The following is a 72089-nucleotide window of genomic DNA, read 5'->3' as shown; positions in this document are numbered from 1 at the left end:
AGTCATACTATCTCATCCTCAGAGGAAGGCAAAGCTAAACCTTCTCTGAACAAATATTGCCAAGCAAACTCCATGATAGGTTGGCCTTCAGATCACTGTAAGATGGAAATGACTTGAAGGCGCACAATAACAATTAGGTCCTTTAAGGAGAATCATCTGTACCATCTCTGGTACAGAATTCTGCAGGTAATGTTGAAACATGTTGTTTTACTTTGGGAGGCTTGGCTCTGGTTTCTCACAAAATGAACATGTGTAACCTGACTACAACCATTTCTAGTCCTCTAAGGCAGGCCACATAACAGTATCTTATACAGATCTGATTGAAATCATATCTTGACAGAAGAATAGTACTGACTTCTTTTGTGGGTTTTATCATGATTTTTAAATATAGAAATGTCCAGCACATCAATATATATTATATATCTGTAATTTAATGAACTAAACCATCAAGGTAGTCTTCTGTTTTTTATTAAATCAGCAGCCTGTTTTACGAACAAAAGTCCCACATCTCAAATTATGTGTACAAAGTCTTATTGCAGACTGCTATTCTAGCCTATGGTGCCTTCAGATTACTACAGATAGTTAACAATTTGTACATACTGTAAATACTGCCAGAAGATCACTAAGGCCAAATATTTTCTCTATTCACTTTTTAATGCATTTGCTTTCTATTGCTCTTCAAGCTCTTTTATTCGGCTTTGTAACCGTTATAATGTTGTAGCCAATGCAAATGTTTACTTTCAATAAATCCTGAATTTGTTTCAACATGTGCTGTGTATCTGAATGCCTTTTCTTACCCAGGCTTGGCTTACTGCCTGGACGAGGCATTTTTGTGCCCAAGGTAGATAATTTCCTTGCAGAGTACAAGAAGTGCTGTTACCTTGGCAGAAAATACTGCATTTTTGCAAAAGAAAATGTTCAAGGTTTCCCAATGGTCAAGAGACACATCATTTTTCTAAGGCCCCTTCCACACAGCTATATAAAGTCCCACATTATCTGCTTTTAACTGGGTTATATGGAAGGGTGGACTCAAATGATCCAGTTCAAAACAGATATTGTGGGATTTTCTGTCTTGTTTATATGGCTATGTAGAACAGCCCTATATAATGTCATTTTTCCCCAACACATTCTGCCATATTGTAACTCTTCCATTACATTGTCCTGCGAGAGTAACCCATTTGCACCCTAATGTTTACAGCAAAGAGAAAAGGTGAAACTTCCTATAGTCTGTTACAATGCAACCAACTTTTTATTTTAAAAGATACAAAATGAATGGTAATTTGTTGAGATGGAGAGGAAGTCAATCAGAATTCCAAAGTGACTCTTAGAATACCCTCTGCTTTATATCAACACAAATATGTAGTTTCTCACTACACTTTTATAAAAATCACTGGAGGTTTCCCTATTGTTCTCCAAAGTGTGATTTCTCCAAAGGCAGTGGTGAATTTTTACTGGCTATTTGGAATGCAATGTTTTGTGTTATTTTTTTCAATTTGTAAGAGAAATACCGGTAAGCATGTCTTAGATGTGGGATCAATGGAAATAGGACTTCCAGCAGAGTCAGAAGCAGAAGCCGCTTGAGACTCAAGGGATTACATCTGGAAAAATCTACTAACTCTTGACTTAAGCCCTCTTCTAATAAAAGTCAAGAGCTATCATCGGCAAAACATGTGCAATATCCACCAGAATACTTTCCCCCCAGATTTCTGAGACTCGATTTTCCCCTTTTTAATTAAAATTAGAGGCAGAACATGTTTCTTCCTATCATCATGGATTAATTCTGGACAGCATCAGCAATTTTAGGTTAAGGGGGCATGTTGCTAGGTACCATCTCTACACTGACAATATAATGCAGTTTCAAACTTCATTATATGTCAATTTAGATGGGCCCTCAGGACACCTAGAACCAGGGCCAAATTGTCTGAGTGTGCATCTACACTGTAGAATGAATGTCATCGTTTTACTGTTTTATTGGTTTGCTTAATGTTTATTATTTGCTTATGAGTTTTAGTTTATTTTTATGAGTTTTATTGTGTATTGTATGCTGTTGTTGTCGGCGGCCTTGGCCTTTGTAAGACGTATCGAGTCCTTCGGGAGATTTTGCGGGGTATAAATAAAGATAATAATAATAATAATAATAATAATAATAATAATAATAATAATAATGCAGTTTGACACGATGGCTCAATGCTATAGAATATTGCAATTTGTAGTTTGGTCAGGAAGTGTCATTCTGGCAGCAAAGGCTAAAGAGATTTTAAATCTGCAACTCCTATGTTTCTATAACAATAAGCCATGGCTATTAAAGTGGAATCCAACTGCATAAATGCTATAGTGTGTCACTAAACAAGTGTGACATGGATTTACACCAGAAAAGGTATTTTTAGGGTCCATCTACACTGCCATATAATGCTGTTCGAAACTGACCTTATATTGTCAATGTAGAGTCTTATAATATAGTTTAACTACATTGAAATGCATTATATGCTCCTACACTGACTGTATTAGGTCAGTTTCAAATTGCAACATATGGCAGTGTAGAAAATACATTGCCTAAAATACATTGCGTAAAGAGGTGCCTAGTAGTTCCTTAAACCATGCTATTTCCTCCAGTTGCTGAATGACAGCTGGGGGGCACCTACATCACTAGTCACTGGTTGATCTTGAATGCACACGGCTCCTCAACTTTGTAACTGGCTTACATATGGAACCAGGGAAAGAACCAGCTTTGGTCTTTCTGAGGTCAAGATCTTATTAAAATTCTGTTGGAAGGTAGGATTCCACAGAGATATCTGCTTGAAGTTCAGAGAGGCAAATACTCCTTTCCCTAGCTTGCAGTGCAAATCATAGAAGCTTAGAATTGAAAGAGGCTAAAATGGCCATGTAATCCAACCCCTGCCATGCAGGTATCCACGATTAAAAGATGGTTTCTCTTATCTGAAATGCTTGGGATCAGAAGAGTTTCAGATTTTGGATTTTTTAATACCAATTCTTCTGGCAGGCCTACAGAATTATTGTTATATTATTGAAAGATGTTCAGTGTGTACAGGTTGAGTATCCCTGATACAAAATGCTTGGGACCAGAAACATTTGGGATTTTTCAGATTTTGGAATAGTTTAATTCCATATAGGTACATAATGAGATGGAGCCCCAGGTGGCGCAGTGGGTTAAAGCATTGAGCTGCTGAGCTTGTTGATCGAAAGGTCGCAGGTTCGATTCCGTGGAGCGGCATGAGCTTCCGCTGTCAGCCCTAGCTTCTGCCAACCTAGCAGTTCGAAAACATGCAAATGTGAGTAGATCAATAGGTACCACTCCGGCGGGAAGGTAACAGTGCTCCATGCAGTCATGCCAGCCACATGACCTTGGAGGTGTCTACGGACAACGCTGGCTCTTCGGCTTAGAAATGGAGATGAGCACCATACCCCAGAGTCAGACATGACTGGACTTAATGTCCTTTACCTTTACTTTACATAATGAGATATCTAGAAATGGGACCCAAGTCTAAATGCGCAATTCATTTCTGTTTCATATAAATCTTATCCACGTACCCTGGGGGTGATTGTATACAATATGTTATAGATATATCTCCATGAAATCCCCTTCAAAATAACATTTATGAACATCAGAAAGCAAATGTGGACAATTTTGGAGTTCAGAACTCTGAATAAGAGATTCTCAACCTGTGTCACGGTCTTGAAAGATACCTGCTTTCCAAACACCTCCAACGAAGCATCCACCATTTTCTGAGGTTGTTCATTCCACAACCAAATAGTTTTTAAAGTTAGTAATGGGCAATGCTATTTCTTACTATCTGGAAGCACATCGACACTGCAGACTAAAAGAAATCACAATACAGTCCCATCAGATGGCATTTGCCCTCTCTTTCTGAAGCATTACTATAAAACTCACCTCCACACATGCTCCATTTCTGCAATTAACTGTAGAAACCATCTTGTTTAAGTGACTTTCAGTAGATGTAGGGTCCAGGGTATATCCAACCCATAGAACAATAAATAAATGGAAGTAAAGAAATTCCTAAATACCCTTTCTCTGATGTTAGGGGAGTGCAACATTTATAACAACTACATGTCCTTGTCACAGTCTTACTTGGAAAAACTTTGACAGGAAAAGAAACACAGAGATGCAATTTATAGGGAAAGAGGCCATTGTAATACCTATTGGTATTCCAATGATGTTTAAGAGAGTGTTAGGCTTTTGTTCCCCCAAGGAATTTAAAGCTTAGAATAAAATAGGACTGGTTTCCACATCGAAGGACCTGCATTAAGCTCACAATGATGTGCACACAAGGGACATATTCAGACAAATCCTCCTTGTCACCATGTGCTCTGGACTCCCAAGGTAGTCCCAAAATTGTTATACATGAACCAGCTGCATATAAAGCCACCTTGTGTGTAACAAGTTTGCTTGTTTCTCTTCACATCTGCATGACCTCTAATTTCATTTCTGAGTTTTATTTAAAGAGGGGAAAGTTAGGAGGGGGGGAGTAATAGCATGCTAATAAAAGTGCCCATTAATCTTTCTGAATGTGTAACCAGGAAAATAAAGGATAGGATTGGTTCACCACACAAGCTACACAGTCTCAGGAAAAGAGATCATGGTCTCTGCTCCAGCCTAAAAAGTACATACCCATCCTCCAGGCTGGCCAAGTCGTCATCATCATCATGATCACCTTCCACCATTCCCTGTACAGAACATGCAATGTCAGTTAAAAGATCACATAAACCAGTACAGGCTGAGCATTCCTTATCTGAAATTCTTTCATCCAGAATCCCCAAAATCCAAAATAGTCCATCTGCATGGTTGAGATAGTTTGCTTTTTTTGTCGTGTCAGGAGCGACTTGAGAAACTGCAAGTGCTTCTGGTGTGAGAGAATTGGCCGTCTGCAAGGACGTTGCCCAGGGGACGCCCAGATGAATTGATGTTTTTATCATCCTTGTGGGAGGCTTCTCTCATGTCTCCGCATGAGGAGCTGGAGCTGATAGAGGGAGCTCATCCGCCTCTCCCCGGATTCGAACCTGCGACCTGTCAGTCTTCAGTCCTGCCGGCACAGGGGTTTAACCCACTGCGCCACGGGGGCTCCTGGTTGAGATAATGACACCTTTGCTTTCTGATGTCTCATACAAATTTTGTTTCATGCACAACATTATTAAAATATTGTGTGTTAAAATTATCTTCAAGCTAGGTGTATAGGAAACATAAATGCATTTCATATTTTCTTATTATGTACATATATTCAAATACAGGTATTCCAAAATCTGAAAAGAATCCAAAATCCTTCTGGACTCAAGCATTTTACATAAAGGATACTCAGCCTGAACATGTAACAACCTATTAATACTACTTTTAAAAATATAACAATAATCTGGGTAGGTCTTCCAGAAAAGACAAGTCTTTACAACTGATTTTAAATATAGACCATATCTAGAGCTCACATATTTCTTCTGGTAGGTCATTCCACAGTCTGTGGGTGGCCCAAATAAAAGTCTTTTGGGCAATGATCAGATGAACAAAAACCAGTTCCAAACTTATCCACATGGCCATAGAATCTATCAGATACACTAAATCTTCTCTGTAAAACATATAAAATGTTGTTACAAAATGTATGGTCTAATGGGAACATGAAAGAGAAAAGTAAATGGTTGCAGATTATAGAGGCGTAGGTGGAGAGAGGGTGTGGAAAAGCAAACAAACATGAAGTCGCTGTGCAACATATAGGCATGCAAAGGCCAAAGAAAAATATCACCATTGTTAAGATTATTTTCATTTGGTTGGTTTGCTGTTGGTTTCTTATGCACAGGTAAGTTCACTACAGAAGCAACAGAAAAATGTTTACCCAATGTAGAGTGGCCATATTCAGCTCAAAGTTGCAAAAGGGTAGTGGTGCATGTTGGGTCATTGTTCATGGCTGCATACTGTACTACATGTGCATAACATATTGATGCTCAAGAATGGATATTACTATATGTGCCTTTGGTTGTAGAGCAACATAATTAACTAACAAGGCAGCATTGCACAATTACTATGTAATTTCTTGAATGTAAAACAAAGTCCCAAGTCCTCAATGTAGGGATCTGACCTGTCTCAGTACAGCTAGATAGCATTTCCATTTTCCACATATATAACCTAGTACTAATTTTGCCTCTGGCACAAGAACAAAGTGCCACCCCCCCCCCTTTTATACTGTTGTCATGCTTGTGACATGGGCCAGCATAACTTTGTATGTCATTTTGCTGGAGGGTTACTGAGAAGAAGCAAGTCAGTATCTCCCCTATACAATGATCTCCACACAGAACTCCTCATCCTCTTTAGTACCCTCTTCCCCCAAAAGGGCCATGTAGTGTCCTGAAGAGAACATGGACATTGATGAAGGAACATCTATGGGCACATTTGTTTATTTAATTCGAGCATTTATATCCCGTCGTTCTCACCCCCGAAGAGGAACTCAGGGTGGCTTACAGCAGGCAACAATTAGATGCCAAACAATACATTAAAATACACTGTTACAATTAAAACAGCAATTAAAAACAATTATAAACATTCAATTTAAAACAGTGGCACATCTACACTGGTCCATTATCTTGAAGGCTGCATGACACATGGAGCTGATTTGGATTAATGTTGTCCACAGCTCTTAATACAACCTTGAATGACATTAACAAAAGTCACAAGTGGGAGGAGAGTGGGAGGGAGAAATATTGATAGACACAGGTGAGAGATAAATGCAGAATTGGCAATATTAAGAAAATTAAGAGAATAACATTCTATTTGTATTACAAATTTGACTTGTGTTTACAATAAAAAAAATTAAGTCACAGCTTTCTCCGAATTCTCCTCAAGAATCCAGAGCACACTATATAAGCAGTTGGGTCAGTTCTGAGATGGAATCTGCCACAGCTGTTTACAGCGAGATCCCGTATTCTCCAGACCTGGATGGCCCAAAGATACAGGATGACAATCACCATCATCCTCCTGTTCTTGTCATAGTATTGGCCACCAGGCTACAGTTTGTCACTCATCACCTGATGTTGACCAGGATGCCATGGACCATTGGAGAAAGGAGAGGAGCACTCCAGGTGAAGAGTGATATACTAGCCATCTCATTCCCACTGGCTGCTGTTCTGATGAGAACAGGAGGGGGGTGGTACAGGTGGCTGTCTAGTAGCACCAAGTTGAATTCAGCGTTGCTGAATGGTCAGGGCTCCTTCCCACATTCTCAGTGGCTGGGGAAGAGGAGCAGTGATGATCAAAGTCATCTTAGGGCCAATTCAGAATTATACACTTGGAACTGGTCTCGGAATAAATCAGTGGTTCCAATTTTTTTTTTTACCAGGGACTGCTTTGACCAGGACCACTCTCCAAAATTAGTACCAAAAGGGTTCCAAATCAGGCTTTGGTCAACTTTAGATTCTGTTTGGTTATTTGGGATGCTGAATCAGAAAATTGCATTGGATAGACCACATCAGCTCTAGTTTCTGGTACAGAACATGTGCCATCCGGTAGCTGCCATGTGTTCACCCACAGAAAACCATATTTAATAATCTAGAGCTGATGTGGTCCATAAAATGCAGTTTTCTGAATCTAGGTGCCACATGGAACAACTATGCTCAGGGGGAGGGAGGAGGATGAGAAGCAGCAATCAGGAGGCTTGTTGTCACACCTTTTGTGGGTAGTCAACCTCTCCCCTCCTGACAGCCCCATTACCTCAGCACTATAAGAGAGTTTCATGAGACCAGTCACTCTCGTTACAATGGTGTAGTGAGGCCGTGGACCATATTTTAGTTCTTGGGGACCACTAGTGGTCCACGAACCACAGATTGGAACCACTGGGATAAAGGGTCAGGGTAGATGTGTTCTATATCTGTATAGCTGAATACAGAACAAAAATGTTATTATCCGACACTCTTTTGAAACATGGGAATGTATGCTGTGGAAATGTGAGCAGCCTATGGCCTTGTCCAAGCCTGTCTTCTAGCTTGCATGTGAACTTTATTTATCACAAATGAAGTATGAGAACTGTATGAGCTTTTTGGGGCCTCAGTTTAAATTGCACCACCCATACGCTTACTCCATGCTGTATTTATCTCATATCCAACATGTGAAAAGTTCTTAGTGCCTTATGTTGGTTTTCCCTTTTTAATCCACTTCAACCTAACATTTCAGATGAAAACAAAAGATAGTCATACTGTCAGAGACTTATAGATTTGTAAGAGACGTCAAGAGCTATCTAGTCTAAATCTCTGCTCAACGTGGGATCTCTAGCTAAAGCATTCTCAACAGGTACCTGTCTAGCCTCTTTTTGAGGATACCCAGAGAGGGAGACTCTACCACATATTTAAGCAACCGATTCCATTGCTCAGTTACTGTTCTCCTTGTTAATTCTCCTTGTTTACTCACCATTAAGTTCCATGGACTTCACTTTTAGGTAAGCGCATAGAGGGGTGCATTCCAAAAGGGTCATATGTTAAGAACCAGCTGAAGTTGGGTTCCTGAATTCACTGTGAATATCAAAATCCATGGATCCTCAAGTCATAATGTATTCAATGGTATAATAAAATAGCATCCCTTATATAAAATGGCAAAGTCAAGGTTTGGGGGACTTCATTTTTTTTTAGTCAACTCATGGATGGTTGAGTTTGTGGATGTAAAATCTGTGGAAATTGAAGGCTGGCTTTAATAAGAAAATATTTGGCAGATACAATTTGGAGGTCTCACTTTTGTGTATTTCATTATTTATAGATTTGATTAAAATTGAGGTTTTTAAGGCTGGGGGGGGGGGGGCTTAGAAATTCCTGGAGAGATATGGTCTCAGGTAAAAAGAATGGTAATTTTTTAAATTCATAAATGCCAGAAAATGTGGATGGCTGACAATACTGCATTTCAAATATAGCATGAGGCTGTTCATGTAAAATCCCATGCAAGGAAAGATGCCTTTTATTTGATGTTCATCTTGTATGTTTCTCTTCTGCTTTATAGAAATTATTTCCCTTGGGAATCAATGTGCTGCCTTACTACATCTACTTTTTCATACGCAAAGACACCATAAGCTCTTATACTGAAATAACCCAGTCTGGCTTAAGCCACATGAGACACAAACTGTTTTTATACACTTTGGATTTTTTTATTGAGTTGTTCATTTTTCCAGTTGGTGCACTTGACTTTTTGCCTTCTGAGAACCTTGTTTATTACTTAATTTATTTGCCTCTTGCTTTTTTACAAAAGAAACTTCAGCTGTTTGCTTATATAAATGAATTTCCAAAGACTCGGAAATGAGTCACCGTTGCTGCGAGGCCTCTTACAATAGTTTCTAGCAGTCTCCAGTGACTCCTAGGCTTTCTGATTTAGTTTTTTCTTTGACTCTGCAATTTCAACATTTCCTGGAGATGTGGGATAATGATAAATAAACTAAAACAGCAATAATGGAGGAGGAGAATCATCACCTTCCAATGTAATATTATTTCCAATACCAGTCTTCCTGTACTCGTTGCTTCTCTAGCATGGTGGCTGGGGGAAAGGAAAGTTGTAGTTTGCCTCCATTAGCTGGGGTTGAAAAGACTTGCAGTCCAATATATCTGGAAAGTTGTGTATTTGAGAAAAACAGTCCAAAGACTGACCTCTTCAGCAAAGCCTGTGGATTAATCTCTTTATGCCTATCTTCATCCATTTTCCCAATGGCCCAATGGATGACATAGTTGGAAATGCAAGGAATCCTCCATAGAGAAAATAAACTGTCTGGTTTTCAAATGGCCCACATCCCTTTTACAAAATGATCTTTTGTGGTATTCAACGAGTAACCCACCACAAGATAATAGTTCATAGTTAGCCTTCCTCTCAGGATAAGGCCAAAGACAAAACAGAGGGGATTAAATCATAGCAGGCAAGACTGTATGTACACTATCTCAAGTCACAGAGATTTCATAGGGATTTTTAGGCAAGGAAAATGCAGGGGCAGTTTGTTGTTGATGTCTCTGATGACTAAAAATGTGTAAGCTCCAATGCAATAGTTCTCAGGCCTGTAAAGCCCAGCTCAGATGTATGTAGAGTGTTTGGAATTTAAATGATTTAAAATGCCCTCTTATATTTGATCACAGACCAGAAATATGAGCCACAGAAGTAGTCTGGGAGTGGTTCTCCCTTCCTGCCTTCAAAAATACCCTTGTCTTGATTTGATCCTTGCATAATAATTTTCTGTATGTTGTTTTTGTAAAGAGTGCCATTCCATCAATATGTATTCCTTGTTTTATAATTATATTAAGTCAGTTATAGCTGACTGTCATGATAAGATTCCTGCACCTTATCATCCTTGTGGTTCTTCTGTAGTCAGCATTTACCAAACATTCGACAGACTGGGATGTCCTTCAGTTGCTGGGAAAGAAAGTGTTGACGTTTCTCTGCATTAAATGGAGATCCATGGTGTGTGCGTGTGTGTGTAAGTGTTATTAAGCTGGGCTAATGCCAGCAACTTTTGATCTTGAGTAGGGAGTCACAAGAGCACAGTTCAATTTTTTATAAGGCATAATGCTGCCTGATGTTCTCAGAAATGTAGAGAAGATTTTGGAGACTTTGTTTCAAGTCTCTCTCTCAGCTTGTCCTCAGTTTCAGGATCTCTAATCACATCCAATATAATATTTCCAAGAGGGTTGTCAAGGGGCATGGATAACATTTTTCAAAGATCTCCTTTCTTTTCTTGCAGTGCTATAAATAGTCTTTCAAAAGCTGGACTAAGAGTTGCCAGTGACCTTCAATGATGGATGAGATGAGCAATTTTCAGAAGGGAAAAGAAAAAGAGAGGAAGTAGATGAGATGGAGAAATGCACAAAATGAACAAAGGATCACACTAAAAAGAACAGCAACCAAAGGTCGAAAATATTGGGGAGGATGAAATCTTAAAACATAGCTCACTGGGAATTGCATAGTGTACTGAGAAGGAATGGCTCTCGTACATCTCTCAAAAAAGCAAAAAATGATAGCTTTGAGGTATAATCCCCAAAGTGATGATATAGTGATAAATTTTGCAACACAAAGGTGGTATGAAGAATGCTTTTACTGAGGGAGGGCCATTGCATTTCCTCACAAAAGGCACAGGATTGGTGAGATGAACAAAGGAGCAAATAGACCCCATGTTATGAGTGGTTTACAGTGGTTAACCTCCAACATTTCACAGATGAAAAACTGAGACATGTCTGGCCAGGCAACATCAGAACATGGTCAAAATGGCCAAATTATTGTTGAGAAAGAATGAAAAGGTTAGGAAAGGCTGCAGCACTTTGCTTTTGCCAGAACCTACTGGGAACCGTACCTTGGGAAGTCAGAGTTGGCCATGGTGGTCCATGGTCTTGTTACATCCCGAATAGATTACTGCAATGCACTCTACATGGGGTTGCCTTTGAAGACTGTTTAGAAGCTGCAAATGGTTCAACAGGCAGGAGCCAGATTGCTCATTGGAGCGGCATACAGGGAACACACAACCCACCTGACTGCCAGTCTGCTGCCAAGCAGCATTCAAAGTGCTGGCTTTAGCTTATAAAGCTCTAAACGGTTCCAGTCCAGCTTACCTGTCTGAACGTATCTCCCTCTATAATCCACCTCAGAAGTTAAGATCATCTGGGGAGGCCCTGCTCTTGATCCCATCATCTTCACAAGTGTGATTGGTGGGGATGAGAGACAGTGCCTTCTCAGTGATGGCTCCTCATCTATGAAATTCCCTCTCCAATGAAATCGGGTCAGCTCTCTCCCTACTGTCTTTCAGGAAGAAACTTCCAGGCTGTGGCTGTGGGACCAAGCATTCAACCATAAAGATAATGGACTAATGGAATTGACAATTGGACAAACCTTGGACTATGATCTGGATTATGTAATTATTTAATTGTATTTGTTTATTTTTATATTTATATGTATTGGCATCAAATCGCTGCCTGCTGTAAGGCCTCCGTGAGTCCCCTTTTAGGGTGAGAAGGGCGGGATATAAATATGTGAAATAAATAAATTAATACTGGGAAGGGTAAGATTCTTCTTCTTCCTGGCTTCTTCCCATCTGCTGAGTTAAATGAATGCAAAACTGCAATTTGAACTCATTTTTAGTGGCTGAAGTAAGGTGAGGTCAAAGAAAAAAAGGGGGGGTTAGAAACTGCTGAAAATGTCAGATGATAGAGGATTAATTGAGAGTCATATAGGGACAATTGAAGGGTATTTGGTGGTGCAGGGCTACACTTTGAAGTGCAAACTTTCATCAGGACAGTCTCCATAATAAAAACCCACAGTCCAAAAATTCAGGCAGCTTTGTTGATCTAAAACAAGTTCTAGCAGTTTTCATTTCTGTTAGAAGCAGTTTTTTTGCAAAGCTAATACATATCACAGCAAATTGTAGTTACGAGTGAAATGAATGACTTCTGCAAGAAGTTATCATCAACCGGGAGGTTCCTGGACAATCTGTATTATTTTTAATGTGTTATAAGCCTCTTTGAGTCTCATTATTTAGGAAAAGACGGGGTATAAATGATAACAACAACAACAACAACAACAACATGAAAAAAAAGAGACTTGACCTAGCAGCTGCTACAAAGAAGAAAATGTATGATGCAAACCACATTGAAGCTCTAGGAATTATTGTTCAAGCTAAGTATGAACTGGGGGCAGCTGACCTATATATCACACAAAGCTAAAAACATTTTGATATATGAATAGATTTGTTGCGACAAGGTTGTTTTTTCTAGGATGATATCTTTCTGAAGCTGAGCCAGTTGTGCAACAAGATACATCACACATTCATATTTTGTTTATGAAGTGCCAAATCCCATTAAAAGGTGCTTGAATTTTTCATGTTGGTCATTGCCACAACTGCACATTCCCTTGTCAGTGTGGCATGAATGGGAGTTTCATTAAAAACAGTGCCAATGACAGAAGGTGACATTAGTGTCAATCTTTACTTGCTTTCGGTGGAGAAAAACTGGAAAATTTACCTGCAAGATTCTATTTGATAATCTCTGATGAGGTTGGCTGAATTGAAATATTTATCAGAAGAGGTTCTGGAAGCCAAATGCGGCAGAAAGGTCCCCTCCCTTAATTAAGGACTATAGTTGCATACCACTTTGACTAGCCTGACTCTATATTAAAGAACCCTGGGATCTGTAGTTTGTTGAGATCTTTTCTAATAGAGTGGGTTTCCATGACCAAGAATGGAATCAAACCTTAGTCTCCAAAGCCATAGTCCAGTGTTCAAACAAATACATCACATTGAAAAAAGACTTCTGCTCAGTATTTTACCCAGAAGTATTTGTGAAGTGCTCTGAAATGATTCCATTCAAAAAATGTGAGGAGAGGTAGTGGTGCATATGTCTTTGTGTGTATGTATGTATATATGTGTGTATGTGTATGCATGAGTGCAACCGGGATTGTGGCGCAGCTGGCTGAGTGTCGGCTGCATTAAGATCACTCTGACCAAAAGGTCATGAGTTCGAAGCCAGCCCGGGCTGGAGTGGGTGTCCAGCCATTGTGTAGCCCGTTGTCGACCTTTGCAACCCGAAAGACAGTTGCATCTGTCAAGTAGGAAAATAAGGTACCACCTTGTGTGGGAGGCTAAATTTAACTAATTTATGAGGCCATAAAGAAAAAAGACTCCGGGGAATGTGGAATGCGGAAGAACTTCATTGGTGTCGTTGATGGACGATGGAAAGCAGCAGCTCCCCAGAAAAAAGTTAAATAGCCTTGGTGCATTTGTGTGTTAAACGTGGTTTGTCAAACTGGCATTGAATGTTTGCCATATATGTGTTGACTGTAATCCGCCCTGAGTCCCCTGCGGGGTGAGAAGGGCGGAATATAAGAACTGTAAATAAATAAATAAATAAATAAATAAATAAATAAATAAGAGGCCCCTATATTTTTGCATAGGAAATTGTATTTTACACAGAAAACAAGCAAACAAAAGACAACCCATATGCATTTTAGCATGCAACATTTCAAAAGGTGCAAATGCTGAAGTTTGCCCCACAAGTACTTACAATTCTCTTCTATCCAGTTCTGTCCTCCAAAGAAAGTGAACATCCATTGTTTCTACTATCCCACAGACCTCCTGCCATGTGTCACCTGAGGCTGTAAATAGGCCTGCTTCATCATCATTGGCAATCTCTCATGGCCAAGTATGATTACCTTCCAAGTGTAGGGTCTTGATGTTGGGTTTGTAGGTGACTTTAGAGACCTATTCTTGATCTGCATGTTCTTTTGCAGTGAGGACATCGGTTTCTTGGTGGAAGGTGGTCCTGGTCAGGTTTGGCTTGATACACCTTCCTATGGACATGTTTCTCCCTTGCGCCCACCATTTGTGTCTCTCTTCGAATTCCACAGCACTGTTGGTAACAGCTGACCTTCAGTTAGAATGTTCGAGGCCAGGACTTCCCAGTTCTCAGTGTCTATGCCACAGTTTTTAAGGTTGGCTTTAAGTCCATCTTTAAATCTTTTGAGGACATCATCCAGGAATTGATCAAAGAATCTCAGAATCATGGTGTTAGGTGGTATCCTAGGGTTATCTAGTCCAACCTTCTGCCAGTACTAAAACATTCTGGACAGGTTATCATCTAACATCTGTTTAAAACTCTCCTTCCAGTGAAGGAGAGTCTCCCACATTCTGAGGTCGTCTATTCTAGTTCTTCTCAAGCTACCTAATGTGGAAAATGAACCACCCTCAATATTCCAGGTACTAGTACCATATTTGCATCAATTGTCTACAACTTTCATGGAAAATTGGTTTATGGGCCATCGCTTGTCCACTTTGTGTAGCAGTGGTCTATTCCACTGTTGAACAGTTGTTATTATCAGGAAGTTCTTCCTAATGTTTGGTTGAAATCTCTTTTCTTATAAATCAAATTTGAATCGGAATTCTTGTAATTTCTGATTCAAATGTGTTGGTTTGGGTCCTATGTTGTGGAACATTAGAAACAAGCAGAAAAGATCTGTCCTACTGTCCTTGTCTATCTAGAATAGATACACTGAAGTAAAGGAAACATAGTTGGACAGTCAACATATATGTAAATAGGTACTGTCTAGTAAAGACTAAGGATTGGATGAAGGCACCTATATATTCAACCCATTTCCCCTGTGCCAGAAGTTGTTTTCAGAATATCCTCACTCTCTCTTCTTAAATTGCTCCTCAAAACACATCCTAATGTTTTCACTTGCTAGTCTTCCTGTTTTTATTGGCAGTGAATGGATGCTTGTGTAATTGTATATATGTATTCATAACATTTACCTCTCTGGTTTACCTTCATGCACCTTCTGGGCAGTTTACCGGAATAGTAATAAACAAATAAATGAGGAAAACACACAATATATATAATCCTAAGCAACACTAAAACTCCTATAATAAGAGCAGCTAATGTAAACTCATTTCTGAAATCCATGAAAATCCTAATGCCATTAAAAAGTGTAAAAAAAATAACACAAAAGTAGCAGGCAAACCTGTCTAGGGAGACAGTTCCGTCATTTGAGTGCCATCACAGAAACGACGCAATGAGTGGACATCCCTGATTAAGAACTACAATGAGCAAATAGACTCATATGGGAAAACATCTGTAAATAAATACCCATCATCACGGGGTTCTTCCTATATGGTATTCTGGCTTTTTACAACTTAGAGAGCAATGGCACAACTGCATATGTGAATCAGGTATGAGTTATCTGCCAAAGATGCCATCCCTCATTCTCATTTTAGAATCTCACAGAACCCTAAATTAGAGCCACCAAAAGGAATCCTGTCCTCACTGTTATTTAAGAATCTCTGATGGGCAAATCCACAACCTACAGTTAACTTGCATTCAACTAACTGTCCACAAGAGGTCAGTGCAGTCCACACTATATCGGTTTTTCTGCTCTAAAAGAAACTGCTCTGCCAGCAACATCAGAAGTGGCTTTACAAACAAGAAAGAAAGCACCTTATCTGAAGGAACTTAAGTCTGTGTCAAGGAATAACCCACAGCACACTTGAGCAAAGGAGACTACTGCTGCCCACCCAAATCAGGGACTATTTTCTAATTCTTCTGGACCAAGTGAATCCATGGGGCAACATGAACAGGTAGCGCTTTCTTCTTTCCAGGGAGAAGAAACTGGACAATTAAGAAAAATGAATATAATAACAGACTGAAGTGGTAGAATGGTCATTGGATAGTATCTTAATATCCATATGCTCAGCTAATTGGGAAAAACGGCCGTGGAGGGGATTCTGAGGTTAGCCTTCATGCATCAGGTGGAGAAGCTCATGAACTGCATTAGAAGTTCATCCCTTTTACTAAAAACCTATAGCTGTACCTTAATTTAGATTATGTTTTAGGTGATGTCCTATCTCTGTGCTTGATTGGTAAGAGCTTGTTTTGCACGTTCTGATTGTAGACTAATCTTTGAATGACCTCAGATTTAAGACCCAAGACAATAACAATGGAAATGTCTAAGGGTAATAAAATTAAAATATACTGCCAACATGGATTACTCACATCATGCCTTGCTATGTGTGAAATCTATTAGATGGCAGCCAAGGAGTTAAAGCACTTTAAGACGTTTTGTCACTGGCCTTTTAGTCCAATTGATCAATAACAAATCAATCAATGTGCACTTTACCAACACCTCGATACAGTGGCAATTTGAAGATAGCAAAGGAAACACCATATTGATTTGTATAGTTTTACATTTCTGCCATATGGCTATGAAAGTCCTTAAAATGACTCTGGCAGCATGGTAACCAATAAAACATCAATATTAACGTCAAATATAAAATGTACATTAGCATGAAGACTTGCAATTGAACATAATTTTAGTTTCAGTTATACTGGATTGTCAAAGGCTTTCATGGCCGGAATCACTGGGTTGCTGTGTGTTTTCCAGGCTGTATGGCCATGTTCTAGAAGCATTCTCTCCTGATGTCTCCTGATGCCTGGAAAACACACAACAACCCAGTTGTAGCAGAGTTCAACATTCCGTCTGGATGCATATAAAATTAAGGAATAGCAAGACAAAGCAAACAACTGAGGAACTCATGCTCAGCCCAAGAGTCAATACTAACGTAGGTGGCAGCCCTTTTCATATATAAGTTTGTTTCTTATTTTCTCTCACCACTTCATTTTAGCAATCACATTTGTACTGTTCAACCAATTTATTTAGAGAAAAATCCTATTTTATACTATGAACTCACTGAGGGTCTCAAAGAGGCTTACAAAATACTCTTCAAAACAAACATCCAACTCACAAAAAACTTAGTATAGGAATATAATACATATGTATTGTCCATATGGCTGATTGGAAAACTCATGGTGGCTCTGCTTTCCTTCTCTCACTCCTCTTAGGGCCCTTCCAGACAGGCCCTATATCCCAGGATCTTATCCCAGGTTTTTTGTTTATCCTTGATTATCTGGCAGTATGGACTTATATAATCCAGTTTAAAGCAGAAAACTTGGGATCAGATCCTAGGATATAGGGCCTGTCTGGAAGGGCCCTTGGGCTTCATGGGGAAAGGTTGCTGAATCAACTACTGCAAATTGACCCAGATTTCTACATATAAATTCACAATTGGCTTACTCCATTTAATACAGACAATGGTGTCAAACTGGAAGAGGCCTTCATAAATAAATTTCACAAAATACTGAGCTGTCAACAAAATCCATAATAATTTATTGCCTCAGAATAAAAATCTGCTGAAGACAAACTTTTCTTGTTAAGCCCAATGTTGGGACAATCTCAGAGATAAAACATTTTGAGTTTTTTTAAAATCTATAAGACTGAATCCTGTCAATAAAATACACCCATCCAATCAACTGGGTTTTTTTTAAAGTGTGAGCGCATCATTCAGTAATCAATTCAATAAATCAACTCTAGTTGGGACTTACCAGGATCCAAAACTTAAAGCTTTTTTCCTACTATTTTTTCATTTTCCAATTCATTTTAGTTCCCCAGATTTGAAATAATCTGAAAATGTTCAACATATCTATAAAAATGTCCTTGCTGATTGAATTGCCCCTCCTGATTAGTCACCAAAAGGTTGAGTTGATTTACCTGACAAAAGTTAAAAGTCATAAATGTATATCAATTCATTTTGACTCACATATGAATAGGTGAGTTTCGATTCCCTATTTTTCTCTGAGTTATGAGTTTCAATTGTTTTGTCCTCCTCCCATCCCCCTTCCCTTTTTATTTGTCTAGGTGTCCAAGGTGAAGGGGGGGGGGAATACTTGACAAGAATAGGTTGGTGATGAAGTTGAATAGGACTGCTTGTGCTTAGTGATTGACCATAGCAGTGGTCAAAATTCAGAGTGCCAAATCAGCTAACTGTGGCGAGGATTAGCACCCTGCAAAATCCTTGATTGATGAGCACCCTCCTATTCTTCAGATCCATACAACATGACACTTTCTTCCACTGGCAAATTTGAGATGGGAGATCGTTGAATGATCTCAACTTGAAGGGGAAGGTGCTCTTTGGAGCAAAGGGGGAAATTGGAAACAAAAAGGCTTGATGATAAGCACTGTGATTAGAGGGGGTCATGAGAATGATAGCACCCAATGAAAGGTTAGTCTTTAGCCTCCTTTTCTATACAGCCATCACAGGCCATCAGTACAACGTCACCCTGTGACTTTTGAGTCTTTCCCCCTTTCTGTTCTTCCTTTACTTTGTTATCGCCTCCCCCATCTCTCTCCCTCCTCTTTTTCTCTCTTTCTCCCTCCCTCCTTCCCCTCCCTTGACTTCCTCCTTTCTGTCTCTTTCTCTCCCTCCTTCTCTCTCCTTCCTTTCTAGACTAAATCTACAGTGTTCACAATCCCTCCCTATTCTACAATGCAGCCCTACACATGCCTACCTGATTAAAGCCTCTTTAAAAAAAGAACTTGCTCCAAGCTACATGTATATATGATTGGAACACCCCAATCCTTGAATTTTGCTGAAAAGGCTTCTAGATACAAGAGGATAAAGTGGGTGATGTGGGAGCATCTCGATTCCGAATAGATATGTATTGTTGAAAATAGCAGCCTTCCAAGCCTCCACTAACTGTTTGTAAATGTGTATAATTGTTAACCTGTATTGTATGTACACTTTGGCTTGCCAGTTTGACTGTATCTCTTTGGTGTGGGAGGGCCTTTTGACACAGGACTCCATTTTTGTTATATGGTATGCGCTTGGACCTCAATGGAGGTGGATTGCAGTTTGTCTCTCTTCAGACTTCAGTGAGTACAGTTACACAGTTTGGACTCTATCTATATGCTTAAAGACATTGAACTATGGACTAGTATGCTGAATATATACAAGAAGTTGGTTAGTAAACCTGAGATGTTGTTTTTAAAGAAGATTACTTTGTTTTTGTCTCTTGAGTGCATATTTTAACTAAGAGGTTTTTAAGGGAGAATAGATGGGCAACTTCAACTTAAAAGAAACAACCATCCTCTGCTAACCAAATAATTTTTTGAAGTGGCATATCTTTATCCTTGGCAGTTTAAAGACATGGTTCTTCAGTTTAACAGCTGAGTTACCTGTGTGCCATTACAGTCTCTGTGGATGTGACACAAGCACCTGCTTGCCCTATTTTGATGGATTCTTTTCAGTTTGTGAAACCCGAGGATGTGGACAAGATACTTGGAGGAATGAGGCCTACCACGTCCATCCTAGACCCCTGCCCATCCTGGCTTCTGAAAGAGGCCAGAGGGGGATTGGCTGAGTGGGTAACGGTGGTGGTTAATGCCTCCCTCCGGGAAGGCACGATTCCAGCGAGCCTAAAACAGGCTATTATAAAGCCGCTGTTGAAGAAACCATCACTGGACCCCACTAAATTTGACAACTTTCGGCCTGTTTCCAATCTTCCCTTCTTGGGCAAAGTCATGGAAAGCGTGGTGGCCTCACAACTCCAGGTATTCTTGAGAGACACGGATTATCTGGACCCGTCACAGTCTGGCTTCAGACCGGGACATGGTACCGAGACGGTCTTGGTCGCCTTAGTGGATGATCTCCGCCGGGAGCTAGACAGGGGGAGTGTGTCCCTGTTGGTGCTTCTGGACCTCTCAGCGGCCTTCGATACCGTCGACCACGGTATTCTTCTGGGACGCCTTGCAGAGATGGGTCTTGGGGGCACCGCTTTGCGGTGGCTCCAGTCATTTCTGGAGGGTCGTACCCAGAAGGTGTTATTGGGGGACTCCTGTTCAACACCACAGCTTTTGACCTGTGGTGTTCCTCAGGGCTCCATACTGTCCCCCATGCTGTTTAACATCTACATGAAGCCGCTGGGTGAGATCATCCGGAGTTTCGGGGTGCGGTGTCACCTGTACGCAGATGACGTCCAACTCTGTCACTCCTTCCCACCTGCTACTAAGGAGGCTGTCGAAGTCCTGAACCGGTGCCTGGCCGCTGTGACGGTCTGGATGAGGGCGAACAAACTGAAATTAAATCCAGACAAGACAGAGGTACTCCTGGTCAGTCGCAAGGCCGAACAGGGTATAGGGTTACAGCCTGTGCTGGACGGGGTCGCACTCCCCTTGAAGGCGCAGGTTCGCAGCTTGGGTGTGACCCTGGACTCATCGCTGAGCCTGGATCCCCAGGTTTCAGCGGTGACCAGGGGAGCATTTGCACAGCTTCGGCTCGTGCGCCAGCTGCGCCCGTATCTTGGGAAGTCTGACTTGGCCACGGTGGTACACGCTTTGGTCACATCCCGCCTCGACTACTGCAACGCTCTCTACGTGGGGCTGCCCTTGAAGACGGCCCGGAAGCTCCAGCTAGTCCAGCGTGCGGCAGCCATGTTGTTAACCGGAGCGGGACGCAGGGAGCACACAACGCCCTTGCTGTCCCAGCTCCACTGGCTGCCGATTAGCTTCCGGGCCCAATTCAAGGTGCTGGTGCTAACCTACAAAGCCCTAAACGGTTCCGGCCCAAAATACCTTGAGTACCGCATCTCGGCCTACGAGCCCACGAGGACCTTGAGATCTTCCGGGGAGGCCCTTCTCTCGGTCCCGCCTGCCTCACGGGCACGCTTGGCGGGGACTAGAGAGCGGGCCTTCTCGGTGGTGGCCCCCCGGCTATGGAACTCCCTCCCTGCTGAAATTAGACAGGCGCCCTCCCTCTTGGCCTTCCGCAAGGGCCTGAAAACCTGGCTCTTCGAAAAGGCCTTCAATTAAGTGCTATGTTTTGGAATGACCACCGGAATGGACTATGACGATGAGATTGATTATGACTCAAACAAGACGAAGCGGATTTTTAGTTTAAGTAGCTGTGTGTTAGTAAGATGTGTGTCATGGCCCTGATATTACTGTAACTGTTGTCTTTATGTTCTATGTTCTGTACGCCGCCACGAGTCGCCTCCGGGCTGAGAGTGGCGGTTAACAAATGCAAATAATAAATAAATAATAATAAATAAATTACATGAATGCTTATGAATATCACTTGTTCAACGAGTTGACTTCTAACAAAGTCATGCTTTTTTGACTAGTGGTTTTCAAAAGGTGGTCTCTATGTTCATGGAGATTCACATTTGCCAAATGGATGTGACATCATGTTTATCTTTTCAATAACAACAACAACAATTTTATTATGGGCTATAGACCCATCGGTAAAACCAACAGTCATTATAAATAAATACTCAGGTTTCTCTTCAGAACATATAAACCTTTTCAATATGGTTATGGTTTACTTATTTCCAATTGGTTATGGAATTTCCAAAATGTATTGCTATTAATGTTATATTTTTCCATTTTCTAATTATTATCCTGAACAATAAGGGTTCATGACAGACCTTACAAAAGTTCTCTCTTTTTTACCACAACCCTCAGCATGGGTTACACTATTGGCAGCACATATGTATCCTTACTGGTATGTGGTCGAGGTTGTGTGGAGGAGGTAAAAATAAATAAGGCCCCCTGGACAAATGTATGAAAGCTGGGACCCCACGCTACACTAGTTGCACAACAAGGCTCAGAATTAATAAAGGGAAGACAGCGGAGCAAGCGAGAGACACAGCTGTGACAGGATTAGGAAGAACTTCCTGACTGTGAGAGCCGTTCAGCAGTGGAACTCTCTGCCCCGGAGTGTGGTGGAGGCTCCTTCATTGGAAGCTTTTAAGCAGAGGCTGGATGGCCATTTGTCAGGGGTGATTTGAATGCAATATTCCTGCTTCTTAGCAGGGGGTTGGACTGGATGGCCCATGAGGTCTCTTGCAACTCTTTGATTCTTTGATTCTATGATTCTAGGATAGCAGTGAAATAATTTAACTCAATAGACTCATATGGAAAAACATCTGTACGAGATGGGAGAGGATAAGGGTGAAGTAATGCAAGAGTTATTTAATGTTAAATGATAAACAATGGCTTACAAAGATGATAAACAGGATAGAAATGTTACCTCCCCCCTTCTGGCAAACAATGTTGCCACGACTCTTACACAGCTGCGTCTCTCACTCACTGTGCTGTCTCGCACATGTGTTCCCCTTATTAATTCAGACCCGTGTTACGCAACCAGTGCAGGGTCCCAGCTATCATACTTTTGTGGCCCCCTGTATGGCGCTTGTAAGACTGGAAGCCACACCTATGAGGAGTGGCTTAGAGAGCTGGGTATGTTGAGTTTGGATAAGAGGTTAAGAGGTGATGCAATAGCTATGTTGAAATATGTGAAAGGATATCAAACTGAGGAAGGAATCAGCTTGTTTTCTGCTGCTCCAGAAACTGCGACACAGAGCTATACATTCACATTGCAGGGAAATAGATTCCACCTAAAATTTTAGAAAAACCTCCTGAGGGTAAGAGCTGTTTGAGAATGAGATACCTTGCTTTGGAGTGGTGTAGAGGCACCTTCCATGGAGGCTTTTAAACAAAGATTTTGGTTACTTATTCCTGCATAGCAGGAGGTTGGATTAGATGGCCCTTGTGGTCTCTTCCAACTCTATGATCCCAGGATATGATACTGGCAGCTCAGGGGGTCCCTATCTGGCTGTCATGTATGCCCAATCAGTTTAGAAGGGCCCAAGAACTTTTCCAGGTGGAAGAAGATGATAGAAACTCTGTTGTTTCAGTGCACTTAACTCCAGCCAAGAGGAAAGAGCTATGTGCAAATCTTCAGCACAGAAAGTACAGCAGCAGCTTGATACAATTTCCAGTGCTTATCGGTAATTCATTGTTTAATGAAACTCACAAAGATGAAAGGATAATGTATTTATTTTATTTGAAGTCATTCCTTCTGAGGCCTTCTGAGGCCGGCCCATCACAAGAAAAAACAAGTCAAAACTCTGATCCTGAGATATTTAACAATGCATCAAATGGGGAATTTATACCAAAATGTAAATGATTTCCTTATAAAAGCATGATTACCGATATCATTAGTCATATTCATCTTTTTTTGACAAACTTATTGTTGGCCTGACATTTGAGTCAACTTCTTTTTGGTGAGGCCATTCTTCAGTTTATTACAGTACCACCTACAAACTGCTCTCAAACTACTCACTGAAAAATTAAAGAATTCCAGATGTCAGAGGAAAAAAACAATTGGCTTATCTGGGAGGAATTTCAGAAATAGAAAGTCACATTTCTTTTTCTGGAACTTTTTCAAAAAAAAAAAAGCCCAAATAGAAGTACCAGATAAATTTGTTCAGACTAAATTTGATTGACCATATAAACATGAAGTATTATATTCCATACTATTGAAACACTGTAAAGGTAAACAATCACAATGGAGACAAAGAGGATGAGTTGAGAGTGTGACGCTTCATTGGAAAGGAAAATACTAAAATGACTGGAGTAATATCTGTGTGGCATGTCTCCTCACCTTTCTTATTTGGCATTTTCAAGTTGGGCCTAATCGCTAAAGACACCAGATCCCATCTAATTGTAGAAGTTAAACATTGTCAGTTCTGGTTAGTACAGGAATGGGAGACTGCCAACGAATACCAGGTACTACCAGCTATATTTCACAGGAAGTACTGGCAATGCCACCTCTAAGTAGTAAGTATTTCTTGCTTTAAAAACCCTTTGAAATTGATAGGATTGCCATTGCTAAGCAGACATTTACATCCTGTTCTCCTGTAGGATTTGAGTCCAACATGAAAATTGCTGCACTATGTTGGCTCTTTACAAGTCCCCCCATTATTACATGAACATACAAGCACACATCAATGTAAGAATGTGAGGAACAGATATTATAAGTCCATAATTCAGTTACAGACACATTTTTGGACATGTGCTTGGCGATAATGTGTATCCATGCCAATAGTAAGGACCTGCTTTGCCATCTCCCCCACCACAACCACCAGCTTCAGAAAAAGGGAAAAGAATTGAGAACAACAAAAAATGAGAGAGAGAGAGATCTTATTCCTCATACTAATGAATTAGTTAATTAATAAAGTATAGCATCTAGTGCCTACCAGGCTTGTACAGCCTGTGGCCCTCCAGGTGTTTGGGACTCCAACTCCCAGAAGCCATTGCCACCTTATCCAAATGTCCAGAATTCTGGAAGCCAAAGTCCAAAACACTTGCAGTGCAGGCCTGGATCCTTGACCAGAGCTTTGGAAAATGTACTTCTTTGGATTAAAATCCCCAGAATGTCCCATGTGGTATCGGCAGTAGCCACAATGGCTGTGGAATTCCTGAAAATCATGATCCAATATGATGATAACGATGATGGTGGTGATGACGACGACAACAACAATAACTCTGCTGAGCTCTGCCCTTAACACAAGGCTCCAAGTGCAGCTCTGTTTTTGTTACTGCAAGGGACTGAAAGACACGTTAACCCAAACACTTCTTTGTGTTTTAGGTGATATGAGGATAGCAAACAGTTATTTCCTATTCATTGTTGTTAGATGCTTTCAAACCATTTCTAATTTAAGGAGACCCTAAGCCAAACTTTTATTGGCTCTTTTTGTTCTGGGGTGGGGGTGGGGGCATTGCCTTCCCATATCCCTCCTGCATGTATATATCACTCCTTTATTTTTGCAGTCCCATAAGACTTTATCCAATCATGTACCATATCTGTCAGTCTTCAACTTCTTGGGAGTCAAGCCACCTACTTTCCGATCCTCCTTTTTACTCTGGGAAGGCTAAAATGGGAAAACTGCTGCCAAGAAAAAAGAGAAAGACAGCTTCATGGCCAAGTCATGATGCACAACAGGTTTGCAAAAAAATTTATTTAAGAAGAAAAATCCCAAAAGGCCTTGAAGGATTTATTTTCTCCATTAAAAAGAAAAGAAAACAACAACAAAAACTAGCATTCATAATCTGTGTCCGGTAGTCAGAAATTCCAGTTTCTATTAGATCATCTGTACAACTCTGAGATTCACATCTGTGTTGCAGTTTTTAAACAGTTTGAATTGAGTTTGGCTTTTCTAATAAAGAGTTCTGTGTGGGGATTAGAAAAGTTATGTTTTGGGACAACAAATCCCAAATGGTTCCAAGAGTTGTCATCTTAGAATGTAACTCCTCCAATTCATTGTGCAGAATTCCCACCAGTGTGATATTCAGGGATTAGAAGCCCTTAGACATTCTTTCAGGTTTACACCTGGAGGAAGACATAGATGATAGAACCATGTCCTAGGTCTTGCTTACCCTGGACAAATCCCCCCTCCCCTTTGACTCATCTTGAAGGAAAGGCTGGCAGTCTTCATGATGAGTAGTACAGTGATCTGCTGTTATTGTTTAAACCAGCTTTGTCTCACTTCAGGCAAAGTTAGGGAGTACTCCAGATGTTGAATATGTTTAACTTAACTTAAAACTGCTAAGAATGTAAAACATTTTCTATGTGTAAGTAAACTTTTCAGTGTTAGCCTACTTTGCTTAAGCTGGAAACTGAGTATAAAAGATCAGAAAGTGACCATAAGTTTTAAGATAGTAAGGTAGTCCCATACTGAAGCTATTTAAAATGCCAAGAAATTGAACTAAGGACTTTCTACATGGAAAATAATTGCCTTTCCAAAGAGGCAATTATTTTCAGAAGAATATCTTGCAGTATCACTTTTCTTCCCCAATAATATACACACTAAAATAGTATAAATCTTATGGCGTAGCTTCAGCTAGTGTAAACTTATTAAATAAGCTGTTAGATGATAAGATCATAGGGAAATTCTATTCAATATGTCTTCTCCAGTTGGGACTAACAATAGGATCCAAGTCAATAACAATAGAATTAGATTAAAAATGGTATAGGATGATTTACTTAATCCACATTCATATCTTCCCACATGAAGTCTCTGGGCATTCTCCTTGTCCTTCCCTTTTACATTTTGGAGTATAGAACAGCGAGCATGGACATTTGTCCTTGGCAATGCTTCAATGCATTTCTTCCATGTCGAGTTCCCTTTTGCTGATTTAAGGCCTTTCTAGTAGCACTGAATAATGCATATGCCCTCTCCCTGCCTGGCCATGCGACACTGACCCAACGCCCGCGATTTTGATGGATCAGTCTATTAATCAGGCTTGCCCTCTGAGTGATTTCTAAAGGATAACGGCTGAACTTCACAACAGGCAATCAGAAGAAGGCGTCTCTCCCTTTTGAGCATGTTACAATCCTGGGAATCAAAGATTTCCTTTAAAAAAAAGTAACTCTCAATCACACCAGAGAATGGGGAGAAGGCAAGAAGGCACTTCAAAATGCAATGGAGTTTGATAAGTTTTTTTTCCAAAACACTTTCATTTAAAAACATAGAAATTCTGATGTTCTAATAGGGCTGAGAACTTCTGACCCTGCACATCCTGTTGGCCCACAAGTCCCATCATTGGGATGTAGACCCAAAATTAATAAGAACATCAGCCCCGGCCTTGTCTTATCAACTCCTGAGTATGTCTGCCCCATCCGGCATAAATCTGCTCACACGAAGCAGGTGAATATAGCATTGAATGAGACATGTAGAATAATCATAGGATGTCTTAAACTTACACCTGTTGATAGACTGTATAAGCTAGCTGGCATTGCCCCCCCCCCCCAATGTGCACTGGGAAGTAGCTGCCAATTGCGAGAGAAATAAGGTTGAACACTGTGAAAGCCACCCACTCTATGGCTACCAGCCTCCTCCCAGTAGACTTAAATCAAGGGAAAGTTTCAATGACAACCACCACTTTTCTTAATGTTCCTCTAGCAGCAACAAGAATATCCCTGTGGGCAGCAAAATCAGGCAATTCCAACTGGATGGCTCCACATGAGGGTCTTCCTCCAGGGGCAAACCAAGAATGGGCAACTTGGCAGTCCCTGAACAGACACAGAAGTGGAATTGCCAGATCAAAAGACAACCTAGCAAAATGGCACTACCTAGAAGAATCCTCCACCTTGTGTGACTGTGGAGCAGAACAAACAACTCAGCATCTGTATGCTTGCCCACAATGCCCTGCCTCATGGGCAGAGGAAGAATGGTTTAAAGCCACAGACATTGTGGTCGCCGTTGCCCATTTTTTGTCTAAAACTATTTAGCTGCTTGTGATCTCTTTATTTTATTGGTTTTACATTTATTTTATGCAATGCTTTTGACTTGAAATAAATAAATATGTAAACTCCCATCATAAATGGTGACTGGTCGTTTCCATGTCAATGGGGCAGGTAAGGCACTCCACTTTTAGAATAAATGTCAGAGGAACTATCCATGGTGCTGAGTTGTATCTCCTTCTCCTAAATAATATCAGTATCTTGTATAGCTTCTTTGAAGTTCAGGCTAAATCCCAGAATGGATTCACCATCTGATCAACATGGAAGCCATCAGCCCTCAATACACTGGAGATTGTTAAAGTTACAGTCCACTATCTGGAAAGCACAAGTTTCTGATACCTGTCCTAAGACATAGTTAGTATTGTTGTGCGCAAGTCCTGTTATAAAATTCCCACAAATATCGCTTAGAGAAGTTCAGTGACCCTTCCCTACAATAAAGGCTCCCAGAAAAAAACTTTCTCCTGTTTCCTTTTCTTCTTGTTTTGTTCTCTCAGTCCCACCATCTTCCCTCCATTCCACATCACTGGAAATGTGAGAGATACCCTTCTTGGTGGCCGCCCCAGACTGTGGAATTCCTATTGTAAATGGTTCAATTCTGTTTTAAGGTTCACTTTTTGTATGTTTTAATTGTATTATTCTTATAAATTACTGCTACTTTGAGTTTGAATTTTGGGATGAAGACGGGATACAAATAAATGATATAATTATTTTAAAAAAAAGGAAAGGGGAGGAAAAGGAGGAGGCAGGGGAATTATTTACATGAGTCAATGCAAATGGGTTACTAGAACCACCACCCTGAGTCCAAAGGACTGTAGCCACTCTTTAGAGAATCTGTGGCCCAGGTGACCAGACTTTCTCCCAACTGGAAGGCCAGGTTCTAAAGCCTCATAACAATTCTCTAGATTTCTTGCAGTTAAGAGTGCAAGACACCTGCAAAAGTGGGAAAACCATTAATATTTTTTACTTAAATTCTCCAGCACACCTCTATGGTGGTAGTTGACACACTGGAGGATGTAGAGATTCCTAGAGATACTATATTTATCAAACCTGTAAAAGTTAAACATGTAAATACAGAAGGCTGACTGAACTATAAATTGTAAGGTATGTGTTTCTTTTGATGCCAAATAGCTATGGTTTAATGCTGATGCCTGGGCTAGCAATATGTGGTGAATTCCCATCTTCAATTCACTATACATCATTCTTCAATCCCAGATTGGCCACATTGCACCTTAGTGTTATGTGGTTAGATTTTTCCTCTTCCCCCATGTAGTGGAGAAGTTTAGAACACTACTGTATTTATGTTGAAATAATAGTTTTCCTGAAGGATGGGAATCTTCTTGAGTTGTTCACTGCATCACACTACTTCCAGACCTACAAAAGACTCACTGCTTTTGAGTGTGGTGGAGGCTCCATTTTAGAGACTTTTAAACAGAAGCTGGATGATCATCTGTCAGGGTTGCTTTGATTGTGTTTTTCCTGCATGGCAGGGAGTTAGACTAGATATCGTGTGTGGTCTTTTCAAACTCTATGATTCTATGATACTATGACCTTCTAGGGGAGCATCTATATTGCAAAATTAATGCTATTTGATACCACCTTAACAGACATGTTTCAATGTTGTGGGAGTTGTACTTTTACAAAAGCTGAAGCCTTCTCTGTCAGAGAGTGCTGGTGCCTCTCCAAACTACAAAATCCATAATTTCATAGCATTGAGCTATGAAAGTTAAAATAGTTTCAAACTGCATTCATTCTACATTGTAGATTAGGTCTGTCCATTGCAAACAACCCTCCAAAGTTCCTAGCGGCAGTGTTTCCAGTTCTCCCTTGAGATGCTTGGGATTGAACCCAGGACTTCCCATGTGCAAAGCATATGTCCTACATTGACCTACACTAATTTGTCTTCACTGGCACATGACAAAAGAATGCCAAACCTGTATAAAGACTCTGATTCCAAAGGCTTATGGCCTGACCTTTTCTCAAGATACAGTAGTTGCCAATCTTATTGCTTACAATAAGGAAACAGAGAGAAGAACCATAGCATCAGCAAGGTTTCGTTTGCAGAATGAGAAGAGAACAAGAATTGATTAATCTGAGTTTTTCAGTTCAGCTTCAACGAGCCTTTTTAGCTCTGGTGTCTCACTATGACTTTAGGCAGCTTAAAATGTGGTCCCATGAAATCCTTGGAAAGTTAATACTTTGTAAAACACTTTAGCTAAAGAGCTACTCGGGGTTATAGACACACTGCTGATGATATGCTGGGCAAGAAATGTACCCAATAAACTTTTTTAAGGCAAAAAATATTGGAGTAAAAGATGCATGAGAAAGTGGAAGTTAATTCAGCAGAGAGAGAGAGAGAGAGAGATCAGCAAAACACTAAAGCAATTTCCAAGGCCAAAGGGGGTATTTCTCAATGAACTTTGCAAATAGAAACTATAGTTTTCCTTTTACAAGTGGCCTTCTCTCATACATTCCTGCCAGCACTTGAAGACAAGCTGAGGACAAGCTGAGGTGGGTGGGATACATTGATGCAAACAGGATTTTGCATCAGGACGACAGGATCCTGTTAGTGACTTAAACATGATTCAATTCTATAATTCTATGATTCTATGTTCAAGTCTAACTTACTTTTTCAGCGGTGTGTATGTATTAGGCTTGTGCATGGTGGTTGTTGGAGTGGTCCAGCATTTCTGTGTTCTCAAATAATATGCTGTGTCCAGGTTGGTTCATCAGGTGCTCTGCTATGACTGACTTCTCTGGTTGAAGTAGTCTGCAGTGCTTTTCATGTTCCTTGATTCGTGTTTGGGCGCTGCGTTTGGTGGTCCCTATGTAAACTTGTCCAAAGCTGCATGGTATACAGTAGACTCCTGCAGAAGTGAGAGGATCCCTCTTGTCCTTTGCTGAACGAAGCATTTGTTGGATTTTCTTCGTGGGTCTGTAGATATAGTTTGTATGTTGTGTTCCCTCATCAGCTTCCCTATACCGTCAGTGGTTCCCTTGATGTATGGCAAGAACACTTTTCCTCTGGGTGGGTCTTTTTCTTTACTTCTGTGACTTGTTCTCAGTCTTGCAGCTCTTCTGATGTCTGAGGTGAAGTCTCCATTGGCCTGTAAAGCCCAGTTTAGGTCGTTCCATTCATCTTGGAGGAGGTGGGGTTCGCAGATTCTTTTTGCACAGTCTACCAAGGCTTTAATTGTGCTTCTTTTTTTACTTGGGTGATGGTTTATGTAGGTATTTATCTCTGTGTGTAGGTTTTCTGTAAACTGTGTGACCCAATTGTTGATCAGGTTTGTGGATAACTAGGACATCTATAAAAGGCAGTTTTCCTTCATTCTCTTTTGCCATGGTGAATTGGATGTTTGGGTGGATGCTATTAAGATGGCCCAGGAATTCATCCAGTGGTTTTTGAATCATGTTAATCCCACAAACGATCATTACATTTTATTTATATAGATGGTATAGTATGTGGTAGAGTATTATATCTATTTGTAATATTAACTTTCAAGCAACCAGAAAGTACTTTTATTTAGCATATATCAATCCCCATGGGTGCCAGTTAACTGAGAGTCTACTGTATCATAGAATCAAAGAGTTGGAAGAGACCTCATGGGCCATCTAGTCCAATCCCCTGCCAAGAAGCAGGAATATTGTATTCAAATCACCCCTGACAGATGGCCATCCCGCCTCTCTTTAAAAGCTTCCAAAGAAGGAGCCTCCACCACACTCTGGGGCAGAGAGTTCCACTGCTGAATGGCTCTCACAGTCAGGAAGTTCTTCCTCATGTTCAGATGGAATATCCTCTCTTGTAGTTTGAAGCCATTGTTCCTTGTCTCCATGGAAGCAGAAAACAAGCTTGCTCCCTCCTCCCTGTGGCATCTTCTCACATATTTATACATGGCTATCATATCTCCTCTCAGCCTTCTCTTCTTCAGGCTAAACATGCCCAGCTCCTTAAGCAGCTCCTCATAGGGCTTGTTCTCTAGACCCTTGATCATTTTAGTCGCCTTCCTCTGGACACATTCCAGCTTGTCAATATCTCTCTTGAATTGTGGTGCCCAGAATTGGACACAATATTCCAGGTGTGGTCTAACCAAAGCGGAATAGAGGGGTAGCATTACTTCCCTAGATCTAGACACTATGCTCCTATTGATCATCATCATCCAACACTCTAGACCAGTGTTTCTCAACCTGGGGGTCGGGACCCCTGAGGGGGTCGCGAGGGGGTGTCAGAGGGGTCACCAAAGACCATAAGAAAACACAGTATTTTCTAGTGGTCATGGGGATTCCATGTGAGAAGTTTGGGCCAATTCTATCGTTGGTGGAGTTCAGAATGTTCTTTGATTATAATGAACTATAAATTCCAGTAACTACAACTCCCAAATGTCCAGGTCTATTTTCCCCAGACTTCACCAGTGTTCACATTTGGGCATATTGAGAATTTGTGCCAAGTTTGGTCCAGATCCAGCATTGTTTGAGTCCACAATGCTCTCTGGATATAGGTGAACTACAACTCCCAAACTCAAGGTAAATGCCCCCCAAACCCTTCAAGTGTTTTATGTTGGTTATGGGAGTCCTGTGTGCCATGTTGGGTTTGATTCCGTCATTGGTGGAGTTCAGAATGCTATTTGATTATAAATGAACTATAAATCCCAGCAACTACAACTCCCAAATTACAAAATCAGTCCTCCCCCAACCCTACTACCATTTACATTTGGGCGTATTGGGTATCCGTGACCAGTTTGGTCCAGTGAATGAAAATGCATTCTGCACAGGCATGTAGCCAGGGGGGGGGGCTCGGGGGGCTTCAGCCCCCCCCCCCCCGAAATTTTCATGGTGGTTCGCGAAAAGGCCTTATTGGTGCATTATTTAAACTTATGTTTATTCATATCATGATCTGATCACCATACTCAATATATCCCATATGCATGGGGGTATTGGGGTAATGATACAAAAGGTTTGCTAGGCTAGACCCTCTTTCACTCAGACTCAGCCCCCCCGAAACTCAGCCCCCCCCCCCCCCGAAACCCCCCCTGAAAAAAATTTAGCCCCCCCCCCGAAACGAAATCCTGGCTACGGGCCTGATTCTGCAGATCAGATATTTACATTATGATTTATAACAGTTGCAAAATGACAGTTATGAAGTAGCAATGAAAACAATATTATGGTTGGGGGTCACCACAACATAAGGGACTGGATTAAGGGGTCACGGCATTAGGAAGGTTGAGAACCACTGCTCTAGACACTTTTCAAATGTCCTGTTTCTTTCGATCCGGAGAAATATTCGATTTCGTCCCAATACACTAAGGGGCAGTATTGCCTCACTCTATCAGGCTTTGGGGAACGGTTCGTCCTGCAGTACTGATCCTGGCCACTACGGAGCGCTGCTGTACACCTTTTTTCCAGGGAAGCACCGCTTATTGAGTGCCAACCTAAGAAGAGGAAACTTGATGGGGCGGGTCAGTGGGTTGTCCAGGCGAGCAGCCCCCTTTCCACTCGCACAGCATAGATCCCTATCCCCCCACTCTTTATATTGTCCTGGGAGAGGAAAAATGACCCTCCCCACCCATGCCACGCAATCCGCATGGATGTGACAACATGGGCGCATCCCTTTTGGAGTCTGTCTTGCTACATACAAACATAGACCAACACAGAGAGCCACAGTGTCTTGTGGGGCATGCAAAACCCCAAGGCACCCCCTCCCCGGCCCTATTAATCTCGCCCAATTAGCGCCCTAACCCTTGGCAGCTCTACAGGCGCTAAAAGGACAAAGCGTTATGCAAATCGCCCCTTCCTACTCCCCCCCCCCCCATTCCCACCCTAAGAGCCCCTCTTTCCCTCGATGTGCGTAATCTTTCCTCTTCTTCCATTGCCTGACACTGTTTTCCAGAGGGGGGGGGGGGTTAATGAAACGTTACATGGACTAACTTAGAAGTAATTGTAAGGTTCCTGGGCAGAGAGAAGGAGGGAAGGGAGAGGGGGGTAAAGAGGAGGGGAGGGTTTTGGGGAGGGATGATTGGGGTGTGTGTGAGGGGGGGGGTTGCTGGCTGTGCAACTGAAAGGGTTTGGTATTCAGAGAAGGAGCCACCTGCGCTTGGCAAGTAGAGGAAGAGGACCGCTTGTGCATTATTGATATTGCGGTCTTGGAGTAACTGGGGGCATTTTGGGCACAGAGGGAGCCCGGCTCGGGTCTGCTGGTTCCTGGGACTTGCTGCTCCAAGGTGGGAGATGCCCAGGAGGCTGCCGAGGGAGAGCCATGGGGAATGGCAAAGCAATGGGGCAGCCCACAGTTGCATGGCAAGAGTGGCTGTGGAGCTGCCATTCGGAAAGATTTGGATAGATTAGATGGATGGAGAGATCTTTTTATTGGCTCGCTGGGGGCTTTCAGAGACCAAAAAGGACTCCTTGGGGCGAGAAGGAAAGTTGCCAGCTTGGGTCGGATCGGATTTATTTCCTTTTCCTAAACTTGTGCAAGACTAATTTCTCTGCCATGGCAAGGCAAACACACACACAGAGAGAGACAAGGAGAGCCCAAGTCGCTGTGTGTCTGTAGCTCGGTGTCAGGTGAAAAAGGGAAGAGAGACATAGGTTTAAAGAGGCGACATAGAAAAAAACAACAACATAGGCTTTTTACTTTCCTTAATGGGAACCCTGTAAAATATAGGAGTGAAGAGATAGGGACGCTGCTGTGTGTGTAATTAATGATATTATTCTAATAATACTAATCCTCGGTTTTTCTGCTTCTTCTCTCAGTGATTCTCGTTCTTCTTTGCCTTCCGACAAATATATTTTCTTAGTTTTTTATAACAATGGTTTAACTACCACATGGGTAAGTATATGAAATACTTTTTTTTCCCCTTTTCGAAAGAGAAAGAAGAGGAGGCGAAGCAAAAGAAGCCGAAACAGCCACAGAAAAGGGCTTTTTTTTTCTTCAGCTGCCGCAGTAATTCAAGGCGCACCTGTCTGCTCCACAGAGAATGGCCGGGTTTTTTTCCTCTCTTTTTGAGGAGCGGGACAGAATTGTAATTTTGAGCCAGGCTTTGATTTATTCCCTTTCGTCCCGTTATTAATGCGCTTTAATTAGCTAATCTCTAAAACCATTCTTTACAACCGTTGAGGACAAAAAAAAAAAAAAAAGAGCGGGAGGGGGTGAGAGGTGATGAAACTAGCACTTGAGACAGTTGGGAAATGCAGAGAGGAAGGAAGGAAGGAAGGAAGGAAGGAAGGAAGGAAGGAAGGAAGGAAGGAAGGAAGGGAGGGGGAGGCGGAGTATCTGGAAAGAAAGTGTTAAAGGAGAAGGAAAGAAAAAGAAAGAATGAAAGAGAAACAAAGAAAAAAGGAAGGAAGGAAGGAAGGAAGGAAGGAAGGAAAGATGGAAGGAGAGAAAAAAGGAACGAACGAAGGAACGAAGGAACGAAGGAAAGATGGAAGGAGAGAAGGAAGGAAGGAAGGAAGGAAGGAAGGAAAAATGGGAGGAGAGAAGAAAGGAAGAAACGAACGAACGAAGGAAGGAAAGATGGAAGGAGAGAAGAAAGGAAGGAGGAAAGAAGGGAGGAAGGAGAAAAGGAAGAAAGGAAGGAAGGAAGGAAGGAAGGAAGGAGGAAAGAAAAGAAGGAAGGAAGAAAAGAAGGAAAGATGGAAGGAAAGGAAGGAAGGAAAGAAAAAGAAGGAAGGAAGGAAGGAAAAAAGGAAGAAAAAAGGAAGAAAGAAAAGGAAGGAAGGGAAGGAGGGAGGGAGGAAAGAAGGAAGGAAGGAAAGATGGGAGAAAAGATGGCTCTGGTTCTTGCCCATTTGAGAAGGCATCCTTCAAGCCCCCCGAGAAGCAACTTTAACAAACCCCTCCCCAACTCGAGACCCCCTGTCCCGAGGAGAACTCAGCTGTATTTCCATTATTATTATTATTATTATTATTATTATTATTATTATTATTATTCCCCGTTCTTCTCTTTTCGAACCTGCAAAAGTTATTTTTGGGCGAGTTGATTTCAACATTAAAAAGAAAAGCGTCCTGTTTGCCTTCACGCAGAGGTGGTGCAATGTTTGATTTCTCCTCGTTGGGTTCCTTCCCCGCACCTTGACTTTAGTGTCACCCCGTGGCTTCTGCCACCAGGGACGGGTCCCTTCCTTGGATGCTTTTTCTGCCTCGCGGCGCATCTCCCCTTACTGTCGAAGCGATGGGAGTCCGGCACCCCTTTGCTTATGGAAGCCTGGGATCTGCAGTCTCGTGGGACACCAGAACCCCTTTGCAGAGAAGGAAAGGTACTGCTTCAGGGATCCCATTGCACTGAGCCAGGGCAGTTACAGTGGTGTCAGTCCACACTGCCATTATTCGACAGTGCGGATGAGGCGCCCCATGTGCCGCAGGGCTCCCCTTCAGGTGGCTGCATCTTTAAGGGGTTCTTTAGGGGGATCCATCGGAGAGGAAGGAAGGCGCAGGAAAAAACGCCTCGGGGAAAGGGTTGCTGGAAGTGCGCGCCTCTGGCCGCGTTTCCTTCCTCCCGGGCAGCAAGAAAAAGCGGGCTTTCCTGGAAAGCCTCCTGGCCGAGTTGAAGGGACCCGCGTGGGGGGCGTGGGGTCGCCTTCCTTTCAGCGACTGTCTTGCTTTGGCTTTGGTGCCTGGAGATTGGGGGGGGGGGGGTCACAAAAGGCAGAAACTAGCTCTAGCCTCCACTCGCGCACTTGCTTCTTGGGGTTTTTCTCCGGCCAGCAAGATTTGAATCCACAAACGAAGGCGTTTTGTTTTAAAATTATTATTATTATTATTATTATTATTATTATTATTATTTTAAAAATCTTAGGGAGTGATTAAGCCCGTTAATTTTAAGCACTAGATCGTAACGCAATTACTTTTCTGTAACAGTAACTCTTTCTGTTATAAAAATAATAAAAATCCTCAAATGATATTTTCTTGGCGTCCAATAAGAAGAATTCCACACTTGGTGTTGTGGATCTCCCTCTGTCACCATCCCAGTATAATAATATTGGTATTTAGATAATAATTATGATTATTACTATTATTGTTTTACTTATTAGAAAGATAACAGTGATCATTATATATCATTATTATTATTACTAATACTATTATTATACTTGAATGTAAATAATAATATATTATTATATATATTATTATTACTAATACTATTATTATACTTGAATATGAACAATATATTAATATTTATGTTATTATTACTACTTCTACTATTATACTTGAATGTAAATAATAATATATTATTATTTATATTATTACTAATACTATTATTTTACTTGAATGTGAATAATAATTTATTATGTTATTATTATTACTACTATTATTATACTAGAATGTGAATAATAATAATATATTATTTATATTATTACTAATACTATTATTTTACTTGAATTTGAATAATTATAATTTATTATGTTATTACTACTATTATTATACTTGAATGTGAATAATAATAATATATTATTATTTATATTATTATTACTAATACTATTATTATACTTGAATGTGAATAATAATAATAATATATTAGTATTACTACTACTACTATTATTACTATTATTATACTTGAATATGAATAATATATTATTATTTATATTATTACTAATACTATTATTATACTTGAATGTGAATAATAACATTTATGTTATTATTACTACTACTCTTATTATACTTGAATGTGAATAATAATATATTATTTATAGCATTTATTATTACTAATATTATTATTATACTTGAATGTGAATAATAAATATATATTATTATATTCTTATTATTCACATGCAAGTATAATAATATAAACAATAATAATATAAATAATAATAATACATTATTATTAACATTCAAGTATAATAAGAGTAGTAATATTATTATTAATAATAATATACATAATCATAATATATTATTATTCACATTCAAGTGGATGATGATTACTAATTATATTACTATTATCCCACAGTGTGTCGCAGGACACCCCTTCAGGTGGAGGCATCTTTAAGGGGATCTTTAATGGGATCCAAACTGAGAGGAACGAAGTATTATTATACTTGAATGTGAATAATAATACTAATACTATACATTGCTATTCGTTGCCACCCTCTGTCCCTAAATCCTTTCCCTTTTAGGAACAATAGATAGTACTAGACGGATTCTCTATTTACTATGCTAGTCGGTATCTGTGTATTCGGAAGGCAGTCTTCATGACTGAGTCCAGTGCGGATTCCTCCCATGTAAGTCAGGAAAAGGTTTTCCATTCTGGGAATTATTTTCTGTGGAAAAGGCGGAAAGCGGGTGAAAAGAGGAAAGAAGCAAAAGGCAAAACCTCTCCTTCCAAAAGATGAAATAAAAATAAAAGCGACGTGGAATGATTCCCGTGTGGACGCGCATCTTGGTCCAGAGGACAGAAAGTCTTGGGAAGGGGAAAGGACTGACCCGACAAATTGTGTCATCTTATATAACCGGAATATATAGGTATATATACACACACATATATATAATATAAAAGGAAATGAAGGGGTAGAGCGAAGAGAAAAATATGCCGCCTACATTTTCCCTTCAAAGAAGAATTTCCAAATGTTAGAAACAGGTTTCCGTGTGAAAGCAAACGAAGACTAGATTTCCATCCACGTTCTTTAGTTTTTTCCTTTTTTGGGGGGCGGGGGCGGAGGGGGGATTCGACCCTTCCCATTCAAAACAAATTAACGATTCGCCTCCACGCGTGAATAAATCCCTGGAAATAGACTCTCCACGTTGAAGCAAGCTTAGCAATCAACAAACACACTTCCCTTTCTCTCTTTCCTCAGAGTAGTTCAGAAATGCCTTAAATAAACGCATTGTAACAACAACAGCAAGGACTACAATCGCCACCGCCCTCCGTGTTCAAATTGTTGTTGTTGTTGTTGTTGTTTTGGAAGGTAGTCCTCTATGACAATCCTATGAAGAAGGGGGAAGGAGGGAAGGGGCATCTGTTTAATTTGGAGCAATCCCTCCCCAACTGTTTAGAAAGAGAGAAGGGGGGAGGGGAGGGGAGGGGAGGGGAGGGGAGAGCCCTTTCCCTGTTTAAAGGTTACTAATCCCTCCCTCCACTTTCAATTCCGCCGGCGGAAAAAGGGATGGGGTGGGGGAGAAGGAAGGAAGGAAGGGAGGAAGAAAGAAGTGGATTAGGGAATGGTATCAAGCGGGATTATTTATATCAAGCAGATGGAGCCATAGGGGGCGACTGGAAAGCAACAAGGCGGAAAGAGGAGCGGGGAAAAGGGATATATCACGCCTATTGCCCAGACCTGGTATTGTCTCGGGATGAGGATGATGATGACGACGATAACAACAACAACAACAACAACAACAACAACAACAACAACAACAACAATATCAACAACAACGCATTCGATTTCCTATTGTTCTCTCGGCTCCAGGCGGGATACAACACCGCCCATAAAATACACTTTGAATGGCATTATATGAGGAGTCTACACAGTGCAGTCAAGAAAAAGGAAGGAAGGAAGGCAGACGAAAGGGGGGAGGGAGGGAAGGAAGGAAAGAAGGGAGGGAGGAAAGAAGGAAGGAAGGAAGAGGAAGGGAAAGAAGGGAGGGAGGGAAGGAAGGAAGGAAGGAAGGAAGGAAGGGAAGAAGGGAGGGAGGAAAGGAAGGGAAGAAGAGAGGAAAGAAGGAAGGTAGGAAGGAAGGAAACAAGGAAGGAAGGAAGGAAGGAAAGAAGAAGAAGGGAGGGAAGGAAGGAAGGAAGAAGGGAGGGAAGGGAGGGAGGGAGGGAGGAAAGAAGGACGGAAAGAAGGAAGGGAGGAAGGAAACAGGAAAGAAAGAAGGAAGGACGGAAGGAAGGAAAGAAGAAGGAGAGGGAAAGAAGGAAGGGAAGGGGGAAAGAAGGACGGAAAAAGGATGGTAGGAAGGAAGGAAGGAAGAAGGAGGGAAGGAAGGAAGGGAAGAAAGAAGAAGAGAGGGAAGGAAGGAAATAAGGAAGGAAAGAAAGAAGGGAGGAAGGAAGGCGTTGGAGATTCAGCCTTAATAGTTAAAATAGACATAGTTAAAATAAAGGGTCTTACAAATACATATATTTCAAAACAGAGCAAAGATTCAAACACCAATAAAATACAATGTATTTGCTTATATGTGTATATGCATATGAATGAATAATTATTGACAATCACGAGTGTGTCCACATCTCACCGGCGCACCGCTTCGATACCACTGTAAACTGCTGCGACTTATGGCACCTTGAGCGCTCTGACGCTATCGCTGGAGAAGAGGAACAGGGAATTCCCCTTCTCCTCCCTGAACTACAAATCCCAGGATTCCAAAGGAGGGCGCTCTGGCTGTGAAAACGGCATCAGTGCGATATAACTGGGCAGTGCGGGTCAAATTCGGAATCGCAAAGGAAGGCGCAGGGAATGTCTCTGGGGACACATCCTGACAACCAAAGCCCAGAGGACTGATCTGGGGTAACAAGATCTCCCCCCGCCCACTAAAGGTACAAATACAAATAAACTTGGAGACTCTTTTGTCCCTATGGACAGGGCCCCACTCTTCTCTACAAAGGGAGGGGAAGGCGAGAGGAGGCAGAGAGAAAGGGCATGAGAGAAAGAGGAGGAAGGAGGGAGAACCCGGTCTCCAGTTAATGACCTCAGGACGCACCTGCTGCTCAGCTACAAGGAAGTGGGGTGGAAGTGGTCGCTTCTATGGACCTTATTCTGGTCTCAGGGAGGAGGCCCTGGAGTTAAGCACAGCCGCAGCAAAACCCAACTCCAATTTACAAGTGATATCTGCCCCTCACCCATTCCTCAATCTGGAATAGGAAGGCTTGTAAACGAACAAACAAAATGAACTCCTGAGCCAAAGAAAGGAATGAAAATAGTAATCCTCTCACCTCTGCAGGAGTCTAGCGTATACCATGCAGCTGTGGACAAGTCTACACAGGGAACACCAAACGCAGCATTGGCCAAATCAAGGAACATGAAAGGCACTGCAGATTAATTCAACTAGAGAAGTCAACCACAGCAGAGCTCTTGATAAATCAACCTGGACACAGCATATTATTTGAAAACACAGGGATGCTGGACCATTCTAACAACCACCATGTCAGACTACACAGAGAAGTCATTGAAATCCACAAACAAATGGACAATTTCAGCAGAAAGGAAGAAACCATGAAAATGAACAAAAACGTGCTACCGGTATTTTAAGAAAACCCAAATTAGGACAGTAAATAAAGAATAACTCTCTGAAAACAGGGGAATTCAAGACATGAAACAATCAGGGTCAGCTAACACCTCCCAACAAAGGATTTCCCCCAGGCAGGAATCAACCAGCCTTGAAGCTACAAGGCTTTGCAATGCTAATAAAGGTTATTAATTGCAACATTCACGCTTGCCTACAACAGACAAGAGTTCTTTCTCCCACCCCGGACCTTCCATATATATATAAAACCTCCCTTGCTTAGTTTCCAACAGACCTCACAACCTCTGAGGATTCCTGCCACAGATGTGGACGAAACGTCAGGAGAGAATGCTTCTGGAACATGGCCATACAGCCCGGGAAAACTCACAGCAACCCAATGATTCAAGCCATGAAAGCTTTCTAGAATTCATTGAAAAGAAGGAGAAGGAGACGGAGAAGGTGAAGGTGAAGGTGAAGGTGAGGAGGAGGAGGAGGAGGAGGAGGAGGAGGAGGAGGAGGAGGAGGAGGAGGAGGGAAAGAATTTGATTTTGATATGCAGCTCTTCCATCCTTGGATTCCCCGCCCAGGTAAATCACCCCATTTACCTCCCTCTCCTCCTTTGTGTCCTTTCCTGGGACACATCTACACTGCAGTGCATTTCATCTACCCTGACACTACAATGCAGTTTCCAGAGGACTCAAAAGCAAGTGGAGTGGGGGCGGGGAGCACAAGACGCCATCAATGTGCACTATAGCATGCAATTAACATGCACATAAAACACATTTTTGTAGACACCCGTCTCTGCTGAAGCGCATTATAACTCCAGGGTGGGGAAGGGACTTCTGAAAAGCTCCTCAAGGCCATGGATGGGTAACAGGGGACCAACTGACCCCTTGAAATGGGCCATTGAATACATCTTCTCACTTTCCTTTTTTTTCAACTCAGTATGTCCAGAAGCCCTGATGCACATCTCTTGGAATTGGGGTGGTGGGGGTGTAAACAAAACAGTTTGGGGGCAGATTCCACGGTTAATGGAATCACTTTTCTAGCCTCAAGCCAGTTCCAGACCTAGTTATCCTCACAGTGAAACCAATCCCTTCCCAAACCAGTGCCAACCTGCATCATAATATCAGAGTAGGTGTGCCCAGGTGAGGTGGGGGATTCAGGTTTCCTTTCAACTTCCCCTCCCAATTATTTTGCCTCTCCAGATCTACATTGCCTCGTTAGAGTCATTATCCCAGGGCAGATCCAGCATGGCATAACCCAGATTGTCCACGATGGTTTAGACAGCCACCTCCTCACCTGCTTCGGGGGGGGGGGGGGGTCTGTTCTTGGCAGTGACGTCAGTCTGACCACAATGGAGGTGGGAGGGGGGAGTGGTGGGATCTCGCCTCCTCTCTCCAGGCCCGTAGCCAGGATTTCGTTTCGGGGGGGGGGGGGTGATTTTTTTTCAGGGGGGGTTCGGGGGGGGGCTGAGTTTCGGGGGGGGGGGCTGAGTCTGAGTGAAAGAGGGTCTAGCCTAGCAAACCTTTTGTATCATTACCCCAATACCCCTATGCATATGGGATATATTGAGTATGGTGATCAGATCATGATATGAATAAACATAACAGTTTAAATAATGCACCAGTAAGGCCTTTTCACGAACCACCATGAAAATTTCGGGGGGGGGGGGGCTGAAGCCCCCCGAGCCCCCCCCCCCCGGCTACATGCCTGCCTCTCTCCCTTCCCTTCCCCGATTTAGAGGTCACTGCAGGCTATGGCAGAACTGCAGAACTCAAAAGAGAAGAGGACAGGCAGTGCCATCTTTTGTCCCCAACAAGCCATGGCTTTGTTTAAGTTTACCTTCCATCATAGAATCATAGAGTTCGAAGAGGCCATCCAGCCCAACTCCATTCGGCCAAGAAGCAGGAAAACCATAAAGCACCCCCAACAAATGGCCATCCAGCCTCTGCTTAAAAGCCTCCAAAAAAGAAGCCTCCACCACATTCCGATGCAGAGAGTTCCACTGCTGAACAACTTTCACAGTGAGGAAGTTCTTCCTCATTTTCAAGTGGAATCTCCTTTCCTGTAGTTTGAAGCCATTGTTCTGTGTCATACCCTGTTTCCCCTAAAATAATACATAACTATAAAATGATGAAGCAGGATTTCTAAGCATTTGCGTAATGTAAGCCATACCCCGAAGTTGGTCCTTCTGTGACTGCTGCAAGCTGAGGTATAGAGAGATACAAAGTGAAGTGAGGAGCAGGACACTCTGTTTTAGTTATTGTGTGTCCTGGGGGGGTGGGGGGGGGGAGAGAAGTTAAAGCTGTGGCTGCCCTTTACTCAGCACTGTGGGCCTCTCTCCCCAGCACCAACCAGCAACCATCTGTGGGTCTCTCTTACATGGGTAAAGCTGCTGCTCCCCAGTACAGGCAAGCAACAGCCTGTGGATCTCTCTCTCCCCACAGCTAAACCAGGAAATCCCAACTGGATGCCCCCCTCCCCCACGAGGGTCTCCCTCCAGGGGCAAACCAAGAATGGGCAACTTGGAAGTCCCTGAACCAACGCAGAAATGGAGTTGGCAGATCAAAAGACAACCTGGCAAAATGGCACTACCTCAAAGAATCCCACATCTTCTGTGATTGTGGAGCAGAACAGACAACTCTGCATCTGTATGCTTGTCCACTATGCCCTGCCTCATGCACAGAGAAAGAATTATTGGAGGCTACAGACAAAACCATAGTTGTTGCCTGTTTTTGTTCAAAAGATATTTAGCCACCTGCGCGCCTTCGATTTTTATCAGTTTTATACTAATTTATTCAGTGCTGTTGATACAAAATAAACCCCACACAAACACCAGGGGATAGGGGGAAAGTTTCAGCAAGCAATCTGCTAGTGAGCACAAAGAGATCACCCCATAGATTCAGATTGTTGTACCATACTGAATAAAAATAAGACAGTCCCTGATAGTAAGCCATAGTGAATCCTCTTGAGGAAAGATAAATATAAGACAGTGTCTTCTTTTCGGAGAAAAAAGGTAGTCTCCAGGGCAGCAGTAAACAGGCCTGCCCCCTCCTCCCTATGGCTTCCCCTCACTTATTTAGATATGACCTACATCATATCTGCTCTCCTTCCACACAGCCCTTTATCCCAGAATATCAAGGCAGAAAATCCCACAATATCTGCTTTGAACTGGGATATCTGAATCCACACTCAGATAATGTGGGGTTTCCTGCCTTGATCTTCTGAGATATAGGGCTGTGTGGGAGGGCTCTCGTCTCTTCTTCTGCAGGCTAAACATACCAAGCCTCTTTAAGCCGCTCCTCATAGGGCTTGTTCTCCAGACCCTTGATCATTAGAATTGCCCTCCTCTGGACGCATTCCACTTGTCAACATCTCCCTTCAATTGCGGTGCCCAGAATAGGACACAGTGTGATTCCAGGAGTGGTCTGACCAAGGCAGAATAGAGGGATAGCATGGCTTCCCTGGATCTAGACGCTATACTCCTATTTGTGCAGGCCAAAATCCCATTGGCTTTTTTTGCCGACACATGACATTGTTGACTTGCCTCCTTTCCAGTATTTTTTTAAACCCATTCCCAGAACTGCCTTATTTTCCCCTTGGCTAGAGGGAGCGATGGCACTCTGGAGAGCTTGCTCACTCACCCTCCGTCACACGCTCCTAGTTACTCCAGAGAGGAAAAAAAACGGAGCTGTCCCACTCGTTTCCTTTGCAGGGAATTCTTTTTTGATATCGAAACAGATGGAGGGGAAAATGGAGCTGGGGGGGGGGGGGGGGAGACAGAGAGAGAGAGAGAGAATCCCATTGTCTTGTTTTCCAGCAGATTGTGTCCTGCCCTGGAAAAGACAGTCTAACTCCCTTCCAGTCCTTTTGGAAAAGTAAAAAAAAAAAAAAAAAAAGGCTTAGTGGGAGAGGGAGAGAGAAGAGGAGAGAGATGCATGTGGCTTTAATAGCAGTGAAAGTCTTACAGGGGGATCAGATTAAACGAGAGAGGGAGCTTTTGAACATCTGTCTAATGCAGCCAATAGAGATGACATTAGTGATATTGGAGAGAGAGGGGGAAAGAAGAGAGGGAGGGAGAAAGCAGCAGATCGAGGTGGGATTAGGGAAAAACCTCCCAATCCGATTATTTACTGCCCTTTTTCTGGAGCCGGATGAGACCCCGGGAAAGGCTAGAAGGAACAATAGCCTGCTGTTGAAGAGAGCCAGGAGGCTTACAGGACAGAGCTTGGCAGAAAGAGAGAAAGAAGAAGGGACCCACCATCCAGGGAATCACCCTTTTTCCCATTCCTCCTCCTGCCTTCTTCAGGTTAGGGCCCTCCCAAGATGTATTTGGCTGTTGGAGGCAGAGCTGTCATTAGCATTTCCCTACACCACCCACCAGAATACTTAGCTAGGCCCCATCTAGGTAACCGTTTTCCCCTGACATTCCAGTCATGTCTGACTCTGGGGTGTGGTGCTCATCTCCATTTCTAAGCCAAAGAGCCAGCTTGTCCATAGAAACCTCCCAGGTCATGTGGCCAGCATGACAGCATGGAGCGCTGTTACCTTCCCACAGGAGCGGTACCTATTGATCTACTCACATTTGCATGTATTTGAACTGCTAGGTTGGCAGAAGCTGGGGCCGACAGTGGGAGCTCACCCTGATCCCCAGATTTGACCTGCAACATTCCTGCAATCCCCACTGTGCCACTGGGGGCCCCAGGCCCATCTACACTGACCATTTAATATAGTTTTAAAATATTTTGGAAGAAAGTGGTTTCCCTGTGCAGGTGATTATATAGGAATTACATAAAACCCCAGTGGCACAGAGGATTAAACAGCTGAGCTGCTGAACTTGCTGATTGAAAGGTCTGGTGGTTGGAATCCAGGGAGTGGGGTCCTGCTGTTAGCCCCAGATTCTGCCAACCTAGCAGTTCGAAAACATGCAAATGTGAGTGGATCAATAGGTACCACTTTGGTAATAGCACTCCATTCAGTCATGCTGGCCACATGATCTAGGAGGTGTCTACGGAAATGGAGTACAACCCCCCCAGAGTCAGACAAGACTAAACCTAATGGGGGGAAACCTTTACTTTTACCTGACCTAAACGACACTGTTCCATATTAAGGGCTTTCTTTTGTGCATTTTTGCAATAGTTTTTTTTTTCAGCTACAGCAGTTTGAAGCTTCACACTGCATTAAATGGTTAGTGTAGTTGGGACCCTACTGTCTTTCCCTGTCCCTGTCTGCAAACATGTGGGAATAACAGAATAAATCATGTATTGTGTCATGGTTTGAATGTGGGACTAGAAAATCAAGAGATCAGGTTTGAATCCTCACTCAGCGTGAAAGCCATGGGGCAAATTACACACTCTCAGTCTCAGAGGAAGGCCATGGCAAATCTTTGTTGATTGTAAGAACCCATCCATCCCCCACACTTTAGGGTTGCCATAGACTGGAAATTACTCGAAGGTGCACAAAAACAACAATAAAATAATTAGGATTTTGCTCCTTCCTTTTCCATGAAAGATTAAATGGGCAAGACACTCTTCCTGCAACAAGGGAAAGGGGTATTGAGACCACCAGAGCCTAGAAATTCACAAAAAGTACAGCTAGTTCAGATCAACTATCCCACAACTAGGGCTGGACGGTTTCGTTCGTCAATTTCGTAATTCATTATTAATTCATTATTTTTTTGATAATGAAGCGATATTGAACCATTCAGGAGCAACTAAAAAACGAAACGAATTTTTCCAATTCGTTTCGTAATTGTTTCGTAATTGTTTCGAAATTGTTTCGTTATTATTTCGTTATTATTTCCGTATGTCTGGTACAAGTTTTATAGTCGTTGTTTGTTTTATCAGTGATAAAAAAAAATAACACACCAACAGTCAACAACAGAGGGAGAGGGAAGCTTCAGAAGTTCCCCCTGTCCCATTTGGAGGGTTTTTTAGCGTATTGCGCAATTGCGTCTGCCATTAACGAATCGATTCGTTATTGTTTCGAAATTGTTTCGTAATTTCCGAAATTTCGTAAATATCGAACTTTTTTAAAGAAAAATTTCGGAATTCTTTTAAATAACGAAACGCAAAAACCCCCTAAAAACGAATCGAGTTTAGAAACAAAATTTTCCGTGGTTGGACAGCCCTAATCCCAACATTTTCTTGACAACAGCAATCTTTGGGTATATACTTTTGAAAGTTGAGAATCAGAATTGAGATCTCAACATTTAGCCTTTATTATTTTCTTGCCTAAGTATTTATTTATTTACAGTATTTATATCCCACCCTTCTCATGCTGAGGGAGATGAAGGGGACTCAGACAAATGGACACATACACAGCAAACATTCAAGGCTGTTAAACAGAGAGGACAGACAGCAGATAGAGGTATATGGCAGCATTCTTTCCTCAACTTCTGTGTCCTGGAGGTTGTGCTCAATTCTGGCCACAGGGGGGTGCTGTCACTCCATCCTCTATTATGAAGAGCCCTGGATTACAGACGTCCTCCTTTCTCTGATTGCAGGCATTTTCTGGCATTTCCTTTATGGTGCCATACTTCCCTGCTTAAGTGATGCCTAATATCTCTACTCACAGATCGCAGCTGTTTTCAAACTGCTTAAGTGGACAGTGAGCTGGGATGAAGGTTGTGTGCTCGCCCTCACTCAGGCTTCGAACTACCAACCTTTCAATTGGTGTGATCCATTGTAATGGCGATTAGGCCCACTAGTGGTGACTGGTGGCTTCAATCTCAGTCAGATATTGAGCTCACTCTGACTTTTAGTCTAAAATGAGCTGCTATCCCTAGATGCATTTTGGAAGAAGTGTTGAAATGGTCTCTCAACGTTTCCAAGTATAAATAGGTTGAGGACCACATTTAGCTCCCATCAAAGTACTAACCAGATCAACTCTGCTTAATTTTTAAGATTAGGTTGGATCTGGTGTCTTCTTGGCATTTAACTTCTCCCAAATAGGACAGAAGGCAGCTCATTTTACTGAGCCTGCTTGAACAGAGGAGATAACAGGCAAGCTCTGCCAGCTATCCATAGCATGTTAAACAGCTTAGATTTATAAGTTTGTTTACTAAAATAGACATTATTAAAAAAGCAGAATTTGATGGAAAAAAATAAAGCACCCGCAGATGCATTTTGGAAGATGTCTTCAAATGGTCTCTAGCAGTTTCCAAATTTTACCTGTGCAATGCTTACCTCACCTTGTTGTTTCATTCCACATATGCATATAGTTAGTTTCAAATAAAAAGGTTTGCTGAAACATGTCAACCTGTATTTCCTTTTCTGTAGTGTAGGAAGTTGGAACCTGTTCCTTCAGTGTTATTTCTGCCTTGATGCCAAAATTTCTGTTAAAGAAGTAACAGTCCTGGAACAGATTGACTTTGTCAGTTGAGGTATACCTATATTATCGTTAAATGTATATATTTGAACTTCAATTGTGATTACATTCACAATATTCAATTATAAAACAGAGCCGCATTAAGATTTTTGTAGGCCCTAGGCACTCTTGTATTCAACTCCCCATCTTGCCCGGACACATATCATTCCAAAACCTGTCCTGTCTACCTGTATGGACATCAAAAAGTGCATATCCATTAAAATTAGAAAATTGAAAATATTTTTGTTGTTTTTCTTCCCAATTCCTACATGTTTCCTCAATCCTGTTTTCATAGGCTCTACACACTATGGCCTAATGGAGCAGGTGGCCTTGCCATAGTATCTAGAAAGAAGTTAGTGGTTCCTACAAGATTGAATATATTGAGGCCTGTGAAACTTGAGGCAGATATTATATTGTCATTGTTATCTGCTATCAAGGAGACTTTATGACAACTCTATGAATGAGAAACCTCAAACTCACACTTTCATCCACTGCCAAAATGGTGTATCTACACTGATTGCTTAGGTTGGTGTAGGCTGGATCATTTTTGTGGCAGCCAAAATGGATCCAGGTAACCAGTACAAGGCCACTTTAATGTAGTCTTGTCCCATGTTAGCCAAAGTTAGCCACATTCTGGCTCTGAATTTGAACTATCTCCTGACTTTGTACTTGTTGGAATAGTTGGGGTGGTTCTGAAATGAAACTGCCCTTCCAACTGTCCATACTCTACCAGCCTTTGTTTCTAAGACATGGGGAGTCTGGGGACATGGGATGGCAGTTGTTATAGATTGCAGTGACATGGAAGACAATGGTAAGGATGGCTAGATGTTCCATGATGCCAAATCATATTTCATAGAATTTCATAGAATCATAATCACAGAATCATAGAGTTAGAAGAGACCTCATGGACCATCCAGTCCAACCCCCTGACAGGAAGCAGGAAAATCACATTCAAAGACTCTCTCCCAACTCCGCAGCAGCTGGGGGAATCCCTCTGGGACTGATCCAGCATATGTTAAGCTGTTCGACTCTGGATTATAGGACTGTGGAGATCTGCCCATATTCAGGGGTAGCCATGTTAACCATACAACAAAAATAAAATGAAACAAAACAAAAACAAAATAAAAAAACACCTAAAATCTACATAATAGTGATATCTTCCATGGACAACCAAAAATGTCCAAAATATATCATGCGAGCTTCTGTGGCTTTAAAAACCAGACAGTAGAAGATAAAAATGACATTCAATTACAACTCTACATTTTTCAAAATTTTGGTTTTGTTCTAGTCAGTTAAGAGAAACATCTGGGATCAAAGAGATGCATTTTGTTGTGTTACAGAGGTCTGCCTAATATTTATTCCACTATCTTGAGGTGGCAACTCTCTGTCCCATATTGTTGATTTGAAAATCTGGCAACTGTGGTTGTCACAAGAGCCAAATGAGGATGAAGCTGTGTGTCACCTAAAACCGCAACCAAAATGTTATCATTTGCTTGGATCATAGCATTGCCCAGTGGAAACAGCAACATTGCATTTACCAGTTGTATTCCTCTATCTTCTTGCCAGGAAGGTGAACCTTGCTGAATCATTTATCCCAAGTATGACTCAAGGGCTGATTAGCATCCAGCTCATGAATTACAAAAAAGGATGTCATGATTAAAATTCAAAGAAATAATTCATTTTTATAGAGGTGGCAGGCATCTTCACTTCACTTTTTGAAAGAGAAAGACAGAGAGAGGGAGAGGGAGAGGACAAGATCGAGGAAGAAATGACAAGCACCCTCCAGAGTGATTATTGCAGTAGAAGGGAGACAGGGCCAAAATTTACACATGTGTGCACCTGCAAAAGTCAAGTTTGCAGCTACATCGCTGAAAAGCATCTTACATCAGCTTCATGTTTTCTGAGTTACAAGATGTAGATCACGTTTATCTCCGAGGAGCATTGTTGTCATATGGAACAACTGCCTGTTTCCCCTTAGTGTTCCCAGTCACTTGATCTTATTAGTCTTCCAGCATATGTACTGTGTGCCAGAGGGAATGCAGAACAGAATTATTTGATTGTCTTACCTGGATTTCCAAGTGGAAAAACTCAAGGTCCATAGCCAGAAATATCACAGTGAGGAGGCCTAGAGAGTAGGTGGGAGGGTGAAGGTGGGAGGAAATTACAGCCCACTCAAAAAAGAACCTGAAGACCCTCAGAACACCTGATCTTGGAAGCTAAGCAGGGCTGGGCCTGGTTAGTACTTGGATGTGAGGCCACAAATGAATCTTGTCTGATATTGGAAGTAGGATCAGTCCTGGTGACGCCAAATCATACTTGAATGGGAGAACATAATTGAATATCAGGTGTTGTAGACTATATGGCAGAGGAAGGAACTGGAAAAACCAACTCTAAATATTCCTTGCTTAAGTACATTCATAGGGTCACCTAGTGATTTGACATGTACAAACATGAAAAATGAAACACTTTAAATGTTATAATATTCTAAATTAAATTGACACTATCCTGTGACAAAGCAGGGTAGACATTCAATAAATTAGTTATCTAACTAACTAAAATACAGTATATTTAAATTGAAGCCATTTAAATTATTAATAGGACAAGATTTTGCCTCGTGTAGATGATTCATCATAAAATAGGATTAAAATGGTGATGTAAAAAAGAGGCGAGTGCTTGCTTATCTGTCAGAAGAATCTGTCTTGAAAGGTTGTTGAGAGGATAACACTGAAGGGAGGGAGACAAAGATCGCCATAGAGCAGGATGAGATACTGATATCTGGGTCCAAGGCCCAAATTCCAGTTTAAGGAGAATCTCAGTAGCTGTAGAGACAGTGCACAAGGCCTACTTAGGAGTAGGCTACGATGCAATAGTTTTCTTGGGCTGCAAGTCTCTCTGCCTTTTTCTCTTCATTCATTCATTCATTCATTCATTCATTCATTCATTCCTTCATTCCTTCATTCATTCATTCATTCATTTATCCACCCATCCTCTGTCTATCATATCCATTCATCCTGGGCTTCCCATCCAGGACTAATCAGGTATATACAGTTTCCTTAGCAAAAGGCACTTTATCATACACATCTCATCTGAAGTGTGAAGTCAGTTTTTAAAAAGGAATCTTGAATGAAGTTAAATGAGTTTTGACACAATTGAAGAAATGAGGAAAGGGATGTCTGAAGAGGAAAGAGAGAAGAATTGCCCTTTTCTTGGGATACATTACCATTGGGTCACACAAGAAAACGTGCATTTAAAAGGTTTATTTGTTCTTAAAGCTTTGTGTTACTATGCTTATGGACCAGCTGAATTTACAGTATGAGATAGAGAAGTTTTGATACACACATAGGCTGTTGTTGCCTAGTCTAGTGAAGAAGGGCTTCTTGTAGATTAAGCTCCTTGATTAGACTTAAGAGTTCTGATTCTTCAGTGGTTCAGCTTTGATTTCTCTGCATGCAGAGTGTTCCTTCATGGTTCAGTAAACTTCTCTTTTGCCAAGTGTCAGTTTGGACTCAATCATTCAAAAATTCTTGATCATCCCTGGTCATGCTTGACTTTGACCCTGTCTTCCAATAGTTTTGGTCACATCCACTGTTGACTTGTACATCCCATCAGATAACTCTTGTTGCAATGCAGTCCTATAACAGATCTTTATTCCTTAACGAATGCCATTTTCTCTGATCCATTTTGAAATCTCTTTGGGTGGCCTTGGTCAAGTCAATATCTTTTGGCTTCATTTCACCATTTGTGAAATGGGACTGTTATGGACCAGGCTTCTTTGATTGCTTTGTGAATGGATGCAGTTAAAAAATTAGAACATGGCAAAGACCTAAAAAAAATCAATTATCTGGAGCAAATAATAATAATAATAATAATAATAATAATAATAATAATCAGGTGAGCACCCTACAATTCAACCCAAAGCCCAACCTTTGCCTTTTTTCTGTTGGCTTACTGTAGAGAAAAATATTTAATTCATTTATAATATTTAGAATGTCAGCCCCCAAGTCCATTTGATAACATAAATTTTGTGTTATTTATGTGGCAGACACTTAAGGATTTAAATAATTCTTTAAAATATTTACATTTTTGTCTCCTGACATCTTGTTTTACACTGTGTTTTATAGATCTTCGCTTCTATTTGATGTAGACTTCAAACTTGAGATTTATAGTTCAACACCTCGCAACAAATTCTGTAAATATTCCATTGGGGGCTTGATCCTTCAACATAAACACTCCTTCCTATTGGGGCTGTGAGGAAAACCAGACCTCCTCATTTATTATGTGATATCCCGAAGTCTAAGGGGATGTTGCTTTTTTTCCAGGAACATCTTCTTCAATAAGAAAAATGGAATGCCATCAAGCTAAGGTGAATCATAATAAATGTTAGGCCTTGGCTGACACCAGGAAATAAATCAAGGGAAGTTGTAAGAAATATTGGTGACTTCCCCCTCCTCCCCCTAAGGTTTTGGATCAGTTTTATAAATTCATCACCACACAATGACAGCACAGCGGTTGGTAAGCCAACCACTTGGGTAGATAATCACCATAGTAACACGGGGAGTGAGCAAAGTAGTTACCAACTAAAACCAAAATAACACATCTGAGTGTAACTATTTAATATGGTAGCAGCAAAGGTTGCTTTTAGCTGATTAAAAATACTGAACATCTGGAACATAGTGCAGTAGTTTAGGGGTCAGCAGGCGCTGATAAAGAGTAATTAATTGGGTTTTTTAAAATTTAGGACCCATTATTGCTGGGATCTCTTATACTCAGTGAGTAAAGCTACTGATCTCTAAATTCAGAAATGCTAGAATAGCTAAATAACAGAATAAAAAGATGTGGTTTTCCTGAGCATGGAAGATCTCCTGAAATAATCAAGAAGAGACAATATATTTTGTTATCAATGTTTATATCCAAAGTCACATGCAGTTCACCCTCAAATTCCCCCATCTTTTTGTTCTTTTCCTACCAGTGATCTTATGGTTTTGTGTAACCTGTAACTTTGGTCAGTCCTTGCTCTATAGCGTGATCTTAATAATGAATGTAATGTTTTAAAATGTTTTAAAGTGTTTTAATTTCAATGTTTATTTCAATTGTACATCGTTTTAAGGCATCAAATAGTTGCCTATCTGTAAAGCTGCCTTGAGTCCCCTTCAGAGTTGAGAACAGTGGATATAAATATGGTAAATAAATAAACAAGTAAACAAGGCTAGTTTGAGTAAGTTGGCTGCTGCAGATATATGATGTGAAGTGGTAACAAAGTGATGGATGCTGAGCCCATGTAACCATATTCTACACCAAATGCATTACCCAACTACATTCAGATTATGAGTATATATAGAATGATGGGTCATTGCTAGTGTTGAAGAGAAATTTAGTTGCCTGTTCATTTGACTTTGATAAATGAGAGATCAGGGTTGCCACCATCTGGTTTTCTGCCCAGTCTTCTGTCCTTAATTTTCTGGTCAAGAGGCTATTCTTCCAGCTTTCAAGCACTCTATAGGCTTGATATAGATGTCTTCAAAATTGTTTTAAAAACAGCACTGTGAAGAGCAGCAAATTGATTGCATTCTACCAGGTAGATCTTATCATGATCGACTGATAGATTTTTCTGGGTATTTTGTGGGTAACCACCAAGGATTTCTGGCCAGTAGCAACAACCTTATTCTTCCCTATTTAAGCTGATGATGAAAGCTTTGGGAGGAATGAAGTCTGATATCTGTAACAGAAAACAAATTCCTATACTGATATGTCTTTCTAAATATACATCTTCTCTCCTCTCTAAGCCAACTTTGTACACTTTGCACCAAGCAGTGGGCATCAAACAGAAAAGTCCCCTCACCCCTGGATGTACAATGAGTATGTGCAATGTACACATTCAGAGGCAAGAAATACCATTTGTTGGGAAGCCAAAAAGAGGGGAAAATATAGCCTTTGTATAGTGTTCAGAGTATGAAAGTAACTAATGGAATTACTTATGGAAAAGTGCAATTGTCAAAGAAAGTAATTCCAGGTGCTTGTGACTCAGTCTCTATTAGCACTAACAATGACAGTGTAACTTCATTAGATCATTATTGGAACTTGAGAAGATGGATACAATCATTATTTTTGTGGTACAATTGCTACTTCTAAATTTATTTCTATATACAAGAGGTTGTATCATTAAAATCTGGGAGCAATATTACATGGTTCACATGTCAGCTTGTGCTGCTTTGTGTTTTGTTGCAGGTGGTTAGGAGCTGACAGAGTGGATGGAGGGAATATTTCTCACTTGTGGTATTTAGATGTACATGTTATTGAACAAACTAAAACTGCATTTAATTACTTTTGATAAAAAAGACTGAGGGTGGTTCCAGACTTTACTTAAACACATGTCGAAAAGGATTTAAGAAACCCAGTACAGTGTGTGTTTAAATTCCCACATCTCCCACCAAAATGCATGCTTTTCTCGGGGATGGTGTCTGGATGCTCTTCCGGTACCTTCTGGGAGGGCACCCAGACACTCAGAAGCTTCCAAAATAAGCCCTTAATAATTAAAACAACTTACCCATTCACCATGAAAGTACTGCTGGAGTCTTCCTGGCATGTAGAAATGATGTGCCAGGAGACCTGGGGTGGGGGGATCACTCCTGACCCTCTTCTCTTGGTGTGTCATTTCTACACACCAGGAGGACTCCATCAGTACTTTCATAGAAGGAGGGTAAGTTGTTTTAATTTTCAAGGGCTTCTTTTGGGGGTTTTGAAGAGAGGGTAGGAGGAGCCTGAAAAACCTGAAATGGCTGTTTGGATTAGGCCCGGGAATCCCAATCCACATTTGACCCACACCAGGAAGAACCCAGAGCTTATCAAAGATCTGGGTTTTACCAGGTATCAAATTAATTCGGGACAAAGCTTTGTCTTGAATTAATTTGGTTTCATAGGCGGCATCATTTGTATACCTCCGGTAAAAGTGTGAGAGCTCACACATTTTGGGCCCTGTCTGGATGGGCTCTTACTTTTACAACTGTAACTACAATGAAAATTAACTGTTGTACTTCACTATTTTACTGTTTTACCTTTGTCATACAGTTGGTATCTAAAGTGGTTTACAAAGTCCAAGTAAAAGCACAGTGAAGTCCTGCATTGTTTTGGCAGAGTGTAAAAATCTTTAAAGCACTCATCCCCTTTGTTGCGGTAAGTCATAGCAGGACCAAGTGTGTGTGTGAAGAAAAACCTTGTGGTATTGTCTTCTACAGCTGGGAAAGTAGGTCAATCAGCAAGATTGAACCACACCCAATGGTGTATATCTGTATGGGTTTTTACTAGGCCTGGGTAACAACGTAAAAATTTGTTTCTAAAATCGATTTGTATTTGGGGTTTTTTTTTTGTTTCGATATTTAAAATAATTACAAAATTTGCCTTTTAAAAAGTTTGATATTTACGAAATTTTGTAAATGGTAAAAAATCAACGAATCGATTTCCGAAACAATAACGAATCGATTCGTTAATGGCGGACGCGACCGCGAAATACGCTAAAAAGCCTCCAAAACCTTCTGAAGCTTCCCTCTCCCTCTGTTGTTGACTGTTGGTGTGATATTATAATTTTTTTCACTAATTAAACCATAAAACTGGCCCAGACATGCGGAAATAATAACGAAACGACCTCAAAACAATAACGAAACGAATACAATATCGAAATACGAAGCATTTACAAAACGTTTTTGAAAATTCGTTTTTTTAAATAATTGCTCCAGAATGGTTCGTTATCGTTTTGTAATTGAAAAAACTAACGAATTATTAACGAATTACGAATTAACGAAACGAAACCGCCCAGCCCTAGTTTTTACAGTGGTAGGTGGTTGTTGGTGGGTTGGATGGTGGAGAGCTACTCTGAAGGAGGCTATGGTGAAATAGTCATTTATTCAAGGTTTATTTTTGCTCTCTCGTTTGCTGTAAGTTGAAGACACCTTATTTTGTGGACTGTGTAAGTTTCTTGCATTGTTTGATTTTTGTATGCATTGCAAGTCTTATATTTTCATCTCTGCTAAGTAAAGTGTAAAGATTTTTCTGGTCATTGAGTCTGTGAGTCTTTTTGCATTTGGACTTTGGGTGCTGGGTAAAATTCTCTGCTGCGCAATACCCTTTCCCACCTCCCTATGGATGCAACCAACCAGTCTGTCAGTATGTTTCCCACAGTCCCATGATTACTTGGTCGTCTGGGGTGAAAGGGGGCAGCCAGATTGTTTCTACCTATATTATTGCAGCCAGATTCATAAGGAGAATGCCATCCTCCTAGATCTCTGGGTGGTTTGAGATGAAGTCTTTGTGTCTCCAGGTGCAGATTTTCCCTAGCATACGAACATATCACTAGTTATCCAGGTCTCATTGGTCCACTGGACTCTGCAAATCTCCAAGACTTGAGTTGGATTCCACCAGGATATCCTGGTCTTGATCTATGATGGTTATGTATAAGACACATAATGTAATGTAATGGTCATACTCACTCTAAGCTCAAGATAAGGGCTGCTTTAGACTGACCACCAATAGTCACTCATTCCACATCATAAAGGCCCAGAACTGCACTTGTCCATTTCTCAAGCTGCCTTTTAAGCCTGTAATGGTTTTAAAATTTGGAAAGCTGTAGTCCAGGCATTAACAAACTTTGGCCCTCTGGGTGTTTTGGACTTCAACTTCCACAAGTCCTAACAGCCAATAGGTCGTTAGGAATTGTGGGAGTTGAAATCCAAAACACCTGGAGGGCTGAAGTTTGCCAATATCTGCTCTAGTCCTAACTGGAATAGACCTGCTGAATCAATGTTTGCATAGCCTACTAAAATGTATATAACTTCCATTGATACAGTAGATATATTCTATTTGAGGCTACCATCAGGAGTCAGGTCATATAAGGAATGGCTGAAAGTTCAAGCTATTAAAGGCAGCCATTATCCTGCTTCCAAAAAGTTGTCATCTAAATGTGGAACAATCTTCCTGTTTGTTGCTTCAGAGGACAGAATTAGGACCAATGAATTGAAATGTCAAGGAAGCAGATTTATATTAAACATTAGGATAAATATCATAATGATTAGAGTTGTTTGACCAGGCAACTTGCTACTTCAGAAGGTAGTGAGCTATTTTCTGCTGGTGACATATAAACAGAGGCTGCACAGCAATCTATCTGAGTTACTGTAGTTGCAAGACTCTTGAGCTGAACAGGAATAAATTATCTTCATCCCAAATTATCATAATTCTAAAATTTTATGATTGAATGAACTTTTGCTTTGGACAGGCCTAATTGCAAATGTATGGTCTGTAAGACAACTCTAGTATTTGGCTTTAGTTCCAAACCCCATTACTTGGAGCTTTACTGAATGGCAAAGAAGGGGTTACATTATATGTATGTGTTATATATTTGGACCCTGTGGAGTTTCATTTACACCTGCCAATGGCTTACTGATAAATATACACTGGTAGAAGTTCAACAGCAGAGGGCCAGAGGGTTAGATAAATAGCGCATGACAAGCAAAGCACAGAAAGGTTAGTACTTTCCCAGCTCTTGTTCTTGTTCTGACACATTCACCATCATAAACACTCTGACAGCTAATGGAGTTTGGTGGCTAAGAAACTGAGCAGTGAATTAGGAAGTTGCTAATTCAAATCTTACCTCAGGTAAAAGTTTAGCGACTGGCCCGAGGCAAGGCATCTAAGATCCCACACTAAAGTTAATGCTGCTCAGGGTTCCAATCACTCCATTCCACCCAAGTCCTAAATTCAGTTCCACAAATATCTACCAATGTTCTGAAAAGACTGAGCATGCTAAGACCTCATTCAGCTATTTTGTATGTGCCCCTCCCTTATTTTTCCCCTCTGCAAATGTTTATTGTGCTTTTTAAAACTTTGCGGTTTTACCACAATTGGCTGAGACACTCTTGAACATGAGTAACCATTGCTGCATGGTGATTCATACAACAGCATCAGAAACTTGAACTTTGGAAATGGAAGCAGTGCTAAGGAGCTTGGAACCATTCCTTAAAAACAAAAGAGAACACAATTTTTCAGAATCCCACATGTCAGTGACTGTGTGAGCTGTAGGATTCTGGAAGCTGTCATCCAGAAAAGTAATTTTCCAAGGGTCTGGTAGAGAATTGGAACCAGTGGAATGTTGGCGCCATCATGGTGAACTGATCTGAGTGATGATGGATGAGGACTTTGAGAGACCAAAGGTCCACTGGGTAATCTTGGGCAAGTCATGCTCTCTAAGTCTGAAAGGAGAATAGTAAGAGCCAATTTCCTCTGAAAAAAATCTTACCAAGAAAACCCTATAATAGGTTTGCCATAAATTGGAGTCAACTTGAAAGCACATAATGACCACAACAACAACCAATAGTCACATGATGTTTATTCAGAAAGCTTCATCTACAGCCTCAGGAGTAAATAATTTAATATTAGGTAGGATGGAACAATGATGAAACAATATAGGGAGCCTCATGTGAAGGTTTGCAAACATTATTTGTCATCCACTCGTCCATGCATCCACCCATCCATTTGAAGTACCCTGAACACTAAAGCACTCTAGAAACACAATGCTATTATTCCTTAAAACAGGTAAATAAATAAATAAATAACTTTATTTGTAACCCATCCTATCTCCAGTAAGGGATTCAGGGTAGTTAGGTATTTCTCATAAAATAGGGAGTTTAAATAAAAAGGCATAAAATGCTCTATATGCATTTTATCTGCGGTCTTCTGGCAATTTCCCCATTGCTGAGATGGAAATTGTATTTTACTCCTGATTTGTGGTCACTTTTTAAGTAGAAAAACATCTTTTTCTTTCTTGTTGCCAGTTTTCAAGTCTAAAGGCCATGACTGATATTGCTGTAGTAGAAAATAAAATATAATCAAAAAATGACCTTCAACTTTAATCAGATATAAACAGAGAATTTGCTTACTTTACTATGGAAACGGATGTCATCCATCATGGTAGCCCATAAATAACATGTCACACTGTTGTGCTGATCAATGACGATAAGTAATTGAGAAATAATGTGATCTTAAGCCCTTCATGGATATGTTAGCAAGGCTATTTCAATTTTCCCAACATTCTCTGTCTGTGTGCGTGTGTTGCTGTTGTCGATGAATTATTCCTTACATATAAAAGTTTGAAATAAATATATTCAGCCCTTAGCCACTGCATTGTTAGATTTGACCAATATGCTCACAAACATGATGATCAAGCATTGGCTCTGTGCCTGAGTTTGATCCCCATCCCTAGCTTAGTGGGTGGGCTTGGACAGCACACTAATAACTTATGAAATTCAGGTGATTTTTAAAAATTAGTTTAGACAAAGGCAGGGCTATGGTCCCTAATGGATATGAGAACAACATATAATCCCTGTGTTTAGAGACAACATGTCTCTAAATAATGCTAACTGGTAGAGCCAGACCAGATCATTTTGCTGTCTGAGGCAAATAACATGGTGCTCTTCCTCATATTATTTGAAAAAGCTGATTTGGTGGGGTGATGAACCTGTCTTCAACACCACTGGTGGGAGCAAAATTCTTCAAAACTTAGGTGGTTCTGAACAGGAAAATGACTTCATAGAGTTCTACTGATTCAGGTATTATAGGAACTGTAGTTCAAATAAATAATTTATCCAAACTCTGAGTGAGATTCATAATACACCGTTCTTCCTCTCAGCACTTTGCTACCATCTATTGAATCTGCTTTTAGTGCAACTGCAACATTTTGCTACAACCTTCCAGCATCTGCTCCCTAGAGCAACCTTCATATTGGGATGAAGGTTTGAATTATTAAGGAAGGTAGTTGCCTTCAAACCCTTCCAGAACCATCTGAATAAGCACTGCTGGAAGAAGACTGCAGGAAATTGATGGAAATTGGATGGAAGTCAGTGGAACCTTGACATTGGATAGAAAGGAGAGTTGTGTGTCATCAGTATACTGACAACACTGAACTCCAAAACTCCAGATAATCTCTCCCAGAAGTGCCCCTAAAAAGTCTATCAAGCACACACACCCATCTTGTCCCCTACATAAATCATCTACTAAGTACAGATGTTAAACCACACAAGGGTCATCACAGGATGGTAGCCAGGATATAGAACACACATTCCTCAGCATCACTTTCTGAATCTGCCCTTTCAAAAAATATTGGGGCTACTGTAAAACAGTGCCCCAAGCCCCATCACACAAAGACAACTCAGAGGTCACCATGATCAATAGTACTGAAAGCCCCTGAAAAGTCTATCAAGCACACACACCCATCTTGTCCCCTACATAAATCATCTACTAAGATGGCCAAAGCTCTCTCTGCCCCATAGCCAGGCCTGAAGGGGGATTGAAATAAATCTAGATCATTCCTTCCAGAAGTGCCTGGACCTGGGACATCACCACCAGCCCTTGTTCCAAAAGGGAATAACAGAGACTTGTCAACAGTTCTTCAGTATGGTGGGATCCAAGGAGAATTTTTTCAGTAGTGGCCTCACCACAGCCTGTTTTAGAAAGGGTGGACAGACTTTACTTTAGTAAAGGGTTCACTACGTATTCTCCTTATTCAATCTGACAATCCCCCTTGGGTTACTTTCATTAGCCAGGAAGGGCATGGGTCCAGGATTCATGTGGTTGCTCTTCACTCTCCAAGTATCCCATCCACATCCTTGGTTTGGGAGGTCATGTTCTCATTGCTGAGAATGGGGCCACCATTGGGGGGAGGAGAGCCAGGCAGTGACACTTTCTTTTTTCTTTTTCTTTTCCTCTGTGTGATGGGGAAAGTGGTGATTCAGGCAGTGTGAGGTGTGGAGTGACTTTTTATCCCACTGCCTGACGGATTTGTCATGCTGCCCAGCAAATCCCCCCACTGTCACCCGTGTTTTGGACCTCAATGTGATGACATCCTCAATGTTGTCTTTTTTAGTATTTGATGAGAATGAAAAACCACTCTAAAAGGGATATGTCTGCACATGATATGTTACTTTGCTTTATTTTTTTTTAAAAAAAATGGAAACATCTGTTGTGAGATGTAACTGTAGAACTATTGTTCCAGCTCTCTTTCTTCAAGCTAATTCTCTTTTCCAAACAAACATACCGTATATTGTGGGTTGAAAAAGGCCTTTCCCTTCCTTCTGTACAGTAAACATAAGCACAAATTTCTTTCTTTATTAGGCAGCATTTTATCTCACATGTTGCTCACAAAGATTAGGAGACCAATGCAGAGAAGATAGGAAAGGAGGCAGAAATGCACAAGGACAGCTGGGGGAATCACAACAGCAACATCTGTTTTGATTTCTGGTTCTGGTTGGGAGTCAAATACAGACAAATAATAGAAGCTGGAATTTTGGCATGGGTTCCCTAGAATATTTTTCAGTGGCCCCAAACCAAAGCAGCAAGATAAAAACCCTTTTCCTAGATCCCAGCCAAAATCAAGTGTTTTGAAATCCAAAAAAATCTAGAATCATAGCAGTTTGGCACCATTTTAACTGCTTTGGCTCAATGCTATAAACTTTTGATATTTGTGGGTTCTTATGGCACCAGAGCTCTCTAACAGAGAAGGCTGAATATCTCACAAACTAGAAATTCCAGAATTCTATAGCACTGAGCCATAGCAGTAAAAGTGATGTCAATCATATTATTGTGCAATGTGGCTACATCCCTTGTCTGGAAGAGAGAAAATGTATAAATAAAGTGAAGGATGGTTAGATGGGTTTCGAAATACAGTTCAGGAATCTGAAATAGGAGCAAAGTTACCAGTGGAAGGCATAGAGAAATATGAAAGAGTTCTAGGCACAAATGTTGTGCAGAGTTCCGCTTTCTGTAAAGCTCAAAATTGTTGGACTGATGGAAAACATCAAGGGCATGTGTAAATTCTCATTTGGAGGGGCAATAATTTCATATTGCCCCCTTTTTGGTACATATACTCCTCCTGAGTCTATGTTGAATATTAACACGTAACCGCTGTGTCAATACTAGAAGAAATCTGCTTATTTATTCCTTGAAACTTGTGAACACTTTGTCAATTCCTGGTCTTCAGGATAGCCATAGTCAAGAAGACCGTTATCATCCAAAAGAAGATACATTTTGTTTTTGATTAACATTCCTGTTTCAAAACTATTAAATTTATTCATATCTTGTGTAGAAAGAATTGTGGGGCGGGGGTGGTTCCTGTTCTCTTTCACCAGCAGGTGAAGAGGTTTTTCATTTCAGGTAGCATTTGATGACAGAAGATTGAGTTTTTTAAACAGAGAGGATTGTTTCTATTTTAGGCTGGCTAAATACCTTTTAATGCTTTTTTCACACGTTGTTTCATTATTTTCAAAATTATGTACACAGTTTTAAAAGTGTATTTTGGTTTTTAAGGTGTGTACACCATCTTGCGGTGCAGCAGGTTAAACTGGTGAGCTGCGGAACTTGCTGACTGAAAGGTTGGCAGTTCAAATCCAGGGAGCAGGGTGAGCTCCTGCTGTTAGGCCCAGCTTCTGCCAACTTAGTAGTTCGAAAACATGCAAATGTGAGTAGATCAATAGATACCACTTCTCCAGGAAGGTAACTGTGCTCTGTGCAGTCATGCTGGCCACATGACCTTGGAGATGTCTACAGACAATGCTGGCTCTTCAACTTAGAAATGGAGATGAGCACCAACCCCCAGAGTTGGACACAACTTGACTTAATGCCATGGGGAAACCTTTACCTTTTTACACCATCATGGTTTACATACTGGGGAAAAAACTGAATGCATTAAATGAATGAATGAATGAATGAATGAATGAATATATACCATGCAGCTGTGGACAAGTCTACATAGGGACCACCAAATGCAACACCCAAACATGAATCAAGGAACATGAAAGGCACTGCAGATTACTTCAACCAGAGAAATCAGACATAGCAGAGCACCTGATGAACCAACCTGGACACAGCATTTTATTTGAGAACACAGAAATGCTGGATCACTCTCATAACCACCATGTCAGTGTCAGACTACACAGAGAAGCCATTGAAATGCACAAGCATGTGGACAATTTCAACAGAAAGGAGGAAACCATGAAAATGAACAAAATCTGGCTACCAGTATTTAAAAAACCCTCTAAAATTGCAACAGCACAACAACAGAGAGGAAGCAGGCAGGGACATCTAATTACCTCTTAACAAAAGTTTGCTCCAGGCACAGTCAGCCCATTGTATGCTAATCAAGGTGGTCAGTTGAAACATTCACACCTAGCTCCAGCAGACAAGAGTCCTTTGTCTCACCGTGGTCATTCCACAGATATATAAACCCTTTTTCCTAGTTCCAACAGACCTCACTACCTCTGAGGATGCTTGCCATAGATGCAGGTGAAACGTCAGGAGAGAATGCCTCTAGACCATGGCCATACAGCCCGAAAAAACCTACAACAACCCAGTGATTCCGGCCATGAAAACCTTCGACAATACAATATATATAAAATGACTAAAGGGGAGATTGACAGTTTCCTCCCTCCAAATCAAGAATTGCCCTTTCTGTGTCTGGTTTTCAATCTCTATGGAATATTCCACATAACTCCTGAGATAGCATTGTCTCATCTCCTTCTTTTCCTCCCTCCCTACCTTTCCAGAGAGGTTTATTTAACAAACATATGGCAGATAGGTAGAACATGATCCTTTCCATTCTAGTAATAGGTGTACTTATTGAACTTGACTGGTGAAAATGGGAAATAATTTTGATTCAGTTCATTCTTGAATCAGTTGCAGCTATACCTCTTCTCCCTTCCCCAGATTATACAACAGTGCCATCCAAATATCATAAATTGGTTTAGGATGATTTAACTTCTAAAAATGCTGCCAGACCTGGACTCAACTGTTCGTATTTTTGGATGTTTCTTGGGAGTGTGGCTATGGAGAATGCAATGTATTTCACCACTTCACTATGCCTCTCTGTTCACCTATCTTGAATTTCTGATGATTTTTACCAAATTACATCAATTTTTGGAATTATGAGAAATTATTCCCACTTATTTTACAACTCTTTTTAAAATCTTCATCTATATCCAGCATGTCAATGCATTTTTCTGCTCTATAGAGTGTTCCAATTCTGTTTTGTTATTCAGGATGTCAATGAGCAATTTGTCATCAAAATTACAGCAGGTTGCAATGCTAATAACCACTTACCTGGGATGAACTCAAAGGGGCTTACTTCTGAGTAAACATATGTAAGATGGTACTGTTGTCGGTCACAAAAGAGAAGCTTTCATCATTGTTATTAATGATGTGGTGCTAAAAGCCACTTTATTTTCCAGAAAGGACTTCAGGAACTTTTTCTCCAGGATGAGCTAATTAGAGTAGAATTAGGATAGTTTTGAAAGTGATGAAGCTGGGAGGCCACCTTGTCCCATCGTGTTCAATGGTGCTTTTGTGTCTCTTGCCTCATTCTCTTACAACATGGCTGCATCCTTTAAGAACATTGGCAAGTCGCAGTAGTACTTGTCAACATTTAACTTTTGTGTTTGGAGTGTGAGGAGCACATTGACATGGAACGGGGAGGGAGGGGCAGGAGTCCTTCACACTGCGCATGAAGGGCTGCATTTGCAAGGGAAAGAATACAAAGATGTGCCTGTTATTTAAAGATTTCTGTCAAAAGCCCTGCTTATTCAATCAGACATGATAATGAATAGTGATATGAGAGGAAAACGGGGATCATTGTGACTTCATATGCATTTATTTATTTGATGGGTTGGCAGCCTACAGGAGCTTGGAGCACTTGAACTATAACAGGAACTGTGCTTCAGTCCCATTAATTTTTTGATCATTGATGTAGCTCAAAACTTCCACTTTTGAACATGCAAACAAGCAGAAATATACCCATGGGAGTGGGGATGAGGGCAACTTATTTATAGTTGTCTGTTAATTATCTATAATGTTTTGTACTGGTATTTAATGTTTGCCATTTTTACTCTGGAAGCCACCCTGAGTCCCCACAGGGAGAGAGGGTGGGTAAAAAATAAAGTTGATTATTATTATTATTATTATTATTATTATTATTATTATTATTCTCCCCATAACAATTCTGCTTCCCCAAATTAATTTTTACAGAAGTCTCCAAATTGGAAGCATTTCAGTTAACTTAAAATTAAATAGAAATAAAGCTTAAGCATCTAAAGTCAGCTCTGTGAGTGAGGAGGATTAGGGGAGATGATTGAATGAATGTGAACTTGGAATAATTTTAGGTGTGAACGGCATGCAGAGAGAAACAAAATCATTTGGGAATGATGAGTAAATTCATTAGGAAAAGAGAATTTTTACTGGAATCATATAATCATAGTTTGGAAGAGAGCACAAGGACCATCCAGGTCAATCCTATTCTGTCCTGCAGGAATACATAGCCAAAGCACTCCCAACGGATGGCCATCCAGTCTCTGGTTAAAAACTTCTAGAGAAGGAGACTCCACCACCCTCCAAGGCAGAGTATTACACAGGAAAAACTGCTCTTACCATCATGAAGACCTCTCTAACATGTCGATGGAATCTTTTTTTAGTTATGAAATGAAATATGTTGGCGATGGGACCCAAGTCTAAACACAAAATTAAGTTATGTTTCATATACACATTATATACATAACCTGACAGTATTTTTATAGTAGTTTAAATAATTTGTTCCTGAACCAAAGTGAGCAAACATTGAACCATCAAAAGGAAAGATATAATTATTAGGCTTGTTTGATCATGAAAAAAATGGTTTAAATCCCGTTTCAGATGTAGGGGGCTCTGGCGATTTGGTTCAGAGATGATTTCCGAAATTTCCCAGAAAAAGTTGGAATTTCCCAAATTTTCCAAATTTTCCAAATTGCTTTGTTAATGGTGGGTGCAATTGCGCAATACACGGAAAACTGCTTCCCCAAGGTAATTTTGAACAGATAAAAGCAGATTTATAGTTCTCACAAGCACAGTGTGTCTCCCAAAGCAGGGACGCCTCAAGGCAAGTAGTATTGGGTGTTTCCCCAAGGAAATTTTGAACAGATAAAAGCAGATTTCTATCTTCCACAAGTAAAAAAGTACAAAAAGTAGTGTGCAACCCCAAGCAGATATATTATTATTAGAAATTATTATTACAAATTATTTGAAATTGTTAGCAGATAAGGGGATTCTGAAAGTTCAAAGGGACTTTCTGGGATCCCAAAATCCAAGGTTTCTAGAAACGTTAATTCAATTGGCAGACAGTGGCAGACAAGAGAAGAACACTTCTCCCAGTTGCCCTTTTGTGCTGCCCGGCCCTTCTTCCCTCCCCAAGTAAGCCTCACAGCCAACGGGCCTGCTACCAGCTGTTCTCTTCTCCGCAATTTGTTGTTCCCTTCCTTCCCTATCTGTAATCCTGTTGCTCAGTCGCACCTTTCCCACCCAAGCGGCCTTCCTGACCCGACCCGTTCATGTCCCCTGCTCACAATGAGCCCACGAGGTACGCATGGCCCTTTTTAAAGGGCAATGGCTGCTGTGCCATAACCCCGCCCCTTTCCACATGGTTTCCCTGGCTGGAGGCAAGCATCCCAGCATGCAAACTGCTGCTTGCCTTGCTGCGTGCTTGCCTCCAAACGCTGAGTAATTTCCGATTCACTTCCTGACTCAGAACAAAGATGCCGACAGTGGCTTCGAAAGGGCAAGGATACTTCCGGGTTCCCAAATCACTTCGAAATCACTTCAAAACGGAATTAGATCCGAATTTAATCTGAATTCTGAGGATTCCGAAAGGACCTAACCATGCCTAATAATTATCTCAGCCAACCAAATGGACAAGTTCAGATTTTGGAGTATTTCAGATTTTGGAACTCTGGATAAAGAATGCTCAATCTATAATAGATATTATTGAAGAAATCAAAGATGTGCAGCTATATTTTTGGCAAAATTTGGGTATGATGTATAATATGTCAACCCAACCTGAGTAACCATAGTCTGCTTTTCTTTTTGGGAGCAGTGGTACAGTTTGGTAATTTTACATTTCAGACTTAATGGTGAACCACTTCTTTAGATTTTATATATGAACCTATCATATTACTATAGGGTCAGCCCTGCTGTGTTTGGAAACACTCTTGCTCTTTGTTGGGAGCAGATTCCTGGAATAAGATCACAAATTTCTCATCCAAGGACATAGGGACATGGAACAGGGCATCTGGGTCAGAACATGCTAATTCCCAGGAAAGTCAGAGAGATGCAGTGACTTGTTTGTCTCAAACAGGTTACAGAGCATTTTCTCAGTTTAAGAAAAGGACAGAGTGTCTTCAATTTACCAGATGGAGTGCTGAGTTTTTAGTAGCTCTCCCTCAGTCTTTTTCAGCTTCCTAATGAGATTTGATATTCTTTTCATACACAGTACAGTTCTTTGACTTTGAGAGAAACGCACTAAAAATTTAAATGAAACTCCACTCCTTGCCCAGAAGTGGATTAACAATAACAATACATCATACTTTTAAAGTGCATTTCATTACAGAAAACATGAGAATTTAGTGGTGGTTATAGATCATTTAATTGTTGTGTATATACACAACAAAACACAACACCAGTGTTTCCTGCACTCTCTCCAGGCGTTCATATCTGTCCAATTTATTATGTCAGTCATCAGTGGCTATGACATCACAAGATGAATTCAAAGCAATGATTACTTTAGCATTTCAAATGTTCACAGTGTTCCAATTATTCAAGCCACTAAGTGAAAGTAAAAATGTCAGTTTAGCTATCTATAATCTGGCACCATTTAAAGCTTCATGAATTACACATGGGGTGGAGAGAATGAAGCAGAGTTGACTAAAGAGATGCTTTTCTTCCTGCACCATATTTGCTCAAACTGTTCCTTCTAATGTATCCCAGTGATTCATCATCTTGATTTAAAACACTAGACTTATGTAAAGCACTGGAAGTTGGGATTTACATTGAACTTAAAGCATTCGTATATTTTATTGCTGTAAGCAAGTAAGCAGCAGTGGAGCTAATGCTTTTAAAATGTCCCCTGCATACATAACGGAAGGATCCTGACCCCACATTTCTGTAGAAGAGACCAAACTCTCCTTAGAGTTGATGAGTGTGCCAGAGGAACCAGGATATTGTCTCAGTTTATTTTGGCTAATATCCATTGCTAGCTTACTTAATGTCATGTTGAATATATGGAATGCTATGGGGTAAATCCATTTGTTAGTTCCCGTTGAAATAGACCCATTTAATCCATTGTTCACCAATTTCCCATTGGATTAATGCAGTGGTGGACAATATGCTGCTTCCATGGTATCATCTGTGGCTTCATCAATTTTTTTTCTGCATCTTCCAAATTGTATAAAACCTATTGCCCTCAAATCCCTAATTTCACCCTCTCCCACAAATTTATTTTAGGGCTGTGGGACTCTTCTCCCTCCAAAGTCATCTAAGCAAGCCATGGGATGAATGGATAATATAGCCAACCATTGTTTGTGGGGTGTGTCCTAGGACAAAATTAGGGGGACCAGATTGAAATGTGGAAAGTGTATACCTCTGATAGAATAAAATGATTATATTATATTTGGGACTAAAAACTGATTTTAGCTGTATGTTTGCTTACAATTGCTTCTGGAGCTGATGTCTTAAAGCTACATCTCATATACACAAACATCTTTTAGAAGACTGCTGATAATCCAATGGACTGCACTGGGCTATTTCTGTCTCTTACTGTTGTAGCTACAAATACAAGAAAAATCAATTCTATTTTTAGTCACACCAATAATAATAATAATAATAATAATAATAATAATTAATAATAATAATAATAATCTTTATTTATACCCCACCACCATCTCCCAAAAGGGAACTCAGGGTGGCTAACATGAAGCCAAGCCCAAAAATATTACATCAAAATGAGAAACGAAACAAAACAACAGAAAAATTGCATCACAGCAGAATACATAAAATAACAGAATTAAATAAATAGTGAAAAGTAATGTAATAAAAAATCAAACACAAAGGGCAGGCCAAATGCACAAGCTAAAATGTTAAAACCTTGGATGAGATGGAAATTAAAGAGTGTATAAAAGTGTATTTGTAAGGGAGGAGCCCAAGAAGGGGAGCAGTGGGTTTTGGCCTTTATTACGGGACAGGAGTGCATAATGAGGACAACTGTAGATGAAAACATACAAAATGGATTGAATGGTGACCAAAGGACTATAAAATCTGCTGGGGACAATCATGTGAGTCAAAATCTTGGTCACATTCAGCTCAAGGTAAATCTATCAACATTCCATGGAAATAGACAAATTGCATAGGCCTAATGGGACAGCTGTGTTGTGACCTCCATTTCTAGCTTCAGAAGTGCTGATTTCTTCTGTCTTTTGGCTACTGAAGTGACCAGCAAGCAACTTTTCATGGAAAACTAGAATGGAAGTTGTTCCAATTGTGTTTTAGCCTTTCATTAAGAGTTTTCTTAGTTGATTTGTGTTGTTAAAGTGGTTGTAAGCTGAGAGCCAGCATGGTATGATTCTGGAGGGAACCCATTTTTCTTTTTGATGATTCTGGAGAATCATAGAATCATAGAATCAAAGAGTTGGAAGAGACCTCATGGGCCATCCAGTCCAACCCCCTGCCAAGAAGCAGGAATATTGCATTCAAATCACCCCTGACAGATGGCCATCCAGCCTCTGTTTAAAAGCTTCCAAAGAAGGAGCCTCCACCACACTCCGGGGCAGAGAGTTCCACTGCTGAATGACTCTCACAGTCAGGAAGTTCTTCCTCATGTTCAGATGGAATCTCCTCTCTTGTTGTTTGAAGCTATTGTTCCGCATCCTAGTCTCCAAGGAAGCAGAAAACAAGGCACATATCAATCCCATCTTGAATCACATGGTGTAAGAAGACAGAATATTAAACAAACAAACAAACAAACAAACAAATCAACCTGATGAAATCAATGGACAAAACTTTGAAAGAGGGAAGAATGTGTAAATTTTAGTGAGCAATAAATGTCATGTGCAATTTCATCATATTTTCATAAATAAAGTAGTGAGAAATAAGCTTCCTTTGTTGCAATGAAAGGGTAAAGGTGAAGGTTTTCCCCTGATATTAAGTCCAGTCGGGTCTGACTCTGTGAGTTGGTGCTCATCTCCATTTCTAAGCTGAAGAGCCGGCATTGTCCGTAGACACCTCCAAGGTCATGTGGCCAGCAATGCAATGAAAGGGGCCAAAACAAATTCAGTGAAAATATTTAAATAGCCCTCAGATCAATGGAAAAAGTTCTTGAATGATGTGGTTTGAAAAGCCATTTATTGACAACTGACGTGTTTCAGGGTGAAATATTATTTGAGAAACCACAAGTTTTGAGAAATTCAGTACATGTAGGACTTTCCTTCTGTGATTTTTTAAAAAATCACTAGGGAGATTCACTCTATTTTTCAGCCCTAAATACACAAAATTAGGTGTATGTAGGCATCGAACTATTACATTTGTGATATCCAGGATCTTTTGTTCTTTTTCTTGTTGATTTGGAGCTATTCGCCAGGGTTGGCTGTATCACATCTCCTTAAGGACACCAAAATTTACTCTATTTATTGTCCCATACAACCTTGATTGGGATAATTTTTGATGCCATAAACAATTCCTGTTCTTGACTAGACCTTTTAAGTTTTATTTATTTATTTACAGTATTTATACCCCGCCCATCTCACCCCAATGGAGCCCCCGGTGGCACATTGGGTTAAACCCCTGTGCCGGCAGGACTGAAGACCGACAGGTCGCAGATTCGATTCCAGGGAGAGCGCAGATGAGTTCCCTCTATTAGCTCCAGCTCCTCATCTAGGGATATGAGAGAAGCCTCCCAAAAGGATAGTTAAAAACATCAAAACATCTGGGCGTCCTCTGGCCAACGTCCTTGCAGATGGCCAATTCTCTCACACCAGAAGTGACTTGCAGTTTCTCAAGTCGCTCCTGACACGACAAAAATAAATAAATCTCACCCCAAAGGGGACTCAGAGCGGTTTACAGAATACATGCATAAGGCAAGCATACAATGCCAACTATACACTGTTATTCCATCTTTCATGCCAAGGAGCTTTCCTTCAGTTGATTCCTTAAGGGTGCCTTTATTATTTCCATGTTAAAAGTATTACCTATTTATCTACTCGCATTTTTGCTTTCGAGCTGCTAGGTGTGCAGGTGAGCTGAAGATAACAGCAGGTGCTCACCTCAACCCGCCATCGAACTGCTGACTTTTTGATTGGCAGGATTTTTCTGAAGCACAGCATATTTGGCCAGTTTTTTTTTTCAAATGCCTTTTCCTTTAAAAAATACACAACACATTCACCAAAATGAACAAATTATTGTTTTGGGAAAAAAATGAAGATTTGCCACACCAGTAAACAGCTGCTGATTTTGCAGTTTAATCTATTTTCACCACCACCTTAATATTACTCTGGTTTCCTATTGGTTACAGAAACATGTATTTTTCACTAGATCACAATTAGTCTACAAACAATAGCTCATTTGCATGTTGAAAGTGCCTGCCTTACTTGTTATTAAAGACCACTTTTGGGGCTGTTCATTTAGTATGCTGGTTTTTTTTAAAAAAACTCAAATGAAATTCACTCTGCATTTTCCATTTAAAATGTACACAGCAAAGTGCATCATAACAGGATGTAACTACATATTAATCAAATTAGTGCAACACTTCAAAGGCCCCTAAGCTTTCTGCTAGGCTGCTGTTAGATCACAATTCACGAGGGAGGGAAAGAAACCCTATAATGAAGGACTTGGCAAGGGAGCTGTTTGTTTTCTTTCCAGAAAAGGACAAAAAAAAAAAAAGATATATTGTGGGTTAATTTTCATGACGGGAAAAAAATGCAGAGGAAGAATAACAGTAAGCATTAAGCTCAAGTGCAATAAATGGAATTTCAAATACTACCGCAGCTCTGCTCTTGATGGACATAAATTCAGTAATTAGCTGATGACACAACAGAGCTCAAATGACCTATTGTTAAATTATTCAAACCTCCCGACCCAAGTGAAGGCAAATGAGATTATTCAATATTTACATTGTGAAACAAGGCTGTGAGGAAGGGTCTCGGTGCTTCATATGACAGTCTGTCCAAAAGGAACTTTGCAAACAATTCCATTCACCCATATTGTGTGTATTGCTACACTCAACAGCCCAAGATATGTATCAGTAAGCCTACTCAGGCATTCCAGACAAG

This window comes from Anolis sagrei, chromosome 2, assembly GCF_037176765.1.
Source record: "Anolis sagrei isolate rAnoSag1 chromosome 2, rAnoSag1.mat, whole genome shotgun sequence".
Classification (NCBI taxonomy): Eukaryota; Metazoa; Chordata; class Lepidosauria; order Squamata; family Dactyloidae; genus Anolis; species Anolis sagrei.
The sequence above is the reverse complement of the archived record's forward strand: the minus strand, read 5'-3'. Positions refer to the sequence as shown.